This window comes from Rosa rugosa, chromosome 7 (assembly GCF_958449725.1).
Source record: "Rosa rugosa chromosome 7, drRosRugo1.1, whole genome shotgun sequence".
Lineage (NCBI taxonomy): Eukaryota > Viridiplantae > Streptophyta > Magnoliopsida > Rosales > Rosaceae > Rosa > Rosa rugosa.
The window spans coordinates 37822289-37894377 of record NC_084826.1 but is presented as its reverse complement, the minus strand read 5'-3'; the positions used below and the strand labels follow the sequence as shown (position 1 = coordinate 37894377).

Genomic DNA, 72089 nt, shown 5'->3' with positions numbered 1-72089 from the left:
TTAATAGTCTATAGGCTTCCTTTCGGAGCATGGAACCGTCAAATGATTGGACCTAATCTATGTATCACTGTGCTACTACCACAAACTCTTTGTCTACCCCTTGATGGTAGAGGGAGGATATGTAATGGCCCTTTTTGGCTTTCGATGAATGATAGTCGCCCTATTTGGGTTTGTTCAAAAAAAAAAAAATAGATATTATGATACGAAGATCTTCCAAGAAACACTAATTTTCAGCAGTAAATATGGTTTTGCTCTCTACACTCTGATTGTTAGGTAAAAAGGTACCGGACCTAATTCAACATTGTGAAGAAAATGTCAATATAATAACTAGTTGGTTATTTTGAGTAGTAGTTATAGTTACTGAACTGAGATGTATAGATGGTAAAAAGTTGGTACGAATATAAAAATGAAATGCATAAACCATAGTTGGGGCTGCAAAACCAGAGAGTAAAAAGTTGCACATGAACTTACAGTAGCAAAGAGCAAGCTATCCTTATCTCAACACATTTAATTCCTTTCAACTAGAAGCAATGATAAAATTGTTAGCACAAATACTTCAATAATGTATATTGGAGCATGAATTACCCAAATAATTTGGTAGAAAATAACAAAAACCAATGTACCCGTCCACAACATTGCATCATAAAAATAAAAGCTAATAAACAAGAGTAACTAGAAGCATCAAAACCAATCAATCCTCAATAAAAAAAACACAAAACCTTGCTGAAACCCACCCCCACCTCCACAAACAACCACTCATTATCTCTGAAACCCCCCTTAACTCATATTTGTAAAATTTTCCTATGGCAAAATCTTTCGTATTCTAGCATAATATAGTAGAACAAATCATGTCTATAATCATAAGGCTATCATTATTAGGTTGTTGTAAAATTCTATAGTTGCTCAATGGATTCAAATACACCAAATAATTTCAGTTAGAATCTTACCAGGAATGATGGATTCAAAGGGACTCGAATGATCACTGAACTCATATTTTTCTTACATGTCTCCATTGCAAATCAAGTGTAAAATTTTCTCCAAAGATTGATCTAAAGTTGCTTGTTCTGCTTTGATTGAACTTCAAAGCATCACATTAGAGAGATAGAATGACTATGCTAGAGAAGTTTTTTATGGGAAAAAAAAAAGTTGAATCAAAAAGAGTTTTGAAGTTCACTATGCCTGCGGGAAAGGATTTAGGGATGATTGAATTACCAAATAGAAAAAGAAAAAAGAAAAAAAAAAAAAAACTTATTTGCAAGAGTGGGTAGTTAGAGTAATTTGTAAAAAAAATTAAATTGATTTAAAGTAATAGAAAAATAGAGGGAGTGTGTGAATAGAGAAAAATGGTGTGTGAATAGCACCACCCTTTCAGGTATATATTTATCTATTCTGACCATTTGATTCACCATCTTCTTTCATTCAATTTAGAAAATCAATATAGTGAACTTACACCTATATCTATTGGTGAATTTTGTAATCAAAATAGAGCGAGACCTGAAGTCTCTTGATTCAATTGCAGAGGGCTTGATGTTCCTCAAGAGTTACATAATTAAAATTGCGACATGAAATTTTCAAAGCTTAATGAGGGCTAGAAGTTCCTCAGAATTATAGAATGATCGAAATCACATGTTACTTGAACCCTGATCATATCGGGGCCTGAAGTTCCTCAAGGGTTATGAAATATAGAAAATTATGACATGAAACTCTTCTAAACTTATGCCATAAACGAGGGCCAGAAGATCCTCAAAGATATACAATTGACTATATGATCCACATATTTATCCCCGATTATAAAAGGGCAGTAAGTTTCTTAATTAACTAGCTTTTTCGACATTGGGGTTCCTTTCTCCGTATGACAATGTGGTTTTGAAGTTCAATGTTGGCAACAAAAATAGCTATATACATTTAGCTTGAGGCTCTACATAAAATACACTCGTGCAGTTAGAGGAGAGAGAAAAGTTAACCAGACCAGAAGTTCTATGTAGTATTCATTGATGGAACCAGAAGTTTCCATTGTTAATTTATTTATTTTTTCTTCACCGCAATATTTCTATTTTATTATGTATCATTATAGTACTTTTTTTTTTATTCATATGGACTAGCAGTCCTATGTCTCGAACCTTCAAATCTCGAGTTTAAGATTTTTGAAACAGAAGTTCAAAATGCATTTGATGTTATTAATCTACATCAAACAACAATACAATAATTGAACATCATGTTTTACCTGTACAACACGGACTAGAAGCTTCGTGTATATCCTATGAGATCCACAGTTCAATTCTTGCAAATTTGATTTGTGTCATCTTCAAACTTATGTTTTGAGTGACTTTCAGACATTACAACTTTATCCATGGTGTCCAGAAAACATTACTAAGGCTTATGCTTATGAGGCTAATATAACAATCATCTCAGATATTACATATTTGATTGATGGCTCTAGAAGAGTACGTATTATTGTCTCTTTGCAACCTGTGCCTCCAATATTACTAGAGATGTATAACCTCTCTCTCTCATGGATCTCATTGTATAATAAGAAAGCCGATTGACGTGGCTATACCATGAAATGCCTCCAGAAGTGGATCATGGCAAGAGAGAAATCAGGAGTCAATGTAAATATTGTCCTAACATCCACACATGTGAGGAAATTGTAAATTGGGCATGTGTCGCCTATGGTACACTATACGGTGGATGTTTATCAAGCCACTTTCAAAAGGGCACTGGTCAAATTAAATTGCATTGACTAATAAGAACATTGAGATTCATTTCACATGCCTGATATCTTTTGCTTACAATAAGCAAATTGTAAGCATTATTGTGTTATTTCACAAATTTATAGTAACCTCTTGAGTTCCCATTGAAATTAAATGTTTCTTAATCTGATTATCTAGGAACCTGATGTTCCTTAAGAGGTTGTTATAAATTGAAAAAATTGAAACATCAAGTTTCTTGGATCTTTGTTTATATGAGGGCCTGAAGTCCCCTCTCTCTTTATGACTACACATGTATATGTGACACAAAACTTGAGTTTCTCCACGTGATAAAGTTACTTTTTGTTATGGATTGTAGTATTTAACTCAAAATTTCGAGTAAATCATTTTGGCCAGTAGTTCAAAATGAATTTAGTCCATTGCAATTGTCAATATTTCACAATTAATGTTTACTAAAGGTAATGTAACATTCATATCAAGAGTTGTAGATATTGATTTATGGCTTCGAATGAGCTACTATCATGTTACCGAATTTGAAGTATTGCCTCACTAAGTGCCTCCAATATGGTTGGAGAAGATTTTTTAAGCTATCATGAAATATTGTCACACTAAGTGTCTCCAATATTGTCCAACTTTTACAGTAAAATTGAGGCAAGTACACTATTTGACCTGATCGATTACGTCATTTTTTGTCTATCTTGTTGCGTGGAATCACTTACAAGTTTGGAATCACTTACAAGTTTGTGACCTACACAAAAGTTAGTGCTCAATTTAAAACCCTATCAATGTAGTAAGAAAAAGTAGGGATCGTTCTCAATCGGGGATTAGGGACTTATTAATTCCTGAAAAATAAAACGTTAGTCAAAATAAAACAAAGTATATATACATATGATATTTACGATTTATACAAGTAAAGGGATTTTTGGATTTTATTTCTTAGTTAACTAATTATATACATGTGACACATCAAAATACAAAATCAAGATAGATTTAAATGAATGGAACAAAATATAGATAGAGTTAACTACTACACAGTATGTTGGCAAGGTTTCAAAGTCCGAATCACGAATCAAAATATGTCACAGCAAGGAATCGATCAAGAACAAAGATGAGGGTAAAGCTATGGTATGTTAACATTTCTCATACATCAACTATTTTTACCACTTTAAGGACTCATGTTACCACTTTGAGGACTAATATTACTATTTTGAAGACTCATATGGTAAACTAAGAAAATTTACCACTTTAAGGACTCATGTTACCACTTTGAGGACTAATATTACTATTTTGAGGACTCATGTGGTAACTAAGAAAATTTACCACTTTAAGGACTCATGTTACCACTTTGAGGACTAATATTACTATTTTGAGGACTCAAATTACCACTTTTAAGGCAATTGTATGCATGTCATACGTTAACATTTTGTAGAATTTTCCCAAAGATGAACACATACAAAGTCATTTTTCCTTCCCTTAATTAAATTAACTAGATGTACGCACCATAGTTAACCCTATTAAGCATGCACTCACTAGTGGTAGCTAATCACTAACAAGAACACAATCAATGCATTAAGAACATTGGAAGTTTGATCAATTTAAGCCAAGAACACAAGTTAGAACGCTAATCAAGCATGTAAGACTCTTTGTTAATTTACCTAAGGAATTATAGGTTTTTCCACTTTAATTATTAAGACCTAGAACGCTAGCACCATAATATGGATTCAATTACATGTTCACTAATCAAAGTATGCATCCAAAGATCAATTAGCACATAAAAGATGGGATTGAAGCATGAAATTAACAAACATGCATAAACACATTAAAATCACAATTTATAACTTTGAAAACCTAAAACATGCTTCATAGTATTCGAAAACTACATATCTAAAATCAATACTTCATCCACATAAGAAATTGCAAATCATAGATCAATAAAACAAAGGGAAAATGGTCCGTACGGTACCCCGCCTTTGCCTCCTTATAACTTTTGGTACCTAAGCTTTGAAAAATATCAATACGGTACCTGAGGTTCTTGGCCCGACCGAGGATTGGTACATATTACCGTTAGCCCCGTTACGGAGCTTGCCACCTGGCATATTTATAGGGGTACTTTCGTCCCTTCACTCACTCCCGCCAATCAGAGCAGTCGTACTTTGCCGCCATAAATATTTTTGGACTTTAGTGACATTTATCGCCAAATTACTCAGCCATACAATTAGAATGTGGTGCCAAAGTTGAAGAAAAAGGAGGGCTGTTGAAACTATATATCAGTTTAGTACATAAGGTTTTTGGCCCGACAGAACATAAGTACCTGTAATGGCTAATATTCATCCTGCCACAAATGACAAACTGAAATGCATATAAACTAAAATAGAGCTTGCATTTTCATAGAGTTAAGGGTAAAAGCAACATACAAAATACATCTGTTTTAAGGCATTAAACCTAACAAAACCATTATCTAGCAAACATCCTCTATGAAACATTGTCTAGCAAGCTATATCAAAACTACTTTTTCATCTAAAACCCTATTCAGATTCATTGTCTGCTGATGGAGGGGGATATGCTGGTCTAGGTTTTCTGTGAACAAGCACTTTGAACCTTCTATGTGTGAAACCAGGTCTGGAGAAGCTGCCTAAAGCTGCAGTAGTCTGGAATTGCTGGCTTGGCTCATAAGCTGGCTGGGAGTCTTGCACATTCTAGGAAACTTGTGGCTCCACATGCTCAGTTTCATTGTGTTGCTGGTGGACATGCTCAGCTTCTTGAGAATCCTGTTGCTGCACTTCCCCATTTTCCTGCTACTGCACTGCCTCATCCTCCTGCTGCTGCTGCACATTCTTACCTTGCTGCAATTCCAAATACACATACTTTAACTTTCCCAACCACAACTTGTGAACCTACAAAATGATTAAAAGAACCATACCTGATTCCTGCTGGTGCAGGTCCTCCCGTTGTGGCCCTTCTTCTTACATAATCCACAAGTGACCTATTGGTAATAGACTTTTAGTGGGGCTACTTCTCCTTTTAAACCAATTGCATCAAGTATAACAAAGTCAGATATAACTCATCATTTCACAACAGAAATCAGATTTAAAATTGGAAAAGAACATAATTAAAATTAGCTTCCTGGAAGTATGACTCACCAGGTTCTTTGTTCCTTGACATTTTGAGCCTCCCAGGTTACCTCCTATAAAGATAAAGAGGAGGTGCAATTGGCCTATTGATCTTGTGCCACTCAGCCACTCCAGCTATTGGGAACAAAATGGGCTCATATGCCTTCATGTAGGTGTTCTTGGTGAAGTATTCATGCACAAAATCATCAGGCCTCAACCCTTTAGAGTGAATTGCAGCTACTGCATTCCCACAGGATACCCCAGAGATGTCCCATCTCTTACATGTGCAGGTCCTTGTGTCCAATGACACTGAATGTGCAGCCAACACACCTGAGGCACATGCTACCCCTCTACCTTGAATCTCAAATATGCTATTACTTGAACTGATAACCCTGTACTCATGGCTAAGCTCTACATTCTTCCTGAGCTGCTTTTCAATTCTTGGCCCAACATTACACCTCCAATTAGGGCCAGATTGTCTTCTATTAGCTAATCTCAACATTGTGGCAGCTCTGATGTCTTCCAAACAACTAAGAATGGGCTGCTTCCTAGCTGGTAGGATGCTTTTGTTGAAACTCTCATAATGGTCGTTCAACAGAATATCACACTTGAATTTAGGATCAAAGTGTGACTTTGACCAATGTTGTGCAGGCCTGTCCATGCACCATTGCCAACCAGTTTGTGAGCTTTTCTTCATGTCCTCCAAAGCATCCCTAAACTGATTCATTGTGTAGCTTCTAGCAATAGCCCACAATTTTTGTTTCAATTCCAATCCTACAACATTAGGCACAAACAAAGTGTTACAAACATTTTGAATCAATGACAAACAGGGAACCAAAGTAATGAGAGAGAGATTGCAAACCTGTATGTCCATCTGATTTGAAGTTATTGTGAAGATGTCTCACACAATGCCTATGTGCAGCATCTGGAAATAACTACTTTATAGCATGCTCAAGCCCCTTTTGCTTGTCACTCATGAATGTGTAATGAGTTCTGTGATGTATGTCCAAATCCTCCCTCAAGAATTCTAGAAACCATGTCCAGGTGTCCCTTGATTCTGCTTCCACAATTGCCCATGCAATTGGATAAATCCCATTATTGCCATCAATCCCCATAGCTGAAAGCAACTGACCCTTGTGAACTGATTTTAAATGACACCCATCTAATCGTATACAGGGTCTGCATCCCTCCCTCCAACCCTTCTTCAATATTGCAGCCATGCATATGTAGATCCTTTTGAATCTTGTAAGCTCTCCATCCAGTTCAGTGTGAATCCACACAGAGCTTCCTAGATTCCTCTTCTTTAGCTCTCTAGCAAATTGTACTGATCTGCATGGCTCCCTTGTGCAAGCTTGAATGCCTTCACCCTTGCTCTATAACACATCTGGTAATCCACCTCCATTTCAAAATCCTTGTTGATTGCATTCTGCATCCCTTCTCTTGACCAATTAGGATCACTCATAAAAAATTCCTGGTACTCTTCAGCAATAAAAGGGGCATGCATATGATACACCTTTTTTTCTAAAAGAAGCACACTTGTGCTCTTCCCTCAGAGTTTTGATGAAAATGGTTGGATTATCAGTGTCAGTAGTGGAGGCATAGATCATCCAAGGGCAACCAAGAGATGTCTTGCACCTTGCTAACACCTGTGTCAAAGTAGAATGGAAACAATACAGTCAGACCCTTCTTCAATGTAATTTAAAACACAGTCAACAATTTAGCTTCAAAAACAGCTAAATATGTAAGGTATAAAATCCTGGTAAAATACCTTGTGTCTTGTATTTGTTGGAAACCTGATCTCCCTTCTTGTTTGAACTGCATGCTTCCTTATAGCCTGCTTAAATACCTTGGAGTTTGGAACCTTGGAGTTTGGAAACTCCATTCCCAACTTAAAGGTAGGTCTCTTCATGTCCTCTTTAGGCCTGAACTCCCTCCATTCACTGTATCTTCTCCTGCATTTAACAAGGAACTTCCCTCTGTCTTCCTCCTCCTCACATGAGGATTCATGTAGACTGTGTAACCCATCAGAATCAGTCTCAGCTCCTTCAGATATTTCCCCCTCGAATCCCATCTCATCAAACTCATTAACTCTGCTGCTGTCACCATCCACATTCTCCCTAAACTGCACATCATCATCCTCACTGTGCAGCTCATTATCTGAATCCACTATGCCATCAAAGTCTGGGTCCTCAAAATCTGTTGTGCTATCAGAGGACACCTCCCAATCAGAAACAGGTCTTTCCCTTGAACTCTCACATGCAGACCTTGTACTATATCTCCTTGGCACCTTTTTCCTTTTTGTGCCTTTACTCTTCCTTGCAGCTGGAATGTCCCCCTCTTGAACCTTTTGCTTCCCCTTGTCCTTTCATATTTTTTGAACTCTTTGGGCCTAAGCTTTTGTCATGGATGGGCCCGGAATATCAACATTGGGCCCTTGAACAAATTCTTCTTCCATATGTCCAACATCCTCTTCCTCAGGCCCATGTGCTTCCTCTTCAGGAGGCCCACTCTGTTGTCCAACCTCCTCTTCCTAAGCCTCAGGTCCATCATCAGAGTCATCTAAATCCACAAAAATAGGCCCTTGAGGATCACTCATGTCCTCAGCCCCCAAAGACCCTTCATCCTCAGATGCATCTCCTGCATTGGGCCCTTCCTCCACATCTTCAATCCACCAGCCTATGAACCTAGCATGGTCTAGATTTTCTTCAAAAACTTCAAGCTCTCTCAAAGAAAAAATCCTTCTTGGACTAGTACAAACTATGTACAAGTCTAGATACTTTGACCTAGGAGATACATAGTGACACATCTCCACTGCCTCTTGATTAGTAGCTATAGGCAGATACCTTGTCCCCTCTTCACTTCCAGGAATTCTAAACTAGAACATTATTGGGGGACGTTGGTAGCCCAAATCCTGAGCCCAATAATGTATATCCCTATTAAGGACACCTTGTCCGGGTCTACTCCATCAATAAAGCACAGCTCCCCCCCCCCCCCCCCCCTTTGTACACCCTATTCAATCCTCTCTCACTATGAAATCTCCCTCCATGATGAATCCTCATAATGAAAACACTAGGATCTGCAATTGTAAAATGAATACATTATTTTTAGCTATTTTGAGATTGCATCCAAGGTACTACATATAGTTAATGTCATCTTGTTCATAGTGTTACACAACGCACACACATAACCCATTCACCAACAACAACAATCATCTCACAGTTAAGAGTGTCACCAAACAAACCCTAAACCCAGCCCTCTTCATTTATGTCTAGAATACGTAAACCCAAAATTAAGAACCCTTACTAACCAGCCCCAAATCAGTCACCCTTTCTCATCCAATTCATTTAATCTCCCCAACCACCATAAACCCAACAGTAGTGAGACAACTTAATTAAAAATTGTAGACGAAGACAAAAACCCCCAAAAAAAACAAAACACAGCAAACACCCGAAACACCCAAACCCGAGACACAACCATATAAAGACATAAACAAGGGCATAAACAATTGCAGAATAGGGAATCCTAGGACATTTGGGTAAAATAGAATAACTTTTTCGAGAATGGGACCATTGATTTTACCTGCATATCGTGATGGCTCCCCATCGAGTCGAAAATATCTCCACACTCTTCCTGCCATGGCTTTATCTGTTTGGATACAGAGAATCGAATCTCTGTACAAAAGTTGGGGAAAAAACAGTATAGATTCCTTACGGGGGGGGGGGGGGGGGGGAGAGAGAGAGAGAGAGAGAGAGCGTTTTGCCTCTCCCACAGTGGAAGAGAGAGAACGGTTCAGAATAAGGGAAAAAGGGGGGGGGGGGAAACTGGATTAGGTTAAACTCCCACAGTGGAATAGATGATAATACCCTTCTCAGTTTGAATTCTGAATTACTCCGTAACGGAACTAACGGCAATATGTACCAATCCTCGGTCGGGCCAAGAACCTCAGGTACCGTATTAATATTTTTCAAACCTTAGGTACCAAAAGTTATAAGGAGGAAAAGACGGGGTGCTGTACGGACCATTTTCCCTAAAACAAATTCAGAAATCAATATGAAAACTGAAATTGTTTCACAAAGTCTCAAAACCGAAAACATAAGGTGGTGGTTCATGATTACACTTTTGAATTCTTCAAGGACGCACGAAGCTTCAAAGGTGGTGGAGTGGAAGGTGGCTCATGGCAAGGATGCTTGAATGGAGAGGATGATGCTTCATGGTCTTGAATTTTGGAGATTGAATGATTGCCAAAATCTTGAGAGGAGAAGGGGACGAATTGTGTGTTTGATTTTGAATTTTGTGGTCTGTAAAACGTCTCCACAATGGTCCTATATATAGTGCACGACAAGGCTAGGGTATCAAAGTTGAAATCTACTTCAATGACATCATTCAACCAATCAAAATATTCCTTGAGAAATAGAGAACAATCTTCATTCTTCATTAATATCTCTTTGCCGAATTCTCTATGTATCTTCCCTAAATTTGTTCTTCATTCAACTCGTATGCAATCAGGAAACCTAAATCAATATCTTTATTTTCTTTTCCATAATTCATACGAATTAGATTTTCACCAAAACTCTCCCTTTTTCATCTTTGCCAAAATCTTCTAGATATTTCTTTTATTTTTCATGGCAAAACCAATAATTATTGGTTTAGGTTTCCTCCAAGACGTCATGGATCATTCTAGAGACTCATGTGCAAGTCACATGCTTCAATCTTTGGGCCAACCTTCTCAACTTGGACATTTTCAAAGCCCATCTCTGTATATGACGAAATTCTTGTGCATTCTAGAACATTCTTGAACTATCTTGAGTCATCTTCAAGCCATAGCATCTCTTAGTCTTCCCAGGTCTCCTAGTACCATCAGGACTCCTAATGTGATCAGGTTTCCTAGTCCAACTGGGATTCTTCCGTTTCTCATTTCCAAACATCATTTTTTCGAGCTCACTCCTAGTTGACTTAGGATTCCTACTTCAATTGGGATTCTTTTTCTTGGTCGAATTGGGAAAACTTCATTTCTCCATTTTTTCTCATTTATGCGCATATAACTCCTTGCCTTCCATTTCTAGACTCAGAAGTACCTAAAAACACAAAACTAAGTTAGAAATGATATTGTTAAGAGAATAACTAAGTAAAATGTAGAGAGAAATGCATTAAAAATGTAGCAAATATTAGTCTCATCAGTTTGATGACTGCTAATATTACTCACAAGAAAATTGTTTAGTTACCACATATTTGCGAGTTGTCACTTCAATGAGACAATCCTCCTGCAATGAGGGGGAGAAAGATTGTTCCCAAAGAACGATATGAATTGGTGTGAGATATTTATCCACCGTCTCATTTTGACTTCTAGAAATATCTAAACTAGTGAATTGATAAAAGAATGTGACAGAATCATATGCTAAATGCAAAGGCATTTGCGTGGGTTAAAGTCCCTAAAACCAAACATACTATCACAAACAATCTAGACCCCACTTGATTTGTGGTACACAAGTATCCAAATGACATGGTTCTCCCAGAGAGAATGTCATAAAACAATGTCAGAGCACCTGATATGGCTACACATACAGAGGTTGTAAGTACGCCATTAGGGAATGATGTATTGGTGATACAATAATACATCAATATGGTTAATGCTCATGAATTAAATGTTTTGACCTAAAACTTGGTTTGGGTTCGCCACCAACTAATGAAGATCTTCACTCCAAAGAAAGTGATAGATATTTGAATGCATCTTTTGCGCATGGTCATAATAAGACAGTCTTCCAGCCTTTAGAGGGAGGAAAGACTACTATCATTTGAATAACGGCGTGAATTTATGTAGAATGTATCCACCAGGTCTAATGTTTTAAGCTATCAGGTCTAAAGTTTTAAGCCCCCAAAAAGGAAAGATTATACAAGCCCTATAATACTCTACATGAGATTATAAGTAAAAAGATCCACATTCTCTACGTGATTCATCTATGAGAGATGATTGTCCAAGAAGTGACAATGTATGTCCCAGAAGTGGCATGGGTACCTAATATCAATAAGCTTATTACAGCTAATGCATGCATATAAGAATGTGTGGGATCTATGATTAATGATCATCGATATGATAATTCACAAATGGTAGCTACAAAAGAAAAATCATCAAGGGCTATACCACGTTTCATTATGAATGTCGACTGAGTATATTATTGGCCAAATTGGAAAGAGGCAATTCCAATGAAATTGAATATTTGAAACGTGATGAAATACATGAACTTTTAAACCTACGTGGTACAAAAGGGTATTTATCAAAAGTGAAGATAAATCACTATGACATAATGTTTATTTTTGAAGACATGAGATTATGTATATCTTCGCTTATACGAATGACAATTTTCTATAAGTACAGTGTTACATATAGCTGTTATATTGACGAGAGATTTATGGCACGTTATCACCATATATTTTGAAGATCTCAAAGACACAATACTAAAAGCAAAATCTCAAAAGTAAAGGGTCATTCTAAGCGTATTGCTTATCAAATCCTTGAGGAATTCAAATACATGAAGGATTCAAATGCAAATCCATGAATTGTTGAAAGACCCTGAAGCTCACTCATGGAATTAAAGGGTCTAAAGCTAGCTTATATATACTCATTTTGTTATAGTTAACGCGACCAAAATTGCCTCAATGAGTACTATGACAAGAATACAAAATCGAATTCGAATTATGATTATAATGTTGCAAAATATTCTAAATTTCGCGAAGTTATGAATTACTTAAAGCTCTTGAAGAGCTTATATGAAATGTATCAATACACAAAGATATTGATGTGTATGGCTAGGTATGCCAAGATGATTTTCAATGTTTTAAATTATACAAAGATAAATGTGTCAAATTCTTTATATTGTTTAGCTATTACTTAGTGTATGAATTTGAGCATATGAGATTGTTTCTAACCTTATTATATGAGGTAAGGCTTATTGAAAATCTTCCAGCTTTGTTGGTATTGCTTTGACTCTGCAGGTATGAAAGTTTGTGATGAGCCCCTAAATGCAAATCACACATGGTCTTATTTCAGTGATAGACACAAACCACTGTACATGGTACATGTAGCTTATCGCATACAAAATTGAGGCTTGTTATATTTAGGGGGAGACTCTCATCAAGGGGAGCATCCAGAAGTATGTTACCTAGGACATATGCGCATTGTGCTCTTTTTGTCCTTCGACCTGGGTTATTTTTGTCCCACAGGGTTTTTGTTACCTAGCAAGGTTTTTAATGAGGCAACAATATACACGTCCAATACCATCATTCATTGGTGGACATCGAAGGGGAGTGTTGTAAATATTATTATGTATGTGGCTGTCCACGTAAATACTCATTAGTTATGTAATTTGATGTAAACTCTACCTCTATATAAAGGAGACTAATGAGACTGAATGAAAACACTTCTACTTCCTCCTAACTATTCTCTCTTTATCTTCTCTCTACTTTATAACATGGCTCAAATTCTAATTTCCCTCTTTCAAGTTTGCTATGAAAACCACGAGCTCTCGGCTCAAAAAGAAAAAGAAAAAGAAAAAGAAAAAGAAAAGAAAAAAAACTCTCAAAACGGAGGCTGACCTCTTCATCTCTCTCGTCCTCCCTCTCTCTCCATCATCGCAAATCCTATCTTCCGCCAATACTTCTGTCTAAGCTCTTCCTTATCGGCAAATCTGATGTCACGCCCCGATTTTTAAACATAAATAAAATCGATATATATAATCTCATAATTATACATGCGTGATGGTTAAGCCATCAATACAAAATACCTGGAAAACTTTTTTCCTTTTAAACCAAGTACATACTGATGCCCTGAACCCACAATGTCAATATATAACCGCTCCGCAGAGTCATATATTACACAAGTTTACAAATTAAATTGCCACAACAAAATAATAAGTAAATGCTCCTCAGAGCTTACTACGAGCGGAAGTCATAATAACGGTAAAGTCACAAAATTGGCTTCCTACCGTAATGCTACCAGCACGCAACCTCAGCTTCAGCCACGATTACCCTAACCTGCAGGATTAACCCCTACACCATTGAATAGTGCACCGGGTTGCCACACAACAAACCGGGTAAGCTTATGAAAGCTTGTATGAGTAAACTCAAAACCACAAAGCAGAAATACATTCTTAAGTCACCTCAACCTAAACACGATATGCACATTACTCACACGTACAACCATCAATTTCATATCCTTCCATATTATGCTTACATGCATAAGTCAACTCGTGACTAAAGCCTCATGCTCAGATTCTCAACCTAGCGTCCAATTACACAAATTTCAGTCAAACAAGACTTCCTCAAGCAATGTTTGATACCATTCTAACGCACTACGGCGAATTCCAAAATCACACTCATTCCCTCTCCAGTAGAAGCCTTTGTCATCAACATGACATCAAAGGTGAAAATCGGTGAATCACCTTCCTATCCTCACCACAGAGCACAATCGTCACCACTATGGCCATTAAGAAAAATCAAACCATCAATCAATAAATCAAGAAGAAAACAAGGCAAACACAATTCAAAACAAGCAAAACAATTCATGGTAACCCCTGCATATAGTTTAGTTCAGGAGGTCACATTAAGTCAAGCAATTCAAGTCATAGTAGTCATCGTAACCCCACACTCTGACGTCCATAGGTAGCCCCGACCATCACAACAGTCTTCTCGATCATTGTTAACTTAATAACAATTCAACTCCGCTACCGAGAAGTCATCACACTGATCATCGCACAGATTTCACCGATTATCACACAGATAGCCATCATCCTACTGATCATCACACAGATTCCACGGGTCATCACACAGATAGCAATTGGCCAGCTGATCAACACACAGATTTCGCCGGTCATCACAAAGATTCATCTCACTGATTTCAACGATTCATTACACAGATATTCCTACACAAGCTGTACATGACAATCATCACAATATTCATCACACTGATTTTAACGATTCATTACACAGATATTCCTACACAAGCTATACATGACAATCATCACACTGATTCAATGATTCATTACACAAATATTCCTACACAAGCTTTACATGAAATCATCACAATATTCATCACACTGATTTCAACTATTCATTACACAAATATTCCTACACAAGCTGTACATGACAATCATCATAATATTCATCACACTGATTTCAACGATTCATTACACAAATATTTCTACACAAGCTGTACATGACAATCATCACAATGTTCATCACACTGATTTCAACAATTCATTACACAAATATTCCTACACAAGCTACCATGTCTTAAATCACCAATTAAGATGGTCATACTAGACCCATGGTTTCTCAACAAATGAAATTCTATTATCATAATTCAATACTCAATTCCACTATTTCCAACGATACTGAACTCAATACGTCCCATGTTGCCCATATCACAACAATTGCACCAATACATATATATTTCACGTAAATATATATACATAGTCATTCACTCAGGAATGCCACTAATACCAACTATAGTTATAGTTAACCTAATAACTCCAACACAATATGGTAATCTTGGTCATAACGAATATCAATCATGCTCATAACGAATATCGTGAGATTTACTCACCTCTGAATCCTGCTACGTCTTCACACGCTAACCAAAACAAGCACAATTCGCTGCAATCCGTTCAACACAAGTCTGACAAGCACCTAAACACATAGAGTCTCAATTCAGTGCACGAATCACAAAGTGATTAAAGTTCGAAACCCCCGTTTTGAACTAAAATCCCCAAAAGTAACGTCAATCGAGGCGAAACCACACCCAAGACCACCTAATGTCTCCGGAATACTTCTACGATCGATATGTCAAAACCACAAGTCAATTGAACGCTCGAATCCTCACGGATCGAATAATCGAACGGTCTGAAATCGTAAAAATCACAACATATTCATACGATCTCCAAAAATTACGTATTATATATTGAAACGCTCGTATCGACAAGTAAATGATATATAAAACCAGAAACTATTCCTTACATGGCCGGAAGGCCACCAAAACGCCGCCACAGTCGGTGGCACAACCACCACCGTCCAAAACTCAAAACCATCTTAATCCAACCGTCCAAAATGTCAAGAACATCAAATAGAACAACTTTAATACCTGGGGTTCAAGCCAACTCAGCCTTGATCGGTCTATATCAAGCCACAAGCCGAGATCACACTGTTCACCTCAGGTTGAACCACTTCCCACGTAAATCGCTCCAAACAACCACCAAGGATCGACAGAGGAGGCTGCCACGAGCTCCACAAGCTTGATTTGAAGCCCCGCCGTCGTCGGAGATCGGAGAACCGATCGGGTCCGACTGCACTAAAAAATCGCCGCCTTCCACCGCCGCACACAGTGCAAATCGTCGCTAGAGGATGTCACAGGGAGGAGCGCACAGTGGAGGCGAAGAAGTCAGTCCAAGTTTCAAGGCCGGAGCTCGCTGGAAAAGCCGGGTCGGATCGGCAGGGTACGGGTCGGGTCAGTCGAAAATCAGGAGAGAGAACGGAGCGTTTCTGGGATTCTGGAAATGGAAAATTTCCAAAAATATAAATAGTAATTTCCGAAAACGGAAACCTCTATTTATAGAATTTTCCCAATTTTCAATCGCTCATAACTTTCTCATACGAACTCTGATTTTCGCGTTCCACATGTCCACGAACTCGTATCAACGCGCTCTACAACTTTCGTGAAAGAAGTTTTCAGAGAATCCCAACGTATAAAAAAGTCAACCTTCGCGCCCCCCCCCCTAAAACCATACTTTTTGAATAACAATTCGTCTGAAACGCTTCCGCTCCATCCACGAGCCACGAAATCGTCCAATAACTAGTAATTAAATTCCGGAAAATCCTCAGAAAATAATAACGAATTTCTGGGGCACTACATCTGATTAGGGGTATCCTTCATATCTAGATCCCTCACCTATAAAAGAGTTAATTGTGGCGCATATCCTAAACGACGTCGGTGAGTCCGATTCCAGGGAGCTCTAGCTGGCTGGAGATCGGAGCTAAAATGGGTTTTGGTTTAGGATTCTTGGTCGGCATCTTTGGAGTTCTAATTCTCTCTTATGCGGCTTACTCAAAGTTCAGTGTAAGCCCCTAAAAACTCAATATATACATATAGATATATGAAATTAAATTTCAGAACAATAATTCTAGAGTTTCATAGTGATTGATAGTTGGATTGTTTTTTAGATTGGTTTCATTTGGTTGCAGATAAGGGATTGTTGAAGATTATGGAGGAAGAGTTTCAGGACCTCCAATCACTGTAAGATAAGGAATGCAGATTTAAATAGCTAAAATGGGTCTTGTTTTGTTTTAATTGTTTACCTATTGGGAAGTGAATTACTAGGAATACAGTTGGTGGACAAATTGGTTCTAGCGTTAGTGCATGTTGAGTTTACGGGCATGACTCACTTTTGTGGGCACATTTCTATCAATACATCCCCATTCTGAAGAGAATAGGTATTTGTTGAGCGTTTGTCTCCGAAATTGATGACTAGATATGGATGTAAGTACTTTGATCAATTTCATTCTATCTGCTTATCACTTGCTTTGTTATTTGATTGTGTATTAATTAAATTGGTTATGAAATATTCGAAGATGCAATTTGAGTATTCTCGTCGAGAATTGTTTTGAACTAATTCAATTTGCTATCTGCAGGCTCTTCCTATATATTTGGATAAGCTTTTCAATCAGTATGTTGCTATAATCCTCTTCGTGACTTTTGTTCTGTTTTTCAGAGAGGTGTGTTTTTTTTTTTTTTTCATGATTTGGCATTGTGGTTCTAACCTTAATGCTTGTTTATGGATGGGGTGAATCAGAATTTGATTTGGTGTTTGCTTTTATTTGGCTAGGTAATACCACAAGCAATATGCATTAGATATGGGACTTGCTGTGGGTTCCAACTTTGTATGGCTTGTCTGAATTTTGATGATTATTTGCTACCCAATTGCTTATACAATTGGAAAGGTATTCTTAGATGAATAATTGAAAATGTTTCTCTCCTTATCATGCACCTTGTCTTTTAGATTTTCAATTAATGTATATTGCTGATGGTGTTTGATTTGACATGTAATAGTTGATACTAAGAAACATTATGTTTCTAGATATTGGATTCTATTCTGGGACATAATGAAGCATTATTTAGGTGAGCTCAGTTTAAAGCCCTCGTCTCCATCCAAAGTAAAGAGGTAAAGTGAATTCCATGTACAACCAATATGGTATCATTTGGGTGAGACCATTGAATTTATTTCTTTGTAATTTTCAACATAGTTCATACTTTAACAACTCTATGGATTAATTGTCAACAGATTGCTTCAAAAGGAGCATACTTACAGAAAAATGTGGTTGAGAGCTCAGAATATCCAAGGATTGTTTTTGCTTGCTATTGATTTTTCTTTGCTCATAGGCAAATTTTATATGATGTACGATAAATAGATTAATGATGTTTATTTTACCAACAAAAATATAGCAACATGAAATAATTGGATTTTTTATTTTTATTTTTTAACCATCATTTACGGCGTGCATTGTATGTGTGCTGTAAATGTACCCCCCCAACCCCTCCTCCTCCTCCTTTTTTACGACGCACATTTGACTCATTTACGACGCACACATTGACTTATTTACGGTGAGCATAATGTGTGCTGTAAATAATAATTGTCTTTTAAGACATGTCCATTTACGGCTTGCATTTGTGGGCCGTAAATGGTCATTTACGGCCCACAAAGTGCGCCGTAAATGAACTTTTTCTGGTAGTGACGAAAATTTTATAAGTTAAGGTGTATGTATAAAACGTGTTTTTACAATTTAGGGTGTAAAATGTAAAATCAAGCAACTTATAAGAATTCAAATTCAACCACAAGCCTTCCATCAAAGTTTAGAACACGGCCCAAAGGTTCTAGTATTAACATCAGTCTCCTTTCTCAATCTTTTGGTAACTCTTTTCACACATGGCCAAGTAGTAGAGGAATGATTTTGGCAGAGCTCGGCTCACTTGTTTAGTAGGGGACGAGAACCTTTGCTAGGACTTCTCATGTCCAATCAATCTAGACACCATGTGATACTAAGGTGCGCCTACTTAAGAGAAAAAGGAGGGGGAAGCCAACGTTAATAAGAGAATTCTTCACATATTCCGTTATGATTTCTAACTCATAATTCAATTCAAACTCCCACAAATTACAATCAAACACAAATTACAAAATAATTTTATTTACATGTATACTAATTTCCAACGCTATTTAACAAGAAATAAACAAAATTAAATCCTCGGCAACGGCGCCAAAAATTGACCTGCACAAAGTTTAGTGCCCAATTTAAAACCCTATCAGTGTAGTAAGAGCAAGTAGGGTAGCGTTCTCAACTGGGGATTAGAGATTATTTATTCCTGCAAAAATAAAAAGTTAGATAAAACAGAACAAAGTATGTGTGTGTGTATATATATATATATATATATATATATATATATATACAGGGCCCTTCTAGTGAGGGATCCCTTTTTTTGGTCTTTTCTAGGGATAGGGCATTAGACCAACTTTCGATCAAAATTTAGAATCTCAACCGTTCAATTTTAAGGTCCAAATGTGTAGATCATTTCTGCAAATTTTCAGCCAAATTGATTATCGTTAAGGCATTCAAAACTGCGATTTAACATTATAAGTATGTACAGTTCAGGTTTGACAGATTTGGTTCGTCCATTGATTTAATCTAGTTTGATATCTTAGCTATCACGTATTTGGCTGAAAATTTACAGAAATGATCTACGCATTAGGACCTAAAAACTGAACGGTTGAAATGCCAAAATGTAATCGAAAGGTTTGTCTAATGCCTATCCCCAGAAAAGACCAAAAAAAGGGATCCCTTAGTGGAAAGGTCCTATATATATATATATATATATGTTGTAAATATTATTATCTATGTGGATGTCCATGTAAATACTCATTAGTTATGTAAACCCTACCTCTATATAAAGGAGGCTAATGAGACTGAATGAGGTACTTTTTACTTCCTCCCAATTATTCTCTCTGCATATTCTCTCTACTTTATAACACGTTATCAGCATGCTCTATTCTTTTCTTTAAAACTCTATGATGATCCATGAGTCCTTATGGTGCAACTCTATTGCTTCTAACCATTACTCAAGATCTATGAGTCTTATACTTCAATTTACTTTTTGCAGCAATTTTTACGTTTACTGTATAATCTTTATTGGCAAGCATGCGTCAAAGCTTTCTCTTATGTTTGCTAATTATGATCTCTAACTGCACTTTGCTTCTATATATATATATGGTTTCATATGATCCATGATTCGAGTACATATCCGAATGATGGTTTGGTCTCCCTTACTAGTAGTTCATATATGACCCTACCTCTCTCTTTATTGATATTGAGTAACCATTAGTTCATATGGTTTCGTATACTGATGGTTTAACACGATTCCTATATATATGTATGCCGTTAACATAATGGATATATGTTTTCTGTTTCATTACTTATCGCATATTTAATATGTATTTAAATAAATTTATCTTATCTGTTTTATCAAGCATACTTACTATTCATAATACAAGTGAACCTGAAGTTTCACTACTGCTACTCGAGCCACAAGTGAACCTGAAGTTTCACTACTGCTACTCGAGCCAGAAGTTTCGAGTACATATCCATTCGAACCCGAAGTTCAAAAATACGGAATGTTAGAACCTGAAGTTCTAATCATAAGAACACGAACTTGAAGCTTCGTGCATATAATTGCGATCCAATGTTCACTTTATTTTAGAACCTGAAGTTTCGATATTGATTACTTATCTGTTAAGAACCTGTAGTTCTAACACTATATATGGATCCTAACATACCTCATCAGACGATTGATCAGATGATTGAATACAATTGATTATGTATATATGGGTATAATTGCTGAAAGTTTTTAGTTGATCACGCAAATAGAATCATACCCGTTTTTCCTTTCTGACAATCCCAATTTTCTTTTGTCAATAATCATGCCTCTCTCCTTTATTTTTGGTTTTTCAACCAAAACCCAACGTATTATCCCATAAGGTGCAATAGAGGTATTAGGTTTTACTTGACTATTTAATAGCATTTTCTGGGTTTTTGTCAGTATACACTCATAAGATTTTTTTTGTGTGTTTCCTTCATTGTCGTTAGACATCAATCCTAATTCGTCATATATTTCATGATTACAAGTATCAGTATATGCCTTATGTTGTCATCTACACATGTATTTACGAATTGATTAATATGAGAAGCAATCTTGACGTGATGAGAGTGATGACCACTATCTATGTTGATTAAATTTATGGCAGGATCAGTGACTCCCAAAGGCGGATCAATATTTTTTGATATCCAAGTTATACAATCTTACAATTATATGCATAAGTATGCTCAAAAGGTAAGGCCGTATGATATGATTTTATTGCTCATAGACGGATTTCAATGACCATTGTAAATTCAATGCGATCAAAATATTTTCTTTATATGATTACACGAGGGCCTGAAGTTCCTCAAAGATTGTGTAGTGGAAAATTGCGATATAAAGTCTCTCAAATTTATACAATTACGAGGGCCAGAAGATCCTCAAAACTATGCAATTGAGTATATGAACTCAAATGTTTCTTAATCCCCAATTATAAGAGGCCTGAAGTTCCTCTATTTTTTATGCTGGGGTCCCTTCCTCCTTATGACTATTTTTGAATTTGGAATTCAAACCACCTTTAGAACCTGCAGTTCAAAGTTGGACAATCAATCGAAGCCAGAAGCTTCTGACTAGCATTTAGATCAGAGAACTTGGTTCTCCTATTGTCTTTTGTTAGATGAGATACAAGATTATCATGTATTATGAAGTTAACCGGACCAGAAGTTCTGTGTATTTCTTCATTTAATGGAACCAGAAGTTTCCACAGTTAACTTTATTGCGTAATTTATCTATTTATTTTCCCTGCAATTTTCCTATTTTGTTATGTACTTTTAAATTAATTTTTTTTGTTACTCATACGGACCAGCAGTCCTATACCTCGAACATATGAATTTCGAATGTAATAGTTTTGAACCAGAAGTTCAAAATTTCATAATAGAACCTGAAGTTCTAACAGTAAAACTCAAACCCGAAGCTCTGAGTATAAAATATAAATTAGTTCAAAGTGAACTTGAAGATTCGCTTTAGTCACCTCGAGCCTGAAGTTTCGAGCACCAAATTTATTTGAACCCGAAGTTCAAATTACAAAATCTTAGAACTTGCAGTTCATAGAAAAAAAAAATTCGAACCTGAAGCTTCGATTACACATAATTCATTCATAGTTAATTTGACTTTATGTCAACTCGAACTAGAAGTTTTGAGTAAATTTTCATATGTCGATTGACACATTCTTCTTTATGCCTGCTTAAAGCATTCCACCTTAGAACCTGAAGTTCTAATTGATGGACAATTTATCGAAGAGCTTTAACCTCAAACCTGAAGTTTTGAGGGAATTATATTGACACCAATTTATACGTAAGCAGATACTCAACCATTGGTTTATGACGAATGAGTATGAGTATACCCCAAATTTGTGATCGTGAATTTTGTAATTAAAAGAGATCAGAACCTGTAGTTCCTTCATCCTTAATTACATGAGGACTTGAAGTTCCTCAATGATCAAACTAACTAGATGACCAACTAAAGTCCTTCACTCATAAGTTATGGTCATGAAGTTTAAACTCGACATTTCAAATATGTCATTTTGGCCAGAAGTTCAAAATGCATTTGATGTTAATATCTACATCAAACAACAATACAGTAATTGAACATCAAATTTTACATGAATAACACGGACCAGAAGCTTCGTGTGTATCTTATGAGATCCACTGTTCAATTTTTGCAAATTTGATTTGTGTCATCTTCAAACTTATATTTTGAGTGATTTCCAGGCAATGCAATTTTATCCATGGTGTCCAGAAAAATTATTAAGGCTTATGCTTATGAGGCTAATATAACAACATCTCAGATCTTACATATCTGATTGATGGCTCCAGAAGAGCACACATTATTGTCTTTTTGCATCCTGTGCCCCCAATATTACCATAGATGTATAATCTCTCCCTCTTATAGAACTCATTGATAAGAAAGCCGATTGACATGGCTATACCATGAAATGCCACCAGAAGTGGATCATGGCAAGAGAAAAATCATGAGTCAATGCAAATACTGCCCTAACATCCACACATGTGAGGAAATTAAAAATTGGGCGTGTGTCACCTATGGTACACATTTGAGTATATCATTCTGGCCTGCAGTTCAAAATGAATTTGGTCCATTCCAATTGTTAATATTTCACAATTGATGTTTACTCAAGCTAAGGTAACACTCATATCATGAGTTGTAGATCTTGATTTATGGCTCCCAATGAGCTACTATCATGTTACCGAATTTGAAATATTGTTGCATTAATTGCTTCCTATATGGTTGGAGAAGCCTTTATGTCATCGATCGGATATATACTGTATCGAATTTTCACAGTAAATTGAGGCCTATATGTAATATCATGAACCAGAAGTTCATTGAACCAAATACACTATTTGGCATGATTGATTACGTCATCTTTTGTCTACCATGTTGCGTGGAATCACTTACAAGTTTGATGACTGCTAATCTTACTCATAAGCAGATTGTTTATTTACCGCATATTTGCAAGTTGTCACTTTAATGAGACATTCCTCTTGCAATGAGGGGGAGAAAGATTGTTCCTGAAGAACGACATGAATTGGTGTGAGATATTTATCCACCATCTCAATTTGATCTTGAGAAATATCTAAGCTAGTGATTTGATAAAAGATAGTGACAAAATTATATGCTAAATGCAAAGGCATCTGCCTGGGTTAAAGTCCCAGAGACCAACCATATTAATACAAACAATGTAGACTCCATTTGATTTGTGGGATGCAAGTGTATCCAATTGACATGATTCTCCTGAAGAGAATGTCATTAAACAATATCACAACTCCTAATATGGCTACACATACAGAGGGTGTAGGTATGCCATTAGGAAATGATGTCTTAGTGATACAATAATAAATCAATATGGTTGATGCTAATGAATAAAGCATGTTTTGACCTAAATCTTGGTTTGGGCTCGCCACCAACCAATGAGCATCTTCACTTCAAAGAAAGTGATAGATTTTTGAATGCATCTTTTGAGCATGCTCAAAATAAGACAGTTTTCCCGCCGTTAGGGGGAGGAAAGACTACTGTCATTTGAATAACGGCGTGAATTTGTGTGGATTATATCCACCAGGTCTAAAGTTTTAAACTCCCAAAAAGGGAAGATCATACAAGTCCTATAGTGCTCGACATGAGGTTATACGTAAAAAGATCCACATTCTACATAATTCATCAATGAGAGATGATTGTCCTAGAAGTGACAATATATGCCCCAGAAGTGGCATGGGTACCCAATATCAATAAGCTTCTTACAGCTAATGCATGCATATAAGAATGTGTGGGATCTATGATTAATGATCATCGATGATAATTTACATATGGTAGCTACCAAAAATCATTAAGGGTTGTATTGACGCTATACCATGTTTCATTATGAATGTCGACAAAGTATATTATTGGCCAAATTGGAAAGAGGCAATTCCAATGAAATTGAATATTTGAAACGTGATGAAATACTTAGACCCTTAACCCTACAAGTTACAAAAGGGTATTTACAAAAGTGAAGATAAATCACTATGACACAATGTCTGTTTATAGAGACATGAGATTGTGAACATCTTCCCTTATACGAATGAAAATTTTCTATAAATACAGTGTTACATATAGCTGTTATATTGACGAGAGATTTATGGCACGTTGTCATCGTATATTATGAAGATCTTAAAGACACATTGCTAAAAGCAAAATCTCAAAAATAAAGTGTCATTATAAGCGTATTGCTTATCAATCCTCAAGGGATTCAAATACATGAATGATTCAAATGCAAGTCCATGAAAGGTTGAAAGAGCCTGAAGCTCCCTCATGGAATCAAAGAGTCTACAACTAGCTCATATGTACTCATTTCGTTCTAGTCAACGAGATCTAAATTGCCTTAATGAGTACTATGACGAGACTACTATCGAATTCGAATTATGATTATTGTGTTGCAACATATTCTAACTTTCGCAAAGTTATGAATTACTTAAAGCTCTTGAAGAGCTTATATGAGACATATCAATACACAAAGATATTGATGTGTATGGCTAGGTATGCCATGATGATTTTTCAATGTTTTAAACTATACAAAGTTAAATGTATCAATTTCTTTATATTGTTTAGCTATTACTTTGTGTATGATTTTGAGCATATGAGATTGTTTCTAACTTTATCATATGAGGTATTCCTTTGTTGGTATTGCTTAACCTTTGCAGGTATGAAATTTGTGATGAGCCCCTATATGCAAAGCACACATGGTCTTACTTCGGTGATAGACACATCAAACTACTATTGTCACGCCCCGAATTTTGAATAATAAATTCAAATCCGAAACCTGAATAATTACAATTACAAAAAACCAAATCTCGAAACTTCGAGTTCATTATTACAATTCACTCTCACAATATATTATAAAGCTCAAATGAGCATAACACACCTCACAACTTACAATTGTTGTAAAACTCTAACAATTGCTCTAACCGCACGATCACCGTCCTGGTTCTCCTGTCCTGTAGGATTACCCGCTACACAATTTGAATAGTGTACCGGGAGTTGCAACAACACAAAACCCGGTAAGCTTTTTACAGCCAGTATGAGTAAACAAGAAAGAACTGTTGATTTATTAGATTTCAAGACTACCACAAACCCACGTTACTTTCTCACTCTCATATATATATATAGACACTTATGAGTTACTCTCAATTTAGCTCATAAGATCACTCACTCTCATATATATATATAGACACTTATGAGTTACTCTCAATTTAGCTCATAAGATCACTCACTCTCATATATATATATAGACACTTATGAGTTACTCTCAAATTCGCTCATAAGATTTCCCAACATTTGGTAGACAGACTCATATATATATATAGACCCTTATGAGTTACTCTCAATTTCCCTCATAAGGTTACCATATATATATTGACACTTATGAGTTACTCTCAATTTCACTCATAAGTTCACTCCACATTTGGCAGACAGACTAGAGCTCTAACTGAACGTAACCACTCGTCCGGCCACAGACGTGATTACGATTTAATACTATTAATAACCACCAGCCCGGTACGAGAGCGTGATTCACTAATAGATGCCATGGTCACCTCGTGACCTAGTGATCTCCACAGATCACAACAATTTATTGTTCCTCAACAATAAAACTCAACACCTCTCACAATATATTGTTTCTCAACAATAAACTCAATATCTCTCACAATATATTGTTTCTCAACAATAACTCAACACAACTCCAACAATACATATTATTTCACGTAATAATATATATACAGACATTCACACAGGAATGTCTAGTAACACCAACAATAGTTCATATGATTGCAACAAAATAAAGCAATTAATTGTATTGGGTTCGTAATATGAACCACGTGAGGTTTACTCACCTCGATAATCCCGCTGCGTCTTCAATTCAGCTCAAAATACGATCCACAATCGTCCACCAACTCAAACCGTCAATCACCTAGTCCAATAATGATCTTGACTTAGCCAACAACTCAAATATGTAATTAAACGACGATCCAACGCTCAGATTCAAATTAAACGATGATCCAACGGTCGGATCTGAATTTAATGATGATCCAACGGTCGGATCCTCACGGATCGCCTTTAGGATCATCCTCCAAAATTATCACGAAGATCCAACGGTCAGATCTTCCTGAATCGCCTTTACTAACATCTCCACAAAATTATATGAAAATCCGACGGTCAGATTCTCACGAATCGCCTTCCGAATCACTATTTCTCAATTATACGAAGATCCAACGGTCGGATCTTCGCCCGCGACCTCACAAGGTCACCGGGACAGTCATACGATCAACATATCCAAAATTGAAGCAAAACCGATGGTCAGATCTTCACAGATCGTAACCCGAAGATAAACGTAAAAACGTTAAATAGTAACGTCAAAACGTAAATCCACTATTTATCAACTTTTTCTAACATGACCATGTTATATATCAAAACGCTCGTATGGATGCATAGATCATCGCCTAGATAATGAAAACTCGAAATATGGTCTGATGCGCCGCCACAAACGGTGGTCAGTGGGCGGTCAACGCGGCGGTCAACGCCGGTCAACCACCTCAGATGGCAAAGTGACCAACTACAAACTGGTTCAAAATGAAAGGGTGGTCGACTTTCATACCTGGAGCTAAGCCTGGTTCGGCCTAGATCGTCCTAGATCAAGCGTTGAAGTTGGATTAATCTCGTGCGTCTGATCAGATTCCAGATTGAATCAGGGACGTCGAAATCTTCAACTCGTGATCTTTCACTCCACACTCCAAATCGTCAAGCAAGGAGGATATGAGGATGATCAGGGGAAGGAGGAGATCACGAAAATGGGGAGGATCGGCCCGTGCAACGCCGGCGTCGATGAGATCCGGTCGGGTCGGTTACTTCGCCTGGGGTCGCTTCGATCCAGGTTTGGGGGCAACGGCGGTGCAAGACAGTGGCACCAGGCGACTGGGCGGCTTGCGGCGATCACAAGGAGGGCCGGGTCGTGGCCGGAGGACGCCGGAGGCCGGAGATGGGTCCGGGTCGGGTCAGTCGAATAGTTCCGGGTCTGAGGGTTTTCGATCGAGAGAGAGAGAGAACCGGAGGGACTATTTAGCAAAAAGGGAAAAGTTTCGTCCTTAATGAAAGAATTTGGAAAATTTCTCTATTTATAGAAAAAACTCAATTTTAAAATATTCATAACTTAATCATACGAACTCCGAATATTGCGTTCCACATGTCCACGAACTCGTATCGACGAGCTCTACAACTTTCATGAAGGAAGTTTTCCCAAATTTTGAACGTATAAAAAGTCAACTTTGTTGACCCCCTAAAAACGTTCGTTTTCGAAAATAAAATCGTTCGAACTAATTCCACGACTTCTCCAAGCTTCGTACTCGCTCCTACTATCGTGAAATCATTTCTAAAAATCCACGGAATTTAATTTGGATTTTTTCGGGTATTACAACTATACATGGTACATGTAGCTTATCGCATACATAAATGAGGCTTGCAACAATCAGGGGAAGATTCTCATCAGGGGGAGCATCCAGAAGCATGCTACCTAGGACATATGCGTGTTGTGCTCTTTTTGTCCTTCGACCAGGGTTATTTTTGTCCCACTGGATTTTTGTTACCTGGCAAGGTTTTTAACGAGGCAACAATAAGCGCGTCCAATACCATCATTCATTGGTGGACATCCAAGGGGGAGTGTTGTAAATATTATTATCTATGTGGATGTCCATGTAAATACTCATTAGTTATGTAAACCCTACCTCTATATAAAGGAGGCTAATGAGACTGAATAAGGTACTTTTTACTTCCTCCCAATTATTCTCTCTTCATCTTCTTCTTACTTTATAACAATATAGACACACACACAATATTTACGATTTACAAAGAAAAGGGGATTTAGGTTTTATTTTCTAAACTAACAACTAATTATAGACAAGCAACACACCAAATCAAATCATAAACTAAATAGATAAAGATGAATGGAAGATGTAGAGATGAAATTAACTACTCATTAACACGTTAACAAGGGTGATATTCTTAATTTTCGAATCAAATTTATCATAGCAAGAAATTGATCAAGAACAAAGATGAACTCATACAAAGTCCTTTTTACTTCCCTTAATTAAATTAACTAGATGAACGCATCTTAGTTAACCCTATTAAGCATGTAATTACTAGTGGTAGCTAGTTACTATGAAGAACACAATCAACGCATTAAGCACAATAGAAGTTTGATCAATTCAAGCAAAGAACACAAGTTGGAATGCCATACAAGCATGCAAAGCTCATTGGTGATTTACCTAAGGAATTATAGGTTTTCCACTTAAATTATTAAGAACTAGAACGCTAGCACATCTTAATATGGATTCAATTAGATGCTCATCAATCAAAGTATGCATCCAAATATCAACAAACAAGTAAATGATGGGATTGAAATACAAAATCAACAAACATGTTATGATATAATGAAATCGTAAATTTCAAATTATTTAGAACCCTAAAACGTTAACATGCTTCATGGTATTTGGAAATTAAACATCAAACATGCTTTCAATGTCACAAGTAATCGAAAAAACCAAATTATCATAACAAAAATCTGTTTTGAATTACAATTATTGAAAACCGAAAACAAAAGAAAGGTGTTCATGGTTACACTTTTAAATCTTTAAGAACACAAGAAGCTTCAAAAAGTGGTGGACGTAGATGGCAAAGATGCTTGGAATGGAGGATGATCACGGCTATGGAAGAGGATGATGCTCACGGCTTCAATGCTTGAACTTTAGAAGAAAGTCGAAACTTGAGAGAAGAAAGGGGTTGCAATTGCGATTTTAATTTAGGATTTGGTGGTGGTGCTTAATGTCTCACAATGCCTCCTATATATAGTGCACAACCTCTTGGGGTATCAAGGTTGATTTCTACTTCAATGATGTCATTCAGCCAATCAAAATATTGCATGAGAAGTAGAGAACAATCTTGAATCTTCATAGTAATCTTCATTGCCAAAATCTTCATGTATCTTCCCTCAATTTGGTCTTCATTCAACTCGTATGCAATCAGGAGACCTAAATCAATATTTATTTGCTTTTATTTTCTTTTTCATAATTTACACGAAGTAGATATCTTCCTAAATTCCTTCAAAGTTGACGTCAAGAATGTCTCCTTGAATATTGCACGGCATAAAAGAAATAATTTGAGAAAATAACTCTTGCATGACATCTTGATCCTTCTAAAAACTCACATGCAAGTCACATGCTTCAATCCTAGGGTCAGGCTTCTCAACTTGGACAATTTCGAAGCCCATCTTCAAATGTGTCGCCATTCTTGGTCTTCTAAAACATTCTTGTACAATCTTGAGTCATCTTGAAGTCACAACATCTCCTAGACTTCTCAGGTATCCGAGTATCATCAGGACTCCTAATGCAAACAGGTTTCCTAGTCCAATTAGGACTCTTCATTTTTGAGATGTTTTGGAACATTCCTGAGCTCTCCTTGTTCAACAGGGACTCTTAGTCATGTTAGGTTTCCTTTTCTTGGTAAGAATGGGTTTCCTCGTCTAATTGGGATTCTGTCATTTCTCATTTCTCATTTCTCATTTCTGCACTTCATTTCTACGCGCTCACTCCTAGTTGACTTAGGATTCCTACTTCAACAGGGATTCCTTCTCTTAATAGGATTGGGAAAACACCATTTCTCCATTTCTGCGCTATTTACTCCTGGCCTTCCATTTATGGACCCAAAAGTACCTAAAAACTTATACTAAGTTAGAAATCATAATATTAAGGAAATAACTAAGTAAAATGTAGAGAGAATAACATTAAAAACATAGCAAATACTGCTCTCATCACAAACTAGTACAATTATATGTGTACACCAGGTTGCAGACATGCAATTGCATATTATGCAGAATTACAACTATTTGTCAGTCACATATTATGAAACTATATAGTAGTCACTCATCAGTCATCACAATTGACATAGGCAATTAGTCAAAAACTAAAAATTAAAACATGAAGAATTAAATCATTAAATGGCAATGAAGTCTTCATTCTTCCATCTTTATCTTCCTCAATGCAGGTAAGGCTTTAGGTTTAGGCTCTGTTTAGAGGAGGAGGAGGAGGAAGGGGGGGGGGGGGGGGGGGGGGGGGCTCTCTTTTTAGCTCCCCCACTTATAAGTAATGGAAGAGTTGGTGCTTGGTTACAAGTCCCCTAGCCTGCTGTTTTTAAAGAAGCAAGGGTTTTTTCTTTAGAAAAGCAGAAGACATTGTAAGGCCTCATTTTAGAAGAAGAAGCAGGAAGCATACTGTAGTGGTGATTACTGTAGCTAAATGACTCTTTCAAAATACCAACTTCTACCCTCCCTTCCTTTCTGAAGAAATTACAGACAGCCTGTCGCAAGCGTTCTTGATTATTCTATTTATGGCGTCACAACCGTCGACTCTATGCTGAAGCCAAAGCAGCAGCAGTGGCCAATGCCGCTGAATCTAGGGACTTTTCTTCCCTACCAATAGAAATGAAGCTCCGCATGAAGAAATTACAGACAGCCTGTCGCAAGCGTTCTTGATTATTCTGTTTATGGCGTCACAACCGTCGACTCTATGCTGAAGCCAAAGCAGCAGCAATGGCCAACGCCGCTAAATCTAGGGACTTTTCTTCCCTACCAATAGAAATGAAGCTCCGTATGTGTAATCCATTTCGTCACATTATTCCTCTTCTTTCAAATTACTCCAATCAAATTACATCTTCCTCAGAAGCTCGTAGCTTATTGGTTGGAAGCTCCCACTTAGACCCTAACGAATCAAGCAAGGTAGATTCACCTACTACTACCATTACCACTGCCACTATCTGAAAATTTCAATGAAGATTATCAATTCTACTCCTTTTTGTGTATAACTGACTCTAAGTTCTAGGTTTTAGTTCATAGTTTGTGGAGAATCATAAAGATTGAAAATTCCTGTTGTAAGTTTGATTTTTTTGGCTATGTCCTTGTCCATGTCATTTTCCTAATTAGTGATTACCAAATTTGGAGTATGAACTTGAAAATCTGTTCTTGAATATCAACTACCTCTTGGTCAACAAAAGACTGTTTATTTCCCCTATATGAAAACTGTCACCAATTTTGCTGAGGCTGGATCATAATTTGAATGGTAAATTGGAAACTATACAATGTGCCACATGTGCATGATTCTGCTGAGAATGAGAAGCTCTATGTATTTGTGATTGAGAAGGCATTGAGTGCCCTTTCTGGAGGGAAAGAGGAAATACTTGGAATCTTTGATCTCCGAGGCTTCGGTATAGAGAATTCTGATTTAAAGTTTATAACTTTTTTGGTGAGGTTTACAACACTGCTTATTTTTGTTCTTTAAATACTTACTTGGATCTTTTCAAAAAAAATAATTACTTAGTTGGAAACTTGGAACTAGTTGTCTAGTTCTTTTTTTATTTGTTTTTTTTTTCCTTCCCTGTTAGGAGTCAAGACTATGCTAGTTGTCATAAATTTATATGATGTCCTAGCCTTTCTGAGTAGAATTTTTAATATATTTCTAGATGTATTACTGCATTTTGCTCTTGAACAACTATAAACATTATACTTTCAGTATATATCACGTGTTTGGGGATGTATATGGAGGAACAGAGAACCTATGATAGAGCTCATTTGTGCTTCTTTTCATCAATATGTTCATCTATGAGTTATTAATGTTACTCATATTTATCTATCTGTTCAGTATTAAAAATTAATTGTTATTAATGTTACAAATTGGTCATTCTACAAAAAATTAAGGCAAAAAATTCTTTCATGTCCAAATTGATCATTCTATAAATTGATCATTCTATAAACTCATAGCACTTTTAGTTTGGAGTTTACCAAATATTTTGTCACTGCTTTTAACACTCACAACACTTATAAAAGTCGTCAGTTTACCAAACAATCAACTACTTTGCTTTTTAGCCACTTATTTTTAAAAATAAGCAAAAACCAGCTTTTCTTAAAAGTACAGCTATACCAAATAGGCCCAAGTCTCCCCTTCTTCAATCTCTCTAGTACTGCTTATAACAGGAAGATCTTGAACAGTTCATTAGTTCACAACTTCACATGGGGTAGAAACTTCACATGAGTTATAAATTGCATGTTTTCATTGTTTAGAGATTAAGTACACAAATACTAGCTAGTCAGTCAGATACATGAATATGCCAACATAAGTAAAGCTGTAAATAATATAATGAAGATTGAAGAGAACCTTCAAACCAAAAAGGCACAAGCAAAATCATCTATGAGTGTAATTTGACTCCAACATCTTGAGTTTGTTGGAATCAAAACTCAAAAACTCAAAACAACGGGATTCTGATCGACAATCAAACGATCTAATCTTGCAAAATCAAACTCACATACAAGTTTATAACATCGTGCTTTACTTAACAAGCCAAAATATGTGAGAGCAAATGCGCTTGCACGCATCTGAAGGAAAAATAGGGTTTTTTCAGGATGTACTCTAGGTGCCTATTGTAATCAGGGGTTTAGGCTCAATGTCCCCCCCCCTTGTATTCGACGGTTTCATTAATCAAGGCTTGAGGGCAGCCGCACCAGCCCTTTATTCAAAAAAAAAAAACAAGCCAAAATATTTGGCTTAAGAAAAGCAGCAGGTCGCACCATGCACCGCTGAAATTGGCTGAGCTTGGTCCCCACGCGTCGCTGCCTGAACCGAAAATCGGGAGTCAAGGCCTATACCTAAATGTTTGTCTCAACACAAAGAACAAGTTTTATATCTTCCATGACATCTAAAATTGCTTAGGTTGGTCAGAATTTGCCTCGAAAGCTCCAGTGGCCAGAAATTTTCAAATCCAAAATTCACCTTGGTGGGTTTGTTGAGAACTCAAAGACGAAGAAAGCCCAGTCAATGTCCTATTCCAATTTGACCGGAGTTGGCTGGAATTTGAAAAATATGCTAGAAAGAGTCGAAAATTTCCTCCTTCGATATGTCGTGTGCAGTGAATAAGTGGATGTAAGGCTTATATGATTGAAAGATGAAGAGAATGAGATCGTTTTCATGACCTGAGGTGGCCGGATCGTTGCCAACGAGGGAGAGAAGATTCGGTAGATTTCTGCATTTCTAGGTTGACTTTCACAAAATGGAAAGTAGTGAATTGCTATTCATAGTAGAAAATGTGTCCAGAAAATTATATAATTTCCACTGAATTTAAACTCTTGTACCTCCTTCATTACGACTCCGATTTCTTTGTTCGTTGTGTCTACAAACTCCAAATATGCTCTACAACTTTTACGAAGGAAGTTTTTCGCAAAAATTAAACTGAAGAAAAATGTTATGTCTAGAGTCCTTAAATGTGTTAAAGAAACTTCAAAATGACATGAAATTTTTTGTCATTTGCCATCCAAATGACTAGTAAACAAGTAAATCTTGTACATACCAGCAGAATATAAAGGTAAACCGTAGCGTTGGTTACCTCATCCGGCATCCCATACCGGGGTACCTAGGCTAGGTACCGATGTCATGGGCATGACCATTAGGACCTTCCACCTGGTTGATACACGAGAAGCAACATTCATGTTGCCTGGAGAGATGTCCCAGCCTAAGACATTGCCAATTAGCAAGGACATCTCTTCCACATTGAAACTCATTCCAACTAATGTCAATATAAGGAGGCTAACCACCTTCATTGAAGTGCATTAACTATTTTCACGTACCGTTATTTTGTCAAATTAAATACAAGGAAACTAACTTTCGCATCAGAATGATATAGACCGACCTGCTTGGTTTTCTCCCTAACGCCCTGTGTATTTCTCTTGACATGTAGATAGAAACAAATCTAGGTATAGGAGGTAACACGTAACATTACACATCTGTTCTATTGTCAACCGTATTGTGGAAAAATTGTCTAGAACCCGCACCAAACCGTCGGTCTCGGTTCGATTCGGGCCAGTTCCTTGATTTTTCGACTTCAAACGCCCAACCCTAATTATTTAATGCAATTTACAAGTTGCTTTTAGTTAGATGAGACTCTTAAGTTTCCTGAGAGAATCTTCATTATAAGGTTTGACATTATTTCTCTTCGAGTATACTCTAGTCTAGTGTGATAAATATTATGAGTGGGGGATGAGCCTCCTAAATGCCATTTGCAAAAGCGAAGGCAACACATCACCAGAAATGCTAGAGCAACCAATAGGACTAACTGACACAGAGGCCTTCCCTTCTCTTCAAAGCAAGGAACCCAAAATCCCACAGATTTAATTCCACACACTTCCCAATCTAGCCTGTTAACCATTTTTACCACCTGCCGTTCTCTTCCCAACCATATTTTAGACATCTCCTCATCTCTCAAAAATTCCACATTGTTTTTTCAGTAATGGGTATCAAAGTGTTGGTGGTATCTCTGTTGCTAACTTCAATTGTTTTCTCTTTTCTGTACTTCATTCCAACCAGATTAACAATACCCATTCACAGTTGGAAGCCCATCATCAATCTGACCAAATCCAACATGAGTATTACTAAGCCATATCCAGTGACCTTTTCATATCTGATCTCAGCTTCAAAAGGCGATTCGCTGAAGCTCAAACGCATGCTCTATGCTCTTTATCATCCTGGAAATTACTATCTGATCCACATGGATTATGAAGCAACGGAGGCAGAGCACAGAGACATAGCTGAGTTTGTGGGTGGAAATCCAGTTTTTGGGGAAGTGGGTAATGTTTGGATTGTGGGAAAACCCAATTTGGTAACCTATAGAGGACCAACCATGCTTGCTACCACTATTCATGCTTTGGCTTTGCTCTTGAGGACTTGCAGATGGGATTGGTTCATCAATCTCAGTGCTTCTGACTACCCTCTAATTACTCAAGATGGTATGGTGAGTGCCTAGCTGCTCTTAATCAATTGATTTTGCTATCAAATCAATGCCTTTTTTTTTCTATTGGCTATTCTTAGTTGGTCTCTTGCTTCTGTTGCAGATCTGATCCATGCCTTTTCTGACTTGCCAAGAGATCTCAATTTCATTCAGCACTCCAGTCACTTGGGTTGGAAACTGTAAGTTACTTCTCTGCTTCTTCTTTTTATATTTCATTTGTTGTTTATCCTAATTAGTGTAATTTTTTAATTTCAAGGAATAAGAGAGGCAAGCCCATTACAATAGACCCAGCACTCTACAGCCTCAATAAATCAGAATTATGGTGGGTTATTAAACAAAGGGCTCTCCCAACTGCTTTCAAGCTATACACAGGTTCAACCTCATCATCTCTAGTTTTTTTTTTTTTTTTAATTAACGAACTAGTTAGTCGCATTTGACTAATTCTCACACACACAAAAAAAATGTAGTCTTCTATTTCACACAAAAAAAATAAAAAAATAATTAGTCTTCTGTACTTGGTAGCTGCATAGACATGTGAACTCTGTTTTCAAGTACAATGTCTTGTGGTGGTGATTTACTTTTGGGTTGCCCTATTTGCTTGAACCGGGCCTGAAGTTTTTCAAGTATCTGAATTACCGTCTAAAATTTTCATTCTTTAATCATCAATTTAGTGATTTACAATGCTAAAAATGAAAAAGAAATTTTCTTTAATTAGTTTAAATGGCCAAGCTTAATTAGGATACTTGGGTTAAAAGTCAAGTTTCTGTAGATCCAAGTAGATACATGTAGTTGGCAACTAATACTAAATTAAAGAGGTTGAAACATGTGGATGTGTGGTGGTGATTTGTAGGACCTTATGAGTCTCATATGTCATTTTCCTCATTTTCATTCACTTCATTTTCATTTGTTGGTTAGGCTTGTGGGTGGTCCATAACTTTATATTATTTATCAGCAAGTTTTTGGATTTTCTTTTACTTTTAATCACCACAAACCATTGTCGGAGAGACCAAACTATTTAAATGAACCATAGTACACTTTTAGTGGCAAAAAAATTATAAAGAATTAAAACCCAAAATGCAGACATTCTACATCTGCACCTAAGCACCTGAATGGCTGCATATATTAGAAAAGTTGCACATGGAGTTCAGTCGGCCTCATTCGTAATCTATTTTGAGATTAGAAAAAGTTAAAGAAAAACTAATGCTAACAATACGTATAAGTTGTTGAAGAACCACAGCTTAATATATGGGCAGTGTTGTTTTATTTTAATTATTTTTAATCTCATTTGATGGTTAGGGTATGGTGATCAGCTCCCATGCCCAAAATCAGAAGCTAATTCCTAAACCAAGATTTTTGCATTTCTATACGTTAGAATGCCCAAAACAACCAACTGTGAATTTTACCATTGACCTCATCAAGCAATAATTTGTCCAATACCACTGCACATCAACTGGCATCAGATAGACAAAATAATTTTTCCTAGCTCATTCTCATTTGCCCTCATTCTCATTGACCTCATCAAGAAAATGATTAAATGAGTATTTTACCACTAAAATCACACTTTGTCAGCTTGGCGATTATCTCTGTAAGGACTTTTTGCGTATTGTCTTTTGCTGCTATTTTCCTGGTATTTTGAGTTAATAATTTTTATATATCATTGCAAAAAATAATGTCAATGCTTATGAAGAATCTAGGGTCTAGCTTTTACTCTTCGCCTCAAGATTCAACATCTCATGTCCAGGTCTGACCCTAGGCATGTGACATGTGAAAAGTTGAAAAAAAAAAAATAATAATAATAATGGAAAACAAAGCCTTGCATGGTAAGCTTCAGAGCAGTCTACTCTCTATAGGACTTTCATACTCTACTGCTTTCAGCACTGTGCTAAAATAGAAGATTGTATTAAATAGGAACCTAAAATTAACAGATAAAAGTTTTATTTATATGTCTTGCTTTGGCCTCCAGGTTCAGCTTGGACAATGATATCAAGATCTTTTGCCGAGTATTGCGTACTGGGTTGGGACAATCTGCCCAGAACCCTCCTCCTCTACTACACCAACTTCGTCTCATCTCCGGAAGGTTACTTCCAGACTGTCATTTGCAACTCAGAAGACTACAAAAACACCACAATCAACCATGACCTCCACTACATTTCATGGGATACACCTCCAAAGCAGCATCCCAGGTCTCTCGGACTCAGAGACTTTAAAAGAATGGTTCAAAGCAACCGTCCATTTGCTAGAAAGTTCAAGCAAAATGCCCCGGTGCTTAAAAAAATTGATCAACAACTGCTTAAACGACGCCGTGGAGAATTTGCTTATGGTGGATGGTGTTCGGGGAAAGAAAAGACGCAGAGGTCATGCTCAGGTTTGCAGAGTGAAAATTATGGAGTTTTAAGGCCAGGACCCGGATCTAGGAGGTTGAAGTCCTTGTTAACAAAACTCCTTTCCACGCGGAATCATCAGAAGCAACAGTGCAGATGATTTCTTTAAACCAATATGAATAAACTACTGCATGCTTGTAATTAGTATATGTCTTCTCTTCTAAATGATAATATTTTGTTAGCAATTTTTGTTAGCACCTAACTGATATATTGTTATGAAATCTTCCAACCTATGGCCGGTGTTTATCAGTTTGTCAAATTATAGCCAAAGAAAAGGATATTCTAGTTAACGTACTTGATTTGCTTGCACTTATTTTCAGTGCCACTCAGATGAATTAGTTGAATATAACGGTCACCTTCCCCACTCAATTTATATGCCTTTTCTTTATCAAGCCCAACTCAATTCGAACACCCTACCTTTATTGTGTTCATATATAAATGAGTCTTTACCCGCCCCACCCACCACACTCGAGACTCAACAGAACAACGGTCACTTTTTTCTTAATGAAGCAATGAATAAATACCAACTTTAATGTTTCCTTGGATTATTTCAAGTTACATAAGAAATGATGTTCATATCAAATAGGTAGCCGGATACAAAAAGAAATACCCAAAACATTTTATGAGCTAGTGAACTTGGATCTTCACCAACAGACCCCGAAAACAGATGAACCGGACCATCTACATGATCTGGTCAGACAAGGATGGAAGTCGCCGGAAAAAGTTGGTGGAAACTGACGGCATATCGTCACGGAACCTAGGATGGCGCAGGTAATAGAACCCTGACCCAAACACAAAAGCCTTGAATGGCACCACGTAAAACACCAAAGACGCCACCAAACAGAAGACAACAAATATTCCGGTTGCCCTTGGGTCCCTCCAACTGAACAGGGCCTCCAAACGCTCTCCTTGGGCTGCCACGTCACCCAACAAAGTTTGAGCCCGCCCACCAAGGGCCCGCAATCGATCGTATCGGATTCGAACTACATCCGTGGGCCGTGTAGAGGGGAACCCATCAAGCTCCTCATCCAACTCATCCGGGCTCACCGCATCAACATATGAGATCCGAGGGTCCATGTTGGCCGGCACTCTTAGACGAAACCGCGATCTCAGCAGTAAGATCAGGAAGGCGTACATGAATAGTGTCGGAAATATCAAATGCGGGCACAAAACCACAGCCACCAGGATCACGTGCATTAAAACAGTGGTGGGCGGATGCTGCCACGTGCGAATTCCATCCAGCCACCGTGCCAGTGTCGCCACACGTGACAGACATCCCACCACGCGAAACCAGTTGGCCTTGCTTCTCCTCATGCTCCACACGTGCGTATCGGAGTCCAGCATGAACTGAACCACTTCCTGACCCAGCGGTGGCTCCGACCTTGCCAGCCGGGCCGTCACTATGCGCATAGCCGTGTGCCGCAGAATGTCTTGTTGGGCCGGACCCATTGGGCGCACGTAATGCATTCTCGGAAGCATTGGGGTGCTGTAGGCTTGTACCAGAGTCAGCCACGACGAGCATGAAAACCGGACGGCTATCTCTATCTCACCCATTTTCTTAGCCCCACCGGGGAGCAGCACTGTAAGAGAGTACGAATTCATGTAAACCCGATTCGTATCAAGAGTGGATAGCCGTACCCGTATCTTTCCGACCCGAATGTCTTTCTCGGGTTTTCCTGCTTCATCGCGCCTGTACCTTCCATTATCGAAGACGCCGATAGTGAGAACAGTGCAGGGATCGTATACATCCCAAGTGTATTGCTCGTTCCACCGCGGATTAAACCGATCCAGAATTGTGCGGGTTCGGACCCATTTCGGCCCGTATTTGGCAACCACGTACGTATCGGTCGACCCACGCATGCCATTCTTGATCTTCACCGGAAGCAGATTGGTGGCGCCGCGAATACCAACTTCAAGTAAGCCAATGGGAGGTTTGGCCAGCTGCTTTGCCGCTGCTCTAACATCGCTGGTCACGTGAGCTGCCTCGTCCAGCACGTGATAGCCCCCTTCCAAACAAACCCGCAGGTGTATCCTACCCGCATAAGGACGCGCCTCATCTCCGACCAAATTGAACCATCTGGACTTGGGCTCAGCCCGATCGTCTGTTCTCTTCTCAACGCTTGGCACGTGTAACTTGGTGTGCCCCACCGATTGCCCATTGGTCACATCTTCAACGGTCACAGTCATGTACGGCTCAAACGGCTCGGCTGCTACAAACACCAAGTCCTCGTTCCAAGTGGGATTGGATGAGCTACACAACGTGGACCCCACGGCAGTCCTGCTTGTTTTGAAAAGTTGGGCCCCAAAGTGAGCCTTCACATAAAGTTCCGGATTCCGAACCTTCTTGTTGTTGGGCTCGGATCCCGAACCTAGCTGGAGATCTTGGGTTTGGATGACCGTTACTCTCAAATACCAGAGCTTCGGAGACAAATAAACCTTAGCCCGGGTCTCGGGTATCAACCCACCGGAATCCGACTGCCAGGCCTCTTGGAATGCTTCGTCGGCCTGAGTCCCTATCCAGACGGCGAGCATGACATCATTTCCCGGCGACTTTTCTGAGTCGAGAGTGTACCACTGGGGAGCAAGAGGACTGTCCGGTGGGACTCGCTTGGGCACCTCCTGCAAATCGAAAGACACCATTCCGAGACTAGTCTCCGTACGAGTGGCAGCTGCTTCTCCTTCCTTCTTGATCTCCTCTTCCACCCACACAGACACTTCCAGAGAGGTCGAATTCAACCCTTCCTTATCAAACGCAAACACTTGGTCCCAATCCTTGTCGCTTTGGCTCTTTGTTTTGATGCTATGGGTTCCAATCACAAGCTTGGCGTAAATAGGTGCTGATGAATTAGTACCATCTGCTCTCTTGGCTTTGACAACTTTCACATAAAGAAACGGCATCCGATCTACAAGATCGTACGCGCTCCGACTTCGATCCCGGGCCAAAGGTTGGAGCTCCATCTCGTTGATGCCCAAATCCTTCCTCTCTACATGCATCTCTTTGTCTTGATTTTGCTTCTCACTGTAAGCAATCGGTGGATTCTCTACCTCTGGCGGTGGAGCCGCAACAGCTGAAGAAGCCTCCTCTGTTTTTGGGGTATTTTCCGGTGCCGTGGGCTTGTCTTCAGGTTTGTTAGCCTCGTCTTTCGGTTTCTCTTCTTGTTTGTTGTCCTGCTCCTCTTTCGGCTTCTCCTCCGGAGGTTTAGCTGCTTCTTGCTTATTTTCCTCTTCCTTTGGCTTCTCCGGCGGCTTATCCTCCGCTGCAGGTTTCTGGTCTTCCGCCGCCGCCGCTGTCGCTGGTGGGTCTTCATCGATATAGTAAACCTTCAATCCCAACTCGCCTTTGATCTGAGAAAACACGCTCCGTTTCTCCAAGGGGAAGTAAACGAGTGTGTTCTCCGGCTCTGCTTTCACAAAGGTAGAGCCTGGGATCTTGACTTTGCCAAGAAAAGTGCTTCTTTTCCCACTCTTCTTATCGTTGTAGATATTGATTTCTAATATCTCGGAGCCCATGGACAAATTGTCATGGACTAGAAACTCGAGCTTTTCGTCCCATTCCGGGTTGAGATCTCTCTGTTTGGTCTTTGTTCGCCGTCTCTGCCCGTCGAAGTCTACGATGGCATAGGCACTCGCCGTTCCTTGACCGTCTTTGGGCATTAAATTCTTGGCGTTGCAGACTTCGACGATCAGCTTACGACCAGAGGTTTCTGCCATTTCTGCCACTTCCAACGGTTCTGAAATTGTTGAAGAGAATTACAGAGAGCGAGAGAGAGAGAGTGTGTGAGAGATGATTTGAGTGGTATACTGTTGTGTTTGAAAAAGAAAAGGGGCCACGAAGGAGGTTTAAAAAGAGGGAGTGGGGGGAGCGTGGACACGTCAGGAGAGGCACGGAGCGCCACGTGGGGTCAAGAACTGAGCGCCGTGCCTGGTGCTGAGTTACTGACTCACTGTGGCCGGGTTTGGTTAAGTAGGTCAGTTTGGTAATTACATTAACCAAAGATTCTAATCATCGTAACTTGCAGTTCAATATGGATTTGGAATTGAGCACAACTGTAGTGAAGATGAAGATACTCTGCGTCTCTGCAGATTTAGTTTATATGTGTTCTTTTTTCTTTTTCTGAGTGGAGAGACGTTGCAGCCTTCTGCAAAAATGGACGTTGCTTTGTTAGTGTGTTCCATAATAATTTGATTCTTAGTCAGCATTGCCAGGGAAAAGATTAAACAAAGTTGCAGATCATAGTTTCTCAAGGAAAAAAAAAAAAAATCTATTTAGTCAAGTTAACTTCTTTTACTTTTTCATTGTCTTTTTATCGTGAAATAGTAAAATTCTAAGGAAGAATGTAGTTTTATCACGTACACTAAACACGTAATTTACGTTTTGAGATATACAATTAAAAGCAAGTCCAACCAATCTATCAAATTCTATGTGCATTTGACAGTACCACTGAAACAGAGCTGGCCTGAACCCAAAGCAAATAAGGCAACGCCTTAGGCCTCACTAGATAGTGCACCCGTGGGATACTGCGGGAATATGATCAATATCGTTCTATTCAATCTTATTGAATTTAGAAATATTGTTTTACATGTTCAAAAATCTGGTAACTTGGTCAGATTTCAAAGTTAGATATGCTAATCATAGTAGGTGTTTATGTATATATTGCAAATGTGGTTAGGCTTGACAACAAATGGTTTAGGCTTGTAGTGGCGACCAACTATTTCACATAAGCCCCTCAGATGTGTCTACAAAGTCAGATTCGTCATTTGCAACAGATTATAGCTCCTTTTGAAATTTTAGCTGAGTTGTTGTGATTGGAAAACATAAGTAATAATGTCAATATGGAAGTGTAATGCAATATAAGATAGTAAACATGTGTCATGATTAATTGATTGAGTAGAGAAGAAGCAAATGACCAAAGTTATTTAATTGATTGAGGAGAAATTCTTAGGTGGGGGCCCTAAAGCCACCTAATCAGAAGAAATGAAATTTTCTCTCTTTTCCCAAACTGCCACTGCTCTCTAAAGTGCAATACCTAAAACACCCCCCTACTGGGCAGTGATTGATCCGCCCCACCACGTGTCCGTACGGCTGCCCCACGCAAGATTCTCTCTTGATTGAGAAAAGGAAAGGAGAAGAAAAAGTGGCTTACTCACTGCGCTTGGATCCCTCTTTTTTGTGGATGAAACCTGATATCTTGAAGGGTAATATTCTTGTCTAGGCACTTTTATCTATCCTTGTGCCACAAGGATCTCTGGTGGCAACTTGCATAGATTTTTGTAATTTCTCTTGAAAATTAAATCCTTACAGGTTGTCTTGAAGAGTTCTTCGGCTTCGTTTTCAATAAATTAAAGATACTCATGTCAGGAAGGAACATAAAACTTATATATTGCTTGAGTACAGGTTCAAGGCATGAAAGATGAAATAATGCCAAACTGAGCAACATATGGGATTTAAGCAAATTTAGATAAATACTCTTCCTGTTGCATTCATGATCCCTGCTCCTCAAGTTTTTCCTTCAAAACCAAAAAATAAATGGAAGTGTATGAGTGTATGACCAAAATGGCACCTTAGGAAGTTAGTAGCTATTTGAACCAATATTTGGCAAGGCTCACATGGCAGATAGGTGGGCCCAACCCACAAAGAATAATGAATATCCGCTGCTAATTAGCCACGACACATTAAAGATTTACAAAGTTGATTCTCAATTAGCCGCGGCACATAAATGTTTATTGTCAAATTTATGACCGAACATAACGTGTGCAGAGAGCCGTTATTAGATCGGAAGAGACCAAATAAATCGCAAGGCGTAATGAATGACCGCGGACCCACAAGTCATAATGAATGACCGCGGCTAATTAGTCGCGGCACATCAAAGAGGTTGATTGTTAGGAGAAATGTTACCAAAGTTTGGGGCAATTAACTTGAATGAGCATAAGAAGGTGTAATGCCAATCATCAATTACAAGACCTGATTAATTGCTCATGAAAGAATCAATCATTGATAACGATATCACAAACATGAATATTGTTCTATTTGTAATCAATGCGGTCTTAGCTATCAAAGGTTGAGATTGCTTCTTTTCCTTTATTCAGTAGTTTAGTTTCACTATAAAAAGGATCATAGGTTTCATTGTTAGAGGTCCTTGACCAAACGCTCTACGCGATTACTCAAATTTTATCTTAATACAATTCAACAATTCAGCAACACTTATCAATCTTTACTTGTTTATCTTATCGCTTTCTTTACCGGTATTTATATTTCCTGCACTTTACTTTGTCTTTACCTGCACTTTCGTTTATGTTATTTATTTCGTGTTGTTTACTTTACGTTATTTACTTTATACAAAATACAAAATCACAAAAAGAATCATCATCACTTCACTTTCACCTTAATCACCGAGTTACATAGAACTGCGGCTAGATAAGGCCGATCTGTGCTAAAGTCCTTGCATTCAAGGCAGAGAGAACCCCGCGGCCGAGATCGATCCTTCCTCGGCCCACAATCAACTTATCAGAAGTCAGATCAGCGCAAGATCTACAATCTAAAACAAAACCTCGCTTGGCCTACCGGCTGCGAGTTGGCACGTCCGCACACACGTCACCACTCCAGAAGGACACGTGTATGCTAAAGAAACCCTCGGCCCACTGATACGCAGCCGAGACGATTTTTGAGCGAACAGTAGCATATTGAAAAAAAAGGTAATTTGATACAATCACAGCGTAAGTTACTCCTTTTTTAATCTGTAATAAGAAAATACAGCGTTGTATAGTGACACGTCTTTTGTTTAACAATAATGAGGATATTAAAACCCCTTATCTATTTTTTGCAAGTTGTTTTGAGGAATTGCACGTATCTGAGGTGAAGTAGTAATCATGGCTTGTCAAGAGAAAAAGCTATCACATTCTCAAGTTGAGTTGTATTATGTGTACTCAAAACTAATTAATAGCAGATATGGCATTTGTAGATAAAATCAATCCCAACAGCACTAAAAACATATATCAGAAATTACAATGACCAAGCAAGTTGAGTTGTATTATGTGTACTCAAAACTAATTAATAGCAGATATGGCATTTGTAGATAAAATCAATCCCAACAGCACTAAAAACATATATCAGAAATTACAATGACCAAGCAAAACTGAGATAGATAAAATTGTCAAAATCCCAACAACAAATATAGCATTCAAAGTAAATATCTAAGTTTAGATGAATGAAAATCACGTATAAACCTTGCCTCATTAAGCTGTACATATCAGTTTCTTGAAGTTACTGGACATATATCAGTGTTTCTGGTGGCTTTCTCCGGGTACTTCACTCAGAATGCTATACCACCTGGGGTACCGATCTAACTCCCAAATCCTGTACCAAGAATACAACATTAGAGGGATAAACCGTACCGGACAGTTTATGCCTCTCCGATGCTTGAGTAAGATACTAATATATAAATGAATCACATAAATAGTGGATAAGGAGTTATTACCCTCAAAAGGTTGTTGTGCTGATCCTTTTATACCCAAGCCTGGGGAAGGAGTTCCCCATCCTCTCGATGTGGGACGCAGGTTGTCCCTATGTAGTTATATCAGCCTTCTGTCGTGTAATTAGATGGGCTGTCCTGGCCAGGCCTCGGGCCTAGGGTGTCCGGGGTGACATCTCCCATGGGCCCCTTCATGGTGGGTTGTGGACCCGGCCCATGGCATGGTACATGGGTATCCCTACGGGCCCTAGTTGATAGTGCCAAACCTAGTAAAGTATGTCTAGTATGTACAAGTCCCCCAAGTTCCTGTTCAAGATATATCTTGGGTGGGGACTTGATAGGATTTTGCACAAGGTTTGGTATGCCTGTAGGGAGTCCCCCAAGTGCGCGTGCACGAGATGTCTTGAGCGGGTTGTTCAGCAAGTGGGGAAGAGAGCTTGAATCTCGTGCCCGATAGGGTTTTTTGTGGCCTTGCTCCTCTGGTACCCGGTATGGTTGGGCTGAATCTCGTATACCTAGTGGAGTAGATAGACTCGGGGCCTCATGTACCCGATGAGGTGAGTGAGCCTTTAATCCCGGTCGGATTGAGAGCTTGGTGTCTCGTACCCGATGGGGTATTCCTGGCCTTGGGCCTCTGGTACTCGGTAGGGTTTGTGAGGGTTGTGTCTCTCGTACCCGGTAGGGTTGGGCTGAATCTCGTATACCTAGTGGAGTAGATAGGCTCGGGGCCTCATGTACCCGATGAGGTGAGTGAGCCTTTAATCCTGGTGGGATTGAGAGCTTGGTGTCTCGTACCTGATGGGGTATTCCTGGCCTTGGGCCTCTGGTACTCGGTAGGGTTGTTCGTGCATGTCAGCCACGTGGGGCTTAAAGAGTGGTTGTGCAATAAATGCCTATCCCATCGACTGACGGTTTCGAGGCGTGGAGGGATGCGTAGGACACGTGTAGTGATCCTGCGGTTGAAGGCTTTTCGTTTTCAACAGGTGTGATTTCTTGGAGATTGAATTTAAGAGGGAAATCGACTGTTGTCCCTTCACTTTCACGAAAACTCTTAGAAAAACCCTCTGGATTTGCAGTGAGGAAGAGAGAGATCTAGGGGCAGAGTGGTGTGATTTCTTCTGGAGTGAGCGATCGATCGCCTGCCGAAGAAAAGGTCAGAGCTCTCTCGCTTTGTTTGTGGGATTTTTGTTTTTGTCCTCTCATTTCTGCTTCTACCATAGATGTTTTCTGTTGTGATTTTGCTTTCTGTGTGTTTTTTTGCGCGTGTAATGAAAAAAGAATAGGAATAATGCTAGTGTGGGTTGTCTATAGGTAGTGTCTGGAGAAGAATTGGGTTTTTTCTAGGGTTTTCTTTGTTTTTTTTTTTTTTTAGATTTCTGGGTTTGTTCGGTTTTCTAGGTTTTGGAAGTGGGGAACGATCCGCGCTTCAACTAAGTCGTAGATCTAGACTAAGGCTAACCCTTGTGTTTCTGATTCCCGATAGCGAATTTGAGGCCCAGGTTGACATAGTTCTAGGATGGAATCAGAAACCAAGGCTGGGGATGCGGGATTGTCCTATCAATCTTCCGCGAGACAAGCGGAAGCAGATATTGACCTGTACCTGGCTCGCAGTAGTACACGTATGGAGTTAGCAGAGAATACCGGATCTTTGACTGGGGTGTTCTCGAAGAGTGGCGAGGGTACCGATGGAGATGAAAGCGAGGACGATTCTGGGGAGGTGCAAGTAGTCACGGAGGCCATTCCCGAGGGCATACCTAAACCTAGATATACTCCAGTAGACGGGACTGTGTGCGACGAGCCCGGGAGAAGTATGACAATGAAGGAGATCATTACAATGAGGATGAAGTGGGGGATACCGGACGAGGTAGAACTTAGGCCTCTAAAGGCTGGGGAGATGGCATCGAATCCTCCTCCGGGTTGGGTGGCGCTGCATGAGAACCAACTCCATCAAGGGCTGTCCTTACCGCTGCCTCGGTGCCTACAGTATCTCTTGCGGATGCTGAACCTGTCATCAGGGCAGTTGACTCCAAATGCCTGGCGGCAAATTTTGAGTATGATGGCCATGTGGGACTTGTGCCTGCAAGGGTGGTCTACCATCAATGAATTTCGAGACGTGTACCGGGTCCTATACTCGAGGAAACAGTCTTGTCAAGGTATAGTGACGTTCGCTGCTCGGGACTATGAGCCTCTAGTTATCGATATGCCTACCTCTCAAAGCAAGAAGTGGAGGAATAAAGTATTTCTTGTTGGAGGACGCTGGCAGCTTAGAAATAACAAATGGCACTTAATGGGTACGTTTCAGGCCATCGGGGACCAGTCGTACTCATTGTCTAAGGTCGAGAGAAAACGGATAGCCCGGGTATACGCTGTATAGAGTGAAGAAGAACAAAGCTCCTATAGGTTCATTCGATACTCCATACTAGATAGGCTAGGCCTAGGGAGACTCACCAGTGAGGCTGACGTTTCTGTATATATATATATATATATATATATATATATATATATATATATATATATATATATTCCTTTTACTTGTATTTGAGGATTTACTTTTCAAATTGTTTGCAGTGAAAGTACTGAAGAGGAAACCCCGGAAAGGTAAGGAAGTTGATGGACATGCTGATGAACCAAGGAGAAGATGCCCTTCACATTGACGTTGACCTGGCGTCGAAGGCTACGGGTCGCTCAATTGAAGAATTTCTTCTCGAGGTTTCGGACGATGTGTACGGGAACCCTGATCCTCAAGCCCCTGTTACCCAAAGCGAACAGCCTATCGTCGGGGATGTAGTTACAGTTTCTGACCCAGGAAGAGGAAAGGCGCTGGTGTCTGGTTCTATCTCTTCCTGGTCCGCCGGGTCAGCTGGAAGCGAGGAAGTCTTGCTTCCTGGTGAGAAGAAGAGGTTCCACAGGCACCGCCATCGGAGCGGGGACAAGGAGGAGGTTACCTATGCTGGTCGGGACGGGACCCAAGAGGCAAAAGAAAAGTTATCCGGGACCGGAACCGTCGCCGTCACTTGCGATTTTGTCTCCGGCCATACCAGTAGTCCCCAAGAAGCCCATAAAGCAGTTGTTGAGCGAGTACGGGGTTGCCGACGAGAGGTTCGTGCGTTCTATGCTTGCCGACCTGAAAGACATAGACCTCGATCTGAAAGACATATACCTCGACCTGAAAGACATGTACCAGTACAAGGGCGTGACCTTGTGATCTCGAAGCGTCCTAACATTTCCAAGTACGTTGCTGGTATCGCAATCATTTATTTTCCCAACAATTTCTCTGATTATGGGGAACATAATTTCTCAACTCTCTGCGGACCAATGGCAACCCAAGAATAGTTTCTATGACTCTTCTAGTCGTTCCTCGATTTCTTGTGTTTCCCAACAAAGTAATCTTGTCAGCACAACAACACAAAATTAGGTTCTCCCAAGGCAACAAAGCCTCATATCGTTCCACCAATTAACAATAGAATTGGGGAGATGCCAAACTTCAAGTAATATTCAATTTCATGTTTGTGTTTCCATTACAAGTTTCCCTATTATTCCACTACTTGGGAAACACTTAAGAGGTGTGTACCTTACTTGAAAGTCACACCTTCTTTCTGTAGAGCATCGATGGGGAACCGCTATAGTCGGGCCATCACTCGGAAGGAAGAAGAGGAAATCGAGTGAAAATATGAACACCACTGATCCAAATGATTATATAGGTGTCATTATCTCACTTTTTACTCATTTTTTCACTTTGATCCGCCCAACACTCTATATTTTTCAATATGTGCAACAATATATGTAGTACAACAACTTTAATCCATCAATAAAATTTACTCTATAACACTAGCATGGGGGTACACAAATATTCCTTTCAACTTCATCTCTAACCTACTTTTCCTAGTACCAACTCACCCAATATAACCTCGTTAACTCCTTAATGCTCAATCCCCTAGTAATTTACCCAACACTGTATCCAATTTTCATACTTACTACCTTTGGAGTGTTTGTGGTCGAGTGGCATCATGACGGCATTGGCAATTTAAAATTTAAACCAAACTTTAAAGCACCACAAAAAGACATACTAAATAATTTTCCAAGGAATCTCAGAGGTATCTCAACTTTTCAAATCCATTGGAAATTCTTTGAATGACTCAGAAGTAGCCTCAATGAAAAATATTTGAAAATGAAATGAGGTAAAAAGGTATCGTCCAAAAAAATCAAATAAAAGAAAGGGGTCAAAAACATATTTTTAAATGCCCAAGAAAACCGAGTGTTTTGCTCAACCAAACTCGACACTAAAAAATTTGAAAAGAGTTGCTAGTTTTGCAAAAACAATTTCAAAAGTACTTCGGAACCTAGGGCTCTGATACCAATTTTTTGTGGTGACCTGAGAGAGGGGTCCCACAGCGCCGCGACCCCGAGCCAATGAGAAACCGACATGTCACAAATGACATCCCGATAACTCATCAACCAGAAACCGCAAGGCCTTTTGGGTTTAGGTTATTGGTTTACAAAATATTTTCTTGGACAAATCATTCTAGCAACCGAGCAACATATTTTCAAAAGCGGAATTTAAAGTGGGCTAAAGGATTTGGGCTTACAATAGGAGCCCCATTTGGAAAATAAGAAATCACTAGTAAATACAAGGATGAGAGACGCGCCCCAGGTTTACGGGTCTCCCGAAATTTTGTAAATAAGTGAGTGGAAAACAAATAAATAAATAAAAAGTAAACAAATGAGTTTCTTCAAAATCCGATAAGAGACTAAGATCTTAATTTAATAAAGTAAAGAGAAATACGCCAAGCCGGGCCATGTGCCTTCCCTGTACGCTCCCCGACCACATGCTCAAAACCTGCACACTGTTGTAGGGGTGAGCTTTCGTCCTCGCATGCCCAGTAGGGTCCAACCGCCCAACCCAACCATGCTAGGTTTGAAAAAAATAATATACTTGAAAATATTTACTACATAATATTGTGCACGTTTATCGAAAAATACTTTAAAAAGAGGCAACCACAAACATTTGTTTTCTTTTATAAAACATATGCAGTATGCTTCACACAACTTGGAGCTCCGAGATACTTACCTGCCGGCTAAACTCAAACAAATCGGTGACCGACCCGGTTCGTCATCCTTCGAGAACCGGCCAACTACTCTGTAGTCCTTGTGACTACAAGTAGCGAAAGTGTCCATTTCCTGACCCTGAGTCTCCTATGACTGGTTCACTATCGGTACTCACCCTTCCTCGACAAACATAGGAGCACAGCCCCCTCTTGAGGTTCACGGTTATTGACACCGTGGGATCCCTAGGAATCTACGCGTCTAGGTCCATTCACTTTCAGGTCACAAGTACAAACATACAAAGGGTATAGTATCTCAACATGCAAGTCTAGCCTCGGCTAGCCTCGGTTTTCGCAATCAGCAGTTATCAGTTACGAAAACACAGGTATCATGAGGCATCGACTAATGATCAACCAAAAACGTACTTGCAGGCATCATACTATCATAGTAGAGCATTCCACACATAGAAAAGCCTCTAACAAGGAAGGGACAACTCACCCTACCTGGAATTGGAGTGCTCGTCCACATTCGGGTTCATTCTTGACTTTCGATCATTTTTCCAAATCCATGTGCACACGCTCGAGTCCTTTAACAAAAACTAAATCCGATAAGTACTCAATTCATAACTCATTTGCTCAATTTCTTTATGAGTTACCAATTTATCTTGAATTGATAATTCATTGCAACCATTCCCGAACAATTCACTTAACGTAGTAAGCTCATTTGGGATATGATGATCACACTTCTTTCCATGTTAAAATTTCGGTCAACCAGTTTAACCTCATTTTATTTAGCTTTTTAACCTTAAGCAATTAAATAGCAACCACCATTCCTAAATAATCCAAATGATATAGCATTTAAATCATTTGGGATATGGTGACCATACTTGACACATTCACCTTCATTTGTTTAACATTTTTACTTCAAGAAAACAAGCGATAATTACCATTCCCGATGGATTACAATTTTGGGATATGGTAGCTTTAAAGTACTTCACTTGTAATTTACTTCATTTATCGGAATCCAATATCCCAATTTCACTTAATCACATAAAGGTTACCGTTTCTACTACCAATTTCCACTCTCAATTCTCTTAGTTTCCTTATTACTAGCTTCTTAAAGAGCTCACCAAATTAACCATTCTTTGTCCACCTTGCATTACTACCTCTCCAAAATTTATAACAAACTCACTTCTTTAATTAAACAAAGCCAATCCTCAATTTGCAATAAGCTAATTCACATTCGTTCATTCAAGCCAAGTTTCCAACAAAATCAGTTTCATATTTAAGCATTAACCATTCAAGCAGCATAACCGGGTTTCATTTCAAAATACAATTACCACACCAAATCCCGTAGCTTGTTAGAGACCAATACTTACTACTTCTTCTTTTCCAAAATAGAAACCAATTCGTAGTAGCTGCATTCCCCAATCGACAACTGTTTTGGAACACCTAACGAGCATAACAAAAATCAGCAATCCAGCTCCTAACCAAATTCATATCCAAACATGGAGTTCAGGACCCTTACCTTAATCCATTTTCAATGGAGATTGATCCAACAGTTTCTTTTCTCCAAAACTTCAAATTCGCAAAATCCAAAGCTCAGGGTTCTCTAAAATCTCCCAAAACACAGATTCCAAATCCCTCACATTCCAAATCAGACAACATAAATTAGGGTTTTCGGTTTATATCAACCAAAAGGCTTAATCCAAGGAGAGGTGACGAAAATTACCCAATCAAGACTCTTTGAATGTCCAAATGCAGAGCTACGGTTATCCACGCGGCGCATGCAGGAGTTCTGGCTGGAACTAGAGATCGAAACCATGGGGTTTTGGCGAACAACAAAACGCTGACTCCATCTATGGTGGTGGTTTGGCTCAATCGTGGCCGGAGATGGTAAACCTAGCTTTGTAGAAACCAGATCGCCGGCGAAGGCGCGCACGGCATTCTCCAGCTTTGGGTCAGCGGCGAGGCTTTGGAGTGTTGATAAAAAGCTTGCTCTGAGCTCGTTGGTGGCGGTAGTGGGTAATAGAAAAGGTTCAGAGATCGGTGAGAGTCGAGGAACAGTGGCGCGCAGTCTTGGGTTGTCGAGTGTGGAGGCTGCCGGCGGTGCATGTCGATGGTGAGGCTTGGGCTTGGGTCGGATTTGGGTGCCGAATCGATTGGGGGTGGCGGCGACAAGAGCTGGTGGCCGGGCGCTGTGTTTCCGGTGATGGCAGAGGGAAGACGAGAAAGAGATGGGTCGGAGAGAGAGAGAAGAGAGGTGCGGCCGAGAGGGGAAGAGTGAGTTTTGAGATTTTGGGGTTTTTCTAACCCATTTATTCATAGCTCATGAGAAAAGTCCATCTTGCCCTTGCGACAAATTACGAATTTCTCCTAGTTTGTTTTCAGGTTTGGGGCTCGTAACTTGATTCATTTTTCGTCGAAAACTTAGTTATTTCTCAACTCCGTCCTAGGTCCAAAACTCGAGTTCTAAAAATCCACTCTGTCCTTCTTTCAAATTAACTATGACAATCCTTATCTCAATAAGCTCTGATAATCTTCCAGCCCCAAATGGAAGGACATTGGCCGAAACTTAAATTATAAGGCCCAAATCGTGATCTCGATACCAAAATAATTTCCAAAATCGATCAATTCCTTCACTTAAATTACCTTGCGAAAAATCTTATTGGCGTAAAATTACCTTCAAAAATTAAATAAAATTTTCGGGGGCGCACAACCGGTGGGTTGCTTGAGATCTGTGGGTCTAAGAATCCAAGACCATGCATTTCTCTTCCGACACTGGGCGTCCCTGCAGATGACATGCCCGGAGAGAATATTAATGCCCGGGCAACACTTCTGCCCTCACCTGCCGTTTCTTCCGGCTCAGTCATGATTCGCTACCCCTATCTGGCGCGCCAATGTTTCTGGTGGCTTTCTCTGGGTACTTCACTCAGAATACTATACCACATGGGGTACCGATCTAACTCCCAAATCCTGTACCAAGAACACAGCATTAGAGGGATAAAGCGTACCGGACGGTTTATGCCACTCCGATGCTTGAGTAAGATACTAATATATAAATGAATCACATAAATAGTGGATAAGGAGTTATTACCCTAAAAAGGTTGTTGTGCTGATCCTTTTATACCCAAGCCTGGGGAAGGAGTTCCCCATCCTCTCGATGTGGGACGCAGGTTGTCCCTCTGTAGTTATATCAGCCTTCTGTTGTGTAATTAGATGGGTTGTGCTGGCCAGGCCCCGGGCCTAGGGTGTCCGGGGTGACATCTCCCATAGGCCCCGTCATGGTGGGTTGTGGACCCGGCCCATGGCATGGTACCTGGGTATCCCTACGGGTCCTAGTTGATAGTGCCAAACCTAGTAAAGTATGTCTAGTATGTACAATCAGTAAATGCAATGACCAAGCAAAACTAAGATAGATAAAATTGTCATAATCCCAACAACAAATATATTCAAAGCAAAATGCCTAAGTTTAGATGAATGAAAATTAGATATAAACCTTGCCTCATTAAGTTGTACGAGTTAGTTTCTTGAAGTTATTGTAAGTTTCTTGAACTTACTGTGATTTTGATATTAAACTATGATTAAGCTGTGTGAGTTTCTTGAACTTTGAAGTTTATTTTCCTATAAAACACATATTCAACCCAACTACACAGAGAATATGTCGAACACGGTACAATGTACAAATAGCAAAGAAACTTACAGGTAATAGATGTTACGTCCCGAAGCACAAATTATCGGTTTACTAGTCTTTCGGACGGTAAACAACATTTACTTTTACTTTTAACTCCGTTTCAATCTTTTAGGGGGCCCTAAAAGTTGACTTTTTCTTTTTTTGGATCAGTTTTTGAGAAAAATTTCCTCACAAAAATTGTAGAGGAAATTAAACCAAGTTCGTGGACATGTGGCACGCTAAAATTGGAGTTCGTATGTGGAAGTTATACGCAAAAAACTAAAGTTACTGTTCATGGTAACTTTCTATATAATGGGAGAGTTACTGTGGTAGTTTCTATTTTCAGAAACCTACCCCCCGGTCACTTTCTCTCTCCTCTCCCTTTCTCTCTTCCCGGTCCCGTCGGCTTTGGCCGGCGGTTTCTCCTCCGTCCGGCGACAAATTTGGACGCCGCCGGGGGCAATAGAACCCTCTCCCCTTCCTCTTCACGTCTGTGGTACTTTGGTGGTGCAATTTGGACCGTAGGAGGCGCAGCAAGGCGATGAATGCGGTGGCTACTTTGGGTCTCTGACGATTTCCCATTTTCTAGCGATTTCCGATCGTGCCACCACCCATTTCTTGGAGATCTCTTCATCGTGGTTCGACCCATGCCTGTGAGTAGCTGCAATTTTGCTGGATTACGGAAAATCGACGACGAGAAGCATCTCACAGATTTAAGGTAAATTCTGGTACTTAGACTTGAAATTGAGCTATGTCACAGTTATGAAAGATGTTTAGAATGTTTAGATGATGTTATGGATGAAATTTGGTAACCAGATTTAAGGTTGGAACAGGCGGCGCGTGGGGCCCACGTGCAGTCGCCTGTGGCGGCCCGTGGGGGCGCATCCGGCCGTTCCTGGCGGCTAGTGTTGGTTTGTTGGGTAGTACATGTTATTTTGAATGTATAGATATGTGTTTAGTGGAAATCGGAGAAGTTTTGGGTATTAATCGGAATTTCTGAAGTTTTGGGATTTCCAAATTGTGATTCGAGAAGATTGAACCGTTGGATTGTTTTCAATTTTCACTGGGATGTTAGAATAATTAATCTGGCATAACCCTGAAAGTTAGGATTGATTCCGATGTGATTTCGGTTAGTTGAGGAATTATTCGTGCGAGGAGTTTTCGGATTTTATATTGGAATCGTATTTAATTGCCGAATTATTATTCACGAATTATAATTATGTACAGGGTGATGTATCGAGCTACTGCTCGATGAAGAAACTTGTATGCGTGGTCGCCAAAATAGTACTATGAGTGGACACTTTATTTTTAAAAGAATATGCATGCAATATTGTTTCGTAATTAATTATTACGTTTCTGTATCTGAGAATATAAATTGGTTTATTGATTTGGATTTTGGATTTTGAATTTGATTATGATTTATCTCGGTTATAATTTCAGAATGATTTTGGCTATACGTTTTAAAAGGATATTGCGAATTTCGAAATAAAGTATGATTTACAATTTATTAATGATTTTCGACGAATTATTTTCCGAGGTGGTTTTCGGAATTAAATATATTTTTATTCGTCGATTTGTGATTTCTGAAAGATTTTAAAAATGGGATTTCGATGGAGATATATTTCTTATTTGTTTATCGACCTTTGGTTTTGGCATTGGGAATGCCTTAATGATGATTTTGGATTTGGTTTTGTTTCTGATTTATGATTTATAATTTGATCTCGCCTATTTGCTATTGATTTGAGATTATCTTGATGTGTGGGACCCATCATTGATTTTAGTGGAATTATCACGAGATTTACCGAATACGGTTGGGAATCGTACTCGTGCTTTCTTTGGCGAGATTTGGGGAAGCTTTTTGAATTTATGGATTTACTGGTTTTCGAATATTTTTCTTTCACCATACTTGGGTTGCTTTATTTTTAGTTCTCCTCCTCATGTGAGTGGCAGTCGAGGCTCCTCCTCACTTATTTTGTGTTTGTGAGTCGAAGTCGAGGATAGAGACTGGGAGGCTCCGACCCGAGTCTGGGAGACTCCTTCGTTGTATGGTGATATTCATCTTCCCATTATATTATGTTTATTCTTAACTAGTGGGGCTAGTATGCTTTCACGAGATTTCGAGAATAAGGAAATATGTTTTTCTAAACGTTGCATGCATCGAGATTTTATAAGTTTAACTACGTGGGAAAGTATTAAAGCTTTGCTTCATTTAAATTATCTTGATTATTTATTTTTGTCCACTCACACTAACGTGTTTTTCAATTACTTTTCCCTAGGCCATTCGGTTTCAAATGCCCAGTGTGCAGGCTAGATTAGTTGAGGTCGGGGGTACATGGAGTCGAGGCATAGTCATCAGCATAGCTTCCGCGTATTCATTTTATTTATGTTTTCCTTGTTTACCTAGTGAATTAGAATTGCTCTGATAACCTGTGGGATTAATGTTATCAAGTTTCTCTTTGTCGACCCTCCATTGCTCACGACCTTCGGGGAAGACCAAAATGAGACACTAACCTCAAGGCACAAGGCCTTGACTTCCTTTACATATGCTCCATAATAGCTCAAGATGCTCATGTAAAGATCAACTCCATTGAGAAAGATATAACGTCCAAAGAGCAATGCGTCACAAATAACCCATAAAAGAATAAGAACAAAGGTCCTCCATTAAGATCATAGGCTTTGCCACCTCCAATACACCCAAAACTGCCCTACAATGGCCTCCATTGAAGAATTGAAGTGCAAGAAGTCCAACCACCCAAGTGAACAAAAACTAGTGAGTGCAGCGAAATTCCACCTTTCTGTCTTCAAATGCTCATATCTCAGACATAGAAAGTGATAAATAAGTGAGACTACTTGGAATAGAAAGTAGACTTGGAGAGCTTTCTATCCATATAAAGTGAGCCACCTATATCCAACTGAGATGAAAAATACACATGGTTAAAGTTGCCAACTTGTAATGAAGTCTGCTGCTGACCCTCAGTCACCAAAACTGCAATAAGTCGGGTTCCAGAGGTGAAAAGATAGTGAGACCAACTGAAAATGAAAGTAGACTCATCGAGATACCTTCTATTAAAATTTTACTGGAAAATAAATTCTGAGTCAAAAATCGTTGGCCTCCAAACTCACTGTTGTGTTCTGCAGTTTCTGCTGTGCCCTGTTTCTGACCTCTGTCATTTGGAACACTATATCTGAAGCTAGGAAGGTTCAAATCAAAAGCTGTTTCTCCTGTATACAGAAGACAGGTGAAGACACATCTCTGAAAAAATTTTAGCTCCAAATTGCTTGGGATGTAGAAGGTGTAGCTTCCCAAAGTCACTGTACAGAAGCTGTCTCTGTTCTGACCTCCATACATTGACCATTGAATAACTGAAGTTCCAGAAACTCAACAAGGCTAAAATTTTGGCACAAGATAGTAGACCCATAGTATAATAGTTTAAGAAATTTTCAGCTCAAATTACCATGTATATTGAAAACTATAGTTTCCCAAATCAACTGAATATCTGAACAGAAACTGCCCACTGCAGAATTCATTCTCCTTCACATTTTCAACTCCATACACCTCCCATCCTCCCAAAAATGACTCAAAAGCTTTATTTACAACAAAGATAAACTACGAAAGAAAGAAATACTACCGATGATGTGCTAGGGTTGCCTCCATAGCGAGCGCTTTGTTTAAGGACTTCATTGCCGGTCCATAAAACGTGAACTTTGTCAAGGTGGATACTTCTCAAGTGCGACCACCCTATTGTTTGGGGCTAAGGGACTCCTTGATTTGTCATAGAGGCATGGCCAAGAGCTATCCATGAATATTGCAATTGATGACCAAAAGTGGAGCTTCTTAATCTTCCTCTTCTTCTTAATTTTTCTTCTAGGAACCAACCTTGTCCTCTCCTTCAAAAGTGGTGTAGAAATGATGCTCTTAGGAACAATAGGTGGTAGAAGCTCTTGAGAGTGATGGGAAAGGTTGAGTGCAAGTGCTCCACTTCCTTTCCAATCCATCACCTCATTGTAGAAACATTGACCACTTAATGGCGGATTGAGAGGTAAAAGTACCTTAATATCAATATTCTCATTAAGAACATAAGTGCTCAATGTTCTACTCTCTACCTTGGGAAGCTCATGATGGATCTCCTTGGATGTGGGAGGAGAGAAAACCCTTGGTTCTTCAATTTCCTTATCATCACAAGGCATTGAAAGACTTTCTTCCTCCTTGAGAATATCGGCCTCAACGATTAAGGGATCATGGTGTAAGTCTTCAAGCTCCACATCCTCCTCACTAGACAAGCTATCCTCTTCTTCGGAATCATCTTTATATTTCTCTTCTTCATTGTGAAGATTAGATTTCCAATATTACACCGGTTTCTCCGAAGTGTAGTCTCTCAACCCACTTGCTTCAAAATTTCCATAACCAAGCACACTTTCTTGTACATGAACATCACACTCTCGTTCTTGAAGAGGTAACTCTTGCTCATGATGCTCAAAATATACTCCTTCTCTTGAATTAGGCTCCACTTGATCAAAGAAAGAATCTTGCTCATGACAAATGGTGAATGGTGGCTCTTGTGCAAGACTAGGCTCAAGTTTCTCATTGGAATGTGAAGACATGTCTTGAGAAGCTTGCAATTGAGCATTGAAGGCTTGCAATTTAGCATGCAATCGAGCTTGGGAGGCTTGCAATTGAGCATTAGAGGCTTCTAATTGAGCTAGTTCTTCTTCAAGTGATGGTTTCATAGGCTCAAAAGCTTGCTCTTGTGGATATGCTTCGGGTACACATGTCTCTTGATACATCCCCATCTTGTACTCATATTCTTGCATAAAATCCGGGTACTCAAACCTCAAAGAACACTCAAAAGGTGAATGCCACAGAGAATTACACAAAGCACAAGGTTGGTTGTAACAAGGCATAGGACTCTCGGCATAGGGATTCCATTCTTGATAACCTTCACCATCATAACTTTGTTGCTCATATCCCCTATGATCATCCCATCCATAGCTCCATCGATCCATAACTCAAAGTGATAATAAAAATAAGTACCTATGGATTCCCAAGAGTGAGATTAGTAACCAACAATTAAAAACAAAATAGAAAACTAAGCACATAAAACATAACAACTAATAAAAATAACAATTTTTTTTTTAATAACAAAGAAACAAAAATATGCCAAAGTGACCTAGAACCGATTTACCAAGGGATTAAGGCTATTAAACCCTAATCCCCGACAATGGTGCCATTGACTTGATACACATTTACGCAAGCGTACGTATCATTGTCAAGATAGCACTATGCCAAAAAGGCCTTCAGACGACACACTTCAGATGACAAAAGTATTGTTTTATGTCGTCTGAGTTTTTCGGACAACATAATTTTTTTTTCTGTTGTCTGAATATAGACTAAAACCATACTGGTTTAATTTGAAAAAATGGTGAGCATTCAGACAACACATTTTTGTCGTTATAGAAGATGGTGATTTCCTATCTCAAATTTGGAGGGATATCCAAAAGTTGATTAAGTACTTTTCCCTCTCAAATATCCAAGCCCTAGTTGACTGAAAAAATGTTGCAACATTCAGACAACATTTAAATGTTGTCTAAGTGTGAAAAAAATTTCAAGTTATTTTGACTTGTGCTTTTTGATATAGAGATAGACCTCGACACCTAATTAAAGTCATTTTCTCTCGTCCTCCAACTCTCTCAGCTCGACCTAGTTAGAACCCGCGAAAATGAAAAACTCAAACACCAGCCTCTCTCCTTCTCTCCCAACTCTCTGGATTCTTCTTCTTTGTCTCTCCTTCTTCTTCTTAGTCTTTACTTCATGTTTTGCATCTGGATTAATGGAGCTCTCCAGCAACAAATAGAGCTATTTTCGATTCGGATATTGGTAAGCAATTTAGGGTTTCAATTGCTTTTTAGTTTAGGTTTTCGACTGGGTTCAATGTTCGATAGATTTTAGGGTTTTATCTGCAGATTTTGGGTTTGCTTATTATCCAAAATTTCGATTAGGTTTTTCTTCTATTTGGGGATGGGGTGATTGAAATGGATATAGCTATATTGGGGTTTTGTCTTCGATTTAGTGATGTGGTTTTCCTTCGATTGAAATGGATTTATGTGTTGGGGTTTTGAATATTTTGATTTCCATGTTGTTTGACAAGAACTCTTTCTTCTTTCAATTAAAACTGTTTTGTATTGAAAAAATCATGGTTTTATCAATAATTGCATTGCTGTTCTTCTACTAGATCATGTTGATATATAAGCATGTAAATGTTGTTGAATATTTACATACAGTTCAATGCAAGAAAGTTTATATTAACAAGCTTATTGCAATTTTAGACGGCTAGCTTATTTCAAAAAGGAGTTTGACAGCAGCTATGTGGGATTTATGGATGGAGCTAAGTGGTTGGTGGAGAACACTGAAATCCTTCGTTGTATGCAGCTATCTCCAGTAAGTTCAAATTTCCTATCTTTTCAAGTAAGTTCGTTCTGTTTCAGTCATTCCAAGAGTTTGGGTGTGATTGTTGTAAATTTGGTATAGGTGGCTGGATTTGTGAAATACAAAGTGGGTGTTAGCAATTGGAATTTTATTTGCTGTAGCAGTTGATTGGCTGTATGAGCTGCTGAAAGCTAAGGCTTGAGGTAGGGAAAGCAAACTTTTCTCTATAGCTTTGATTCTGATTTGGTATGTAATTGGTGTGATTGTGTTGGAACGTTTTCCTCTGCAATTTTTAAGTGCAATTTGACAAGCAGAGAGTCACACCCCAAACATCCTACCAGATTGTACGTAGATGGTTTAGTTTAGTTACTACTGGGATATGAAAAGCCAAATGGGGTTGTAATGCTTCATGCATCCTCTTTGTATTCCTTTGTTTACTGTCCAATGTAGTAGCTATTCTTTTGGCTTGTAAGCTAGTTCTTTTTGTTGTGTCTCTCTTGTTTTCTCTTAAAACAAACCACGTTTTAAAATCAAAACTTCATATTGTGGTTAAAACAGCTTTGCTGAATTTTCTGAGAAAGTTGCTGATCTGTTAAATTTGAGCTTTGTGTTGCCCTACTTACTGATCTCCAAATGTCGTGAAATTTGGATATATTTCTTTTCTTCTAGTTAAAAAATTATCTGGAAATTTTCATCTTATTTGGATGTATAATGAATCTTCAGTGATTTTTCTTTTGAGTCTGGTCTGCTTTGGCAAAGTTCCAGAATTTTTAGTGTACCCTCTAATTTTCTGCTGAGATTTGAACTTCTATTTGAATCATTTAACCTATGGTCTTTGTATATATTGAACTAGACATTCCAATAGTTTTTTCAAAATTGATTTCTTGTCAATTGGTTGTAAAATGAATTTTTGGTGGATTTTCTATTTTGACTTTGCTGCTGCTATATTTTTCTAAAACCTGACAGTTCAGTCTATTTGCATCCATCGTTTCCCTTACTTCTTGAACTTCGATTAGTTTGAAATTTTAGTATGTCGTACCTTGATATGTCAGCTTTCATTCTGAAAAATTTCAACTTCATTGTTGCACAAATGAATTTTTCGTAAATCCTCAAAGCCAAACTGTTCTTGCCTAAATGTTACACTTTAAGTTGTGTCAAATTTGGTCTTTTTCTGAATTTATTTTGCACGAGATCACTGGGGAATGGAGCCTATGAACTCTGGGGCAAGTAGAGCTAAGGTGAGTCTAGTAATAATGGATCCTTTTCCAAAAATGATGATGAACTGTTTGATTTATTGTCTCTGAAAAACTGTGCACCCAGAAATTGATTATGGTTCAGTTTCATTGTTCTATATCCCAAACGGTGTGTTTTGATTCTCTTCCTTTGATTGAATTTTGTTGCAGAAGGAGTTGAAGCACCTGAAGGTTTTGAGGATGGCAGTGATTTACATGATGATGTGTGTACTGAATCTGTACGAGTACGCGAAGAAGAACTTGGGGCCTCTGAGATCGATTGTGTGGACTATGGAGGTTGCTATGATCAATATTGTTGCTCCAATCTACTGCAGATTCAAAGGAGTGCCTAATGATTTCCTTAGTTTACTCAACACGAAGGTAAATCACTCTTATCCCTTCTTACAAGCAAAAGAAGAAATACAAATTGTATGGAAGTAAGGAACCAGAAGTTTCTCTGATTCATTAGTTTCTTTGGGATGAATTAAGTACAGTGTTAGCTTTTCACACTTCTCCATGCTTTGGGCAAAACTAAAACCGGTGGTGAATTGTAATTTGCTAGTGTACATACAAGGGAAGTCTCCACTAGGTTTGGCACTATCAATTAAGACCCTTCGGTACTCCCCAGTACTATGCCATGGGCCGGGTTCACGACCCACCATGGCGGGACTCATATGGGATGTCACCCCGGCCACCCAGGGCCCAAGGCAAGGCTAGCACAGCCCATCTAATTACACAAACAAGAGAGCTGATATGGCATCAGAAGAACAACCTGTGTCCCACATTGAAGATAGGGGAGACTCCTTTCCCATGCTCGAGTATAAAGGCATTAGCACAACTAACTTTTACGGGTAATAACTCCTTTGTCCACTATTTGTCTGATCTATATATATATTGATTACTCACTCAGGCATCGGAGAGGCGTAAACCGTCCGGTACGGTTTACCCCTCTAACTCTGTGTTCTTGATTCAGGATATAGGAGTGGGATCGGTACCCCAGGCGGTATAGCATTCTGTGTGAGGTACCCGGAGAAAGCCACCAGAAACAGCTAGACTTGATGTGAATGCTGCTATATGAGAATGCTAATAACACTACACCAAAAACCTCAACACACTACACTTTTTGCACAACAAAAAAAAAAAAAAGTGATGTGTGATGAAGAAAAGTGAATCAGACAACATGTTTAGTAAACCTACGTTGTATAAGGTGGTTAAAATTCTGAAGTTTTTGTTTAGAAGACCATTGCACAACGGTTACAAGAATAATCTGTTGTGTGAATCATAAAAAAAATAGCGGCAGATTTCCCTCCTAGATCGACTCAAATTTGGCTCCAAATTGGTACTACATCGTACAACAGTATAGTTATATCTGTTGTATGAGAGTAGCATGCAAAACATGATACAACGGTTTTTAACATTTTGTTGTGTGATAAAGTGGGAAATATTTGAATGTGCCTGTATTTGGCCCAAAATGGCACTGAAGCCCCCCAAAAACCTCCAAGTTTTGATTGAAATATAGCACCAGATTGATGATCCCACAACCAAATGAGTTGTTTCTGTTGTGTGAATGAGCATTGCCTAGCATGTTACTTTGGTTGCATATTATAGCGGGAACTTTTCCCTCTTTGGAACCTTAGCTGAGGTTTAATTTATTCACAATCAGACAACAAAACTTCGTCTTTATGTTGTCTGATTCATAAAGCAAAAATTAAAAGCCCGCCTTAGACAACTTAGTTAGCTAGCTAGGTTTATTGGATTTGCTCTCTCCCCGTCAACACTTTGTCAAAATAGCCGTTTCCTCTCGTCGAGCAGCTCTCTTCTCAACTTCATCAAAAACCATCACTCTCTCATGAAAACACCATGGATCTCTCATGAAAACACCATAGCTATTTGTCTCCTCTCACTCCACCATAGCTATTTGTCTCCTCTCACTCCCACTTAGACAAAATAAGGGTTTTTCTTCGAATCGTTTCCATCAAAGACTTCTCCATCACTTTCTTCACACTTCACAGTCCCTTCCCAAAAACGTCGACTTCCCTTAAACATCGCACTTTGGCTCTCTCTCTCTCTCAAGCTCTCAGCATCCCCAAAAACTTCATAATGAAGGGCAAAATAACACACGCACTCTCTGTCTCTCTCTGTGTTCCTCTCGTCCTGCATATCGAAGGAGCTCAAATCCAAAGTCTGAGCAAAGCAAATTTGCTCAACCCTAATGAATATGTATTCTTTCCTTTTCAATTTCAATTTCTAGGTAATGGGTAAAACCAAATTAGGGTTTCTTTCTGAGTTTTATTTTGGGGTTTCTTGAGATCTCACGATGAACACGAGAGGCGAGCGCAGCACCTGCAGTCGTAGATTTATTGCTACTAATCGAGCAATCAAAAGGTGGAGGAGATCCAGCCTGGCACGAGCGGCCAAACCCTGACCGTCAAGGTCGTCACCACCAATCCGGTCGAGAGGTCACCTCCAAGAATGGCGGCCCTCGATCCTCTCTCTCCTCTCTCCCTCTTCAGCCCCCTCGCATCACTGAGTGCCTCGTTAGCGATGAGACTGGAACCATTGTCTTCACTGCTCGCAATGACCAAGGTACGTATATGGACTCTTAGTCTTGGCTGAGTGCTTAAGGCTTTTAGGTTTCAACAGTTTAGAATGAGAATTGCACTTCTGGGTTTGTATTGGTTCATGAGAAATTTAATTTGTGGAAGCGAATTTTTGCATTCGGTTTCATTTTTTTTCATACCAGATTATAACGTTTAACATTTCTATGTGTAAATCTTTGTGGTGGATCTTCAGATCTATGTTTCTAGGGATTTTGTTGAATTAAAGTTAAGGTGTTTATGGATCTCTGATATTGCTGTTGTTTTTGGTCCGACTTGATTAGCTATGCATATGAATGTTGAATGTGTCCTATATTTGTATATATCATATCACAGTTGTAGGGTGTTGGGTTGTTGTGTTGTGGAATTGTGGGTGTGGTTGATATGACAATAGGATTGTGGAGCATTTGTACCCTACAGAATGCAAAGATTGACATTATGAAGCCTGGTACCACTGTGATTCCACGCAATGCAAAGATTGACATGTTCATCAAGGGTACTATGAGGCTTGCAGTTGATAAATGGGGTAGTGTTGAAGTCACAGAACCAGCCAGCTTTGAAGTCAAGGAGGTCAACAATCTTTCTCTTGTCGAGTATGAATTACTTAGTGTTGCTGAATCAGATCAGAAAAGCTAATTTGATGAAAGACTGAATGATGGGTATATTGTGAGAGTGGATATTAGTGAATTAGTAGCAAATCTGTGGGATGCCTCTCTGATAGTTCTCAACTGTTTTTTCAGGTGAAAAGTGGAAAAAGTAGCTTAGAGCAGATATCTAGAGTTTACGGAAATCAGGTAATATCTTTGTCTAGTTTTAGGTGCATGCCCATAATGCTTCAATTCATTTATATTCTGTTGAGATGATCTACACAGTTTCACGACATGGTATAAAAGTTCTTTGATAACATTGTGGTTCCAATTAATTATAATAGTTCAATTTTGTGCATTTTATATGCATTGTTTTCCTTGTTGATCATTACCTTGGCTTATGGTTGTTGTAGTATTTCAAGAATTCATTTTAGCTCTAGTAACATGACTTGGAAACTACATGATTCACCCCACCCCGTGTACTAGTGTTTTTGCTTTTCACTTGATCTTAATTAGCATACTTGATGCTTCAACTGGCTTTGATCTGCCGGTCAAAATAGGATTGACTGGATTATCAACTTGATTTTTAATGATCCTCAACCGCCAAACATTTGGCAAAGAATTTTCTCATTTCTGTTGCGGATTGTATACTCAAGTTGTCCTCTGTCTGTGCAATTGTAACCTACCAAGTTTATTTATACTGAATAATTCTTTATTATATTCATTTCTGTTCAGATCATTTTTATGTAGGCCTCTTCCTCTTTTCTGTGTATATATTTACTACCTGTTTAAAGAATAGTCTGCACGTTTTTTCCGCTAAATATGTTCTTTTGCTAAACATCACTTAATGTTGATAAAGCACTTATATGATAGCTATTTGCATCTTGTGATCCAGGTTCTACACATGGATAGGAATGACTATTACGGAGGAGAGTGTGCATCACTTAATCTTATTCAGGTCCTATTTCTGCTGCTTAATCTTTAACTGGTGACCAAGTACTAGTTTTATACTTCTATTATGGTGCCTCACTGTTTTACCTAACCTTTAATTTTGAGTTTTTTTTTTTGGTGATCTTTACACTTTTCTGGCATCTCTGGAAGAGGTTCAGGGGAGATGATAAGCCCCCAGCCCAGTTGGGCTCTAGTAGGGATTATAATGTGGACATGGTCCCTAAGGTATGTTTTGTCTGTCATATTCTACATTGCTTTGCATTGTTCTTTGCTCACAAGCTACGGGTTAGTTTTATTTGTTTTAAGTTTCCCTAACCTGTTTTATTTTCTCTGTGTAGTTTATGATGGCCAATGGAACTCTAGTGCGTGTCCTCATTCATACAGATGTTACCAAGTATTTGTCCTTCAAAGCTGTGGATGGCAGTTTTGTCTATAATAAAGGAAAGGTAAAACTTTTGCCGACTTGCGATAATTCTTGATTATTCTTACACATTGATGTATTAAATTGATCTCAATCATTATGAGTGGTATATCCATTGCAATAGGTTCACAAGGTTCCAGCAAATGATATGGAGGCACTTAAATCTCCACTCATGGGTCTATTTGAAAAGCGCCGTGCATGCAAGTTCTTCATAGAGATGATCGCTACCTGGATGAACCTGCACTGGATACTGTGAAAAGGATGAAGGTAAGTACTGGCTAAGATGAGTTGTTTTTTGTATCTAGATCTTTAGTTTTGTGTATCAGATGTTTCGTCATTGTCATGCACTTGAGTTTTCCCTATTGTTTATCTATTGCACGTTTTCAAGGAGGATCTCCATACATTTATCCTTTGTATAGACTAGGAGAGCTTCCTCAGGTCTGTCACTCTGTTTTTATATTCGAGTATAACTGTTGTGAAAGTCAATAAGGATATTCATTTCTTTTCTGAGTGGGGCTTTATGCAGGCATTTGCACGACTTAGTGCGGTTTATGGTGGTACTTATATGCTTAATAAACCTGAATGCAAGGTACTCCTACTTTCCTTCACATGTTTTATGGATTTAACACTATTTGCAACTATTGCATCACTTTTTTTTTTCTCTACTCTATAATTGGAAAGTGCTGTGCTCATGTTATTTGGTCTAGACACTGAGTTGTCTCGTGCCTGATGCTAGGTGGAGTTCAATGAGGAAGGGAAAGTTATTGGTGTCACATCTGAAGGTGAAACTGCCAAGTGCACTAAAGTTGTCTGTGACCCTTCTTACTTACCCAACAAGGTAAATTGTTATGATTCTTCTGAGTTTGCATAAAATTTGAGGTTCTGGTTATTGCAGTAAATTGTTAAGAAACAATATCTGGTTATTGCGGTAAATTGTTCAGAAACAATAAATATTTTGAAGACCTTATCGTCATGTGTGTTCATCCTCTAACTTCAAGATTTAATTTATAATATGTGTTCCAGAAATATTAATATGGTTTTGAATTTAACATAACTTTCCTGGAGATTTACATTTGTTGATTTCTTTTACATTCATACATGATATTTCAGCCATCTGCATTCATCTACCTTTTCATTTGGGCTTTTACTAAAATCTATTCTTGTTTGTGCTAGTATCTTATGTGCATGTTGAAGATCGACTGAAGATGGCGATGAGCGTGAGAGGAGAGATGGAGAAGCTGAGCGTGGAGCAGTTGAAGGCAGTGAAAGAGCAAACTGATCTGGAGCAGTTGAAGTCATGTGTGTTCATCCTCTAACTTCAAGATTTAATTTATAATATGTTTTCTTTGTATGTATAAAAACTAAAACTAATCAAAGGGGGGACAAAAATGCTCCTCTTGACTCTAATGCATACCTTAAACTGCTTTAAAGTAGGGCTACTCTTTCTTTGCTTATTAGTTCTTCCTTTTTTGTTGTTGTTTTCTTCTAATTACGAAATTGTAAAATTGATATGCAGGTTGCTTCTAAGAAGAAAAGCATTTCTGATGAAGCTGGGTTAGTTTTGCAAGCAAAACTGAAGCAGATGGCTCCTACAGCACAGTAGGAGACAAGGACTTTTAATATGTGTGTTGTGGTATTCAAGTTAAGATCATGGTGAAGTACTGGTGACTTGGGAGTAGATTATGCTTGTTTTGATATAGAATTCAAACATCAATTTAGAGTTGTGGTTTGCACGCTTGAACTGGTGCGGTTTTGTTCCCTTACAAATGGGATTAATTCTCTTCTGCTCTTTAAAGACTCGTGTTGTGGTGTATCATTGCAGAACTACTTACAATTTACAATTTGCTTTTTCCAGCTTCAAATGTTGTGTGGTGTATCATTTGATGAACTACTGTTCATTTGGTAAATGGACTAAATGAATGCACAATTTAATTTAGGAATGGGATGTTCAAATGATCAGACAACAGAATAGATATAATGGCGACTGCACGAATGGCCAAAATTGGGGCAAATACACTGCAATCATTCATATCACACATCGGTTTTTAACAAATTAGTGTCTTCTAATTTATACTCACACAACAGAACCAATTGAACTCTGTTGTCCTAAAGTTCATCACACAACAGATATAGTCCAAGAACTGAAGTTTGAAGATCAATCAGACAACAGACGAAATAAAAAAATGTTGTCTGATACACTTAACATACAACAGCTTAAAACTGGCACGGTTGTCTGAAGACAGCGCCTCAACTGCTGCGTAGCTGCGCTTGGCATCTGCCGAGCCATCTGCCGAGCTATCACACAACAGTTATAACACATACCTATTGTCTGGCTGTTTATCACACAATTGTGTTCCACCGTTGTCTGATTTTTCATCAGACAGCGGCTCGCTCTACAACGGTGGGTCTCCAAATCCCACAACGGTTTTCTGCCGTTGTCTGATAACATTTTTGGTGTAGTGTAAGTAACTAGTTTCATATTTACCGGCATAACAGAATTCAGCTTCCTCTACTTGTTAACCTCTTTGCTCAATCTGCCAGTTTAGATTTAAAGGTTGTTTGTTGTAGGAAAGGACGTGGTTGTGAGTACTGCTATGTTTGGATATAAAATTAGACCTGGATTATGCTTAATTACAAAGTCGAAATGGGATATTGATTTTCGTTTGTAAACAAATTTTGGAGATGGTAGTTGTGTTATTTGGTTAGTAGATAGTAAGTGTTATTTTGATGCTTTCGCTTATGATACTGATTTACTTTGCTATACATGAAATCCATGGTAATGAGACCAGAAAATTCATGCAAGGACTTTTATGACTGGTGCTGGATGAATAGGAGCTAGATTGCCAAATACTCATGGAATTTAATGTTCCTAATCCATCTATTATTTTTCTGTTTTCATTAATAGTTTAATAAACCATAGTCGTATGACTCAAATGATTTTTTGATGCTAGTTATGGGTTTTGTATATATGCCTTTCTGCATTCCTTACATTCACTGATGTTCTATTTGATCAAAACCTGGTAGATCTCCTATGAGTAAGAATTTGTATGGTACAAACAAAATGATTGTTAGTAACTGGGCTTAAAATGATTGCTTGCTTGGGTTCTTCTTTTTGGTAAAGATTTAAGGGGAATGATAGCAACAATTAATATAAGAGACTAAAACTTGGATTTTGAACAAGTTTGGTGTTTTCTGTTTACTACAGGAGCTCCGTATTTATTGTGGCTACTTGAGTTCTGTTTCTATCTTTATCATCGTATGCATCTTTTTTCTTTATTTGAGTTCTCCAAATGTGGATGAGCTTTCTGACATAACTGAAAATACATTCACTAAACAACAGGTATTTGGTCTTTTCTTTGTGGTTGAATCTCAGTTAATCAATTAGTAAGCCCTTATTCATGGTAATAAATAGGATTCATACTAAATGTAATTTTCTGGTGATATATGATTGTATAGGTGATCAAGATGGAGGTTGACTATATCTGAAATTTGAAATGGGAAATCCCATTGTTCGGACATACTTGAGGTAATGTTGGTTCTGAAAATCATACACTCATTTCCGGTCATGTTATATTAGTTCATTTCTACAAGACTGGCATCTTAATTGAGATTTCCTATCAACATGTTATGTTTGTTTCTCCCCTATTTTGGTGATAATCATGCATGCTTCTGTGTAGGAAGCTGTCAAGGGACAATTATGGAGATTACGTGATCCCCAGGGGAAGCCACCAGGTGTAATGTAGTAGTATAGCTAGCTAGTTCCTATATTTAACTTGTGTCTAGTAGAAATTCTTCCTTCATTAAGTATTTGGACTTGTCTGCAGATTCAGATTAGTAGATATGAGCCATTTTGAACTGATGCTCATGATTAGGTTTGTGTACATGAGACAATGGTGGATTAGTGAAAATCGCAATGAATGATTTTGGATGTGTATTTTATGGTTTTATGAATGGGCAATTTTAATTTTCAGATGCATGCATCCCAATTGTAACAGGGGACTACTAATATGTGTTATCTCAAATTGCAAGCTACAACAAAGCACACCAAAATGTGTGGTTGCAGCTGAACAAAAACAACACAAAAAACAATTAGAAGTCTATTGTCTTTTTGGCATTGAGACGACAGAAAATTGTAGTCTAAATGGCAAAACAATAACATAAGTTAGACGAAAGTGTTGGCAAAAGCGTATAATAACAACAAATAAGTGTGGTTGGAATTAATCACAGACAATATAAAATACCTAATAAAAGACCTTTCACACAACACTTAAGTGTCGTATGAATGTACCCTAGACCGACATTTAATTGTAGTCTGTTAATGTCTAAAAGTTCGGCGGTAGCTGAACCTTTGTTAACGTTGATCTGGTTGGTGGATCGATACTTGTGATGCTCTCAAAGGTTCCGCTACCTGTCAAGTAAAATACAAAGGGCGTCAGAGGGAGACCGCGCTGGGCAGTCTTCAACTCTCCGATGCCTAAGTTAGTCAATGTATTTATGTTGACGAAGTAACAGTAGGTAAGTATTGAATGCGTAATTAATGAGGAGAGAGGAGAGAACCTTTTATAGGTGAGGAGGAGGCTGACCTCCTCCTTGTTTTCGATGTGGGACTGATGTGCTTCAGTTCCCAGCTTCAGGAGCTTCTGATGCTATCTTGGCGCGGCGCGTGGCGGCGCGTCAGCGGTGATCTGGGGGTGATCCGATGCTGAGGTTGTAGCCCCCCTGGCGGTGTACCTGTATGTCATTCCTTTGGTTGGAATTAGTACCTTTGGTGGTACAATGAGCGTGGCCCATTATAGATAATTATGCTTCCAAATGTACATGTATGAACAATCGTATGCTGTTTGCAAGATGACCAGAAGGTTCCGCTAGAGGTTTTGTAGCGGAAGGTTCCTCGCTGGAAAGATGGCGAGGGTGAAGTTCCGCTGGCAGGGTTTCGCTCAACGGAGACTTCGTCACTTGGAAGATGACAAGGGAGAAGTTCCGCTGGCGGGGTTTCGCTCAGCGGAGACTTCGTCACTTGGAAGATGACAAGGGAGAAGTTTCGTTGGCGGGGTTTCGCTCAGCGGAGACTTCGTCACTTGGGGGATGACAAGGGAGAAGTTCCGCTGGTGGGGTTTCGCTTAGCGGAGACTTCGTCACTTGGAAGATGACAAGGGAGAAGTTCCGTTGGCGGGGTTTCGCTCAGCGGAGACTTCGTCACTTGGGAGATGACAAGGGAGAAGTTCCACTGGCGGGGATTCGCTCAGCGGAGACTTCGGACGGTTGATTCATCCCAAGTGGTTACTTCCACCAGACGCTTCGTCTGGTGGTGGTTGACACGTGTCCAACCCATAGAGGGTTAGCGTGCGGAGGCTTGTCTCCTAAGCCTGGCCGTCTTCTCGCCATTAATGCTAGTAATTATGGATTTCGTAACCGAGGCGACGCCTCGGTTAATCCAGAGAGTAAGTGGAGATTTGCGACACGTGTACAGCTGGTGTGTGATGTCGTTTTTGAGCGGACGGCTTAGAACGCGTTGATGTTGACATAAAAGGGGGGGAACTTTAGCGAGTTTTGACACTTTGTGAAAACTTGAAACCTGAGTCGTCATCTTCAAGCTCTGTGTGATTTGCGAAGAGAGTTCCGGGGGACAAAATCTGTTGAGTTATCGGATCTTGAGGACGAGGCCTTTACCGGTGAAGACAAGCGCCTTCAATCACACCAAAGATTTCACCTTTGAGGTTGGTGCTCTGAATCTCATCCCTGTTCCATTGAATTTCTGTGTGTTTGCTTCTGTCAGTTTTTTGGGTTTCTTGATTTTGGGGTGTTCTGTTCTTGTTTGGCGTGCTCTGAGTGTGTAAAGTGGGTTTTGGGGATGGGTTTTGGTGTTTTTGACACAGTTGGGATTTCGGGATTTACTAGATGGTCGAATCT

At 38.9% G+C, this 72089-nt stretch overlaps 3 protein-coding genes and 3 long non-coding RNA genes across 7 annotated transcripts; 3 read left to right on the top strand and 3 right to left on the bottom strand.

Moving 5' to 3' along the window:
* Window positions 1–5340: 5340 nt before the first annotated feature.
* On the bottom strand, window positions 5341–7038 carry LOC133723261 (uncharacterized). Its single transcript, XM_062150078.1, has 3 exons — window positions 6792–7038; window positions 5890–6592; window positions 5341–5551 (listed from the first exon to the last, which is right to left on the bottom strand). The coding sequence occupies exons 1-3, from the start codon at window positions 7036–7038 to the stop codon at window positions 5341–5343; spliced, it is 1161 nt and encodes a 386-aa protein (XP_062006062.1).
* Window positions 7039–34585: 27547 nt separating this feature from the next.
* Window positions 34586–38029, top strand: LOC133722594 (beta-glucuronosyltransferase GlcAT14A). Its single transcript, XM_062149470.1, has 4 exons — window positions 34586–35400; window positions 35506–35581; window positions 35659–35774; window positions 37366–38029. Exons 1-4 carry the CDS (start codon window positions 34905–34907, stop codon window positions 37881–37883), a joined length of 1206 nt encoding a protein of 401 aa, XP_062005454.1. The 5' UTR covers window positions 34586–34904; the 3' UTR covers window positions 37884–38029.
* A 253-nt stretch (window positions 38030–38282) lies between these two features.
* Window positions 38283–41894, bottom strand: LOC133719779 (multiple C2 domain and transmembrane region protein 14). The gene has a single exon (XM_062145949.1). The coding sequence runs from the start codon at window positions 41492–41494 to the stop codon at window positions 38465–38467; it is 3030 nt and encodes a 1009-aa protein (XP_062001933.1). The 5' UTR covers window positions 41495–41894; the 3' UTR covers window positions 38283–38464.
* Window positions 41895–44905: 3011 nt separating this feature from the next.
* On the bottom strand, window positions 44906–52573 carry LOC133722644 (uncharacterized). Of its 2 annotated transcripts, XR_009852882.1 has the most exons (4): window positions 51823–52573; window positions 51674–51746; window positions 50799–50881; window positions 44906–45137 (listed from the first exon to the last, which is right to left on the bottom strand). It is a non-coding gene; the product is annotated as an uncharacterized LOC133722644 (long non-coding RNA). The 2 variants fall into 2 exon arrangements; XR_009852881.1 differs by lacking the exons at window positions 44906–45137; window positions 50799–50881 and having other exon boundaries at window positions 51299–51746.
* A 13337-nt stretch (window positions 52574–65910) lies between these two features.
* On the top strand, window positions 65911–66393 carry LOC133720120 (uncharacterized). Its single transcript, XR_009851696.1, has 3 exons — window positions 65911–65983; window positions 66097–66204; window positions 66304–66393. It is a non-coding gene; the product is annotated as an uncharacterized LOC133720120 (long non-coding RNA).
* A 152-nt stretch (window positions 66394–66545) lies between these two features.
* LOC133720471 (uncharacterized) lies at window positions 66546–67019 on the top strand. Its single transcript, XR_009851887.1, has 3 exons — window positions 66546–66617; window positions 66706–66768; window positions 66916–67019. It is a non-coding gene; the product is annotated as an uncharacterized LOC133720471 (long non-coding RNA).
* Window positions 67020–72089: the final 5070 nt, after the last annotated feature.

Bases quoted from the DNA above. Each gene is read 5' to 3' on its own strand.
- LOC133723261 (XM_062150078.1), bottom strand. From the start codon at position 7,038: ATGGCTGCAATATTGAAGAAGGGTTGGAGGGAGGGATGCAGACCCTGT. The intron at 6,593-6,791 runs GTGACAAGCAAA...CTAATGTTGTAG, and splicing joins AACTCATTACACATTCATGA to GATTGGAATTGAAACAAAAA. The intron at 5,552-5,889 runs GTAACCTGGGAG...TTGGAATTGCAG, and splicing joins CCTCTTTATCTTTATAGGAG to CAAGGTAAGAATGTGCAGCA.
- LOC133722594 (XM_062149470.1), top strand. From the start codon at position 34,905: ATGGGTATCAAAGTGTTGGTGGTATCTCTGTTGCTAACTTCAATTGTT. The intron at 35,401-35,505 runs GTATGGTGAGTG...CTTCTGTTGCAG, and splicing joins CCCTCTAATTACTCAAGATG to ATCTGATCCATGCCTTTTCT. The intron at 35,775-37,365 runs GTTCAACCTCAT...TTTGGCCTCCAG, and splicing joins TGCTTTCAAGCTATACACAG to GTTCAGCTTGGACAATGATA.
- LOC133719779 (XM_062145949.1), bottom strand. From the start codon at position 41,494: ATGGCAGAAACCTCTGGTCGTAAGCTGATCGTCGAAGTCTGCAACGCC.